This window comes from Apodemus sylvaticus, chromosome 6 (assembly GCF_947179515.1).
Source record: "Apodemus sylvaticus chromosome 6, mApoSyl1.1, whole genome shotgun sequence".
In the NCBI taxonomy this organism is placed as follows: Eukaryota; Metazoa; Chordata; class Mammalia; order Rodentia; family Muridae; genus Apodemus; species Apodemus sylvaticus.
In genome coordinates, this window is record NC_067477.1 from 131,202,213 (window position 1) to 131,273,356 (window position 71,144).

At 49.0% G+C, this 71,144-nt stretch overlaps 1 protein-coding gene and 1 long non-coding RNA gene across 3 annotated transcripts; one reads left to right on the plus strand and one right to left on the minus strand.

Annotated features, from left to right (window-relative positions):
* Positions 1 to 4,028: 4,028 nt before the first annotated feature.
* LOC127686757 (uncharacterized) lies at positions 4,029 to 32,627 on the minus strand. The gene is made up of 6 exons (XR_007978239.1): positions 32,514 to 32,627; positions 9,161 to 9,243; positions 8,027 to 8,130; positions 6,809 to 6,961; positions 6,092 to 6,281; positions 4,029 to 4,348 (listed from the first exon to the last, which is right to left on the minus strand). It is a non-coding gene; the product is annotated as an uncharacterized LOC127686757 (long non-coding RNA).
* Positions 32,628 to 33,670: 1,043 nt separating this feature from the next.
* Positions 33,671 to 44,741, plus strand: Pkdcc (protein kinase domain containing, cytoplasmic). Of its 2 annotated transcripts, XR_007978445.1 has the most exons (8): positions 33,671 to 34,482; positions 38,466 to 38,588; positions 39,449 to 39,720; positions 40,299 to 40,378; positions 40,597 to 40,701; positions 42,244 to 42,417; positions 42,723 to 42,956; positions 44,408 to 44,741. XR_007978445.1 is itself a non-coding variant. In XM_052186473.1 (7 exons), the coding sequence occupies exons 1-7, from the start codon at positions 33,844 to 33,846 to the stop codon at positions 42,806 to 42,808; spliced, it is 1,479 nt and encodes a 492-aa protein (XP_052042433.1). In that variant the 5' UTR covers positions 33,671 to 33,843; the 3' UTR covers positions 42,809 to 43,560. The 2 variants fall into 2 exon arrangements, 1 of the variants encoding a protein (XP_052042433.1); XM_052186473.1 differs by lacking the exon at positions 44,408 to 44,741 and having other exon boundaries at positions 42,723 to 43,560.
* The last annotated feature ends 26,403 nt before the right edge of the window (positions 44,742 to 71,144 follow it).

Here is a 71,144-nt window from a genome sequence, read left to right on the forward strand (position 1 = left end):
ACAACCAGGGTGTCCTGTGTGAGGCTTCATGGCTGGCAGGGTGGGGGTGTCCTCAATGTGCCAAGGGTCTAGTTAGGAAACAGGTCCTGCTGCAGATTCTCTTGCCCTCACCCCTCTTGCAGCTAAGTGAAGTCACGTCTCTAAAAGCAAGGTGACCCACCTAAGGCTTCCCTAGCGTACAGGGCAGAGCTGGATGCAGTTCTCAGCTCTGCTGGTTCAGGCCACACCTTTGCTCCAGAATGTTCAGAGGAGGCTTTTGCAAGGAGCAGCAAATTGCCCTGGAGGCTGGAGGACTAAGCCATTCACAGAGCAGACAGGGGAGAAAGCCAGACGTGCGCCACACGAGGGAATTCCAGGATTCAGAGTGCACAATTGATCAGGATCTCTGGGATCTCAGTGAACTTGTTGAAAGGGGGACCGCCCAGGGACTTTAGGAAGAGGGCAGAGAGAACAGCCAGGCTAATACAGATTAGCTCCTGGCCAATGTTCCCTTGCCCCTTTTATAAAGACTCAACAGCCCCTCTTCCCTACGGCTCTCTGTGTCCCCAGATTTATTTTGCTTTCTTTCGCTAAATCAAACTTTATCAGACAGTTTTACTGTCAGCCGTTAAACCAAAATGTGTTTGTGCAACAGTAAACACCTTGTTACTTCAGGGAAGGATTACATAAACAACATCGGATGAGGCCGACTTGCTGTTCCCGGGAGGAAGGCTGCTGCCCATGTGGAGATGGAGGAGGACATTTCAGGGGTGACGGGCACTCCAGAACCAGGAGGCAAGGGGATGGGGCTCACTCTGGCCTGGGTTTCTGCTTTAAAATGGGAAGATGGGTAGAGAGTCCTCCAATGAGAGCTATGAGGTCTTCTAGAGATGACAGCCCAGGTAAGGGCCCGGTCAGAGCCCTGGAGGAGAATCGGTAGGGAGAACGGCCCAGGAAGCAGACTTTCCAGGCACCGGTACCTCAGATACTAGCTCATTTTGACTCTCACACCCACACTTCAGAAACTTTAATGCTGCATACCACAAGTTCTGTTGGCAGCAATCATTTCCTTACTCCTATGCTATATCTACCGCTAACACTTATTTTATTTGGCATTTGCCCCATGACAGGTGCTCTAGTTATCTTGTTTCCTTAGCCCTCATATCCAGTTTAAAGGTCAGATACGTTTATTATTCCATTTTATAGGTGGAAAACCAAGATTCAGAGAAGTAACTTGGCTCTGGTCACACAGCCAGTCTGAGCCAGAATTGCTGCCCTGCTCTCTCTAAGGCTGAGCCCTGTGTTCTTCCTGGACTAGGAGGATCTGGTGAAAGGATAAAGACGTGAGAGGGAGAGCAGCAAGAATGGCGGTCCCCACACAGAAGGGCTTGACTGGAGCATAAATCAAGTAAGCAGACTTACTGAAGAAGAGAGACAGTAGGCATCAGCTTCACTAGAGACGAAAGAAGCTGGGGAGTTCCTGGGCTAGCACAGTCCCAGAGCTTCCTCAGACACCAGGACCTTCTCTCCAAAGCACTGGAAGCCGCTGATAAGTCAGGCTGAGTCTATACTAGAATTCTAGTCTGCAGAATTCTAGTCCCCGCTCTGCCTCAAAGCCCAAGTTTCCCACAGCCTTCTAGGCTTCCCCAGAGACACGTGTCCTCATCTCTACCTCAATTACTCCATCAACGCCACAAACTGCTGTCGAGCTGAGCCATCAGACCACAGCGCCTGAGGTAAGCCAGACCTCAGCTTGCCACAGTCACTCCAATTGCCTCCTGAATACATCAGGCCCTGGCTTCACTGACCCTCTAATCCCTTAAAGGAAAAAAACCCAAGAAATCAGGCAGGGCCTCAACGAGGATCCATGAGCACAAACCTCAGCCCTCCATCTAACAAAATTACGAGGCAAGATTCAAGAGACAGACATAAGATCTCATAGGCAAAAGGGATCTGTGGTGATCTGTGGTGACACTGCCCTCCCCCACCCCACAACCCAGGTTCAGATGTTTGTGGCCTTCTGGGGCTGTGACCTTTTGGGAGGTGTGACCTTCTGAAGCTATGACCTTCTGGGAGGTGTGACCTTCTTGGAGGTGTGGTCTTCTGGGAGATGTGGCCTTCTAGGAGGAAGCATGTCACTTGGGGTGGGCTTTAGGGCTTCAGGTTCAGAGCCATTCTCAGGATTCATTTTCTTCCTCCTACTTGTGTCCAGATGTGAGCTCTCAGCTCCATTTCCTGCTACCATGCCTGTGACTCGCTGTAATGGTGGACTTTTAACCCTTCTGGAACCAGAAGTCCAAAGACCCCTTTCCATCTACAACTTACCTTGATCATAGTGTTCTGTTCCAGCAATAGAAATGCAACTAATACGGAAGTTGGTACAGGTGGGCTATTGCAATGCCAGCCCCAACCATATTGGTTTTTGGAGGGATTTGGAAGACTTTAGAACTTTGGACTAGAAAATCCATTGCATGCTGTTGGTAGAGTTAATGAGCCTTCTTAGAAGGAATTTGAAAAATAGTGCTACTGAGAGTTTACAGACCAAAGAGGCTCAGATCAGGAGATTCTGGGAGAATAACATTTGGAACTGAACTAAAGATTTTTCATGTATGATATTTTGGCAAAGAATGTGGCTGCTTTCTGTTCTTGTCCCCAGAACTTATCTGAGACTAAATTTAAAAGTAACAGACAACTGGTAGGTGGTTGTGCATGCCTTTAATCTCAGCACTTGGGAAGGAGAGTTAAGTTCAAGGCCAGCCTGGTCTACAGAGTGAGTTACAGGACAGATAGAGCTACACAAGGAAACCCCGTTTCAGAAAGCCAATAAATAAATAGATAAGTGGATAGATGATAGATAGATAGATAGATAGATAGATAGATAGATAGATAGATACATACATACATACATACATACAGACAGACAGACAGACATACAGACAGACAGACAGACATAGTGGAGGGGATGGATGGATAGATAGATAGATAGATAGATAGATAGATAGATAGATAGATAGATAGATAGACAGGGAGGTAGATAGGTAGATAGATAGACAGGGAGATAGATAGATAGATAGATAGATAGATAGATAGATAGATAGATAGATAGATAGATAGATAGCTGTAACAGACTAGTTTGTTTAGTGGAGAAGATTTCAAACAGCCTGATATTAACTCTGTGGCATACTTATTAGTAATCACTCTTACACACATCTATAATGAAATGGGCAAACAGGATAGAAAGAAATACATAAACTACAATTTGAAGAGGAAAAGAACTCAGACCAGCTTGACGTTTTAGTCAAGGCATGTGCTTCAAGAGAGGCTGTAGTTGCTAAGGGGATCAGGACTGTTAAGGAAAGACACAATCTGCAGGAATAACAGGAAGGGGCCAAGACCAAGCCTCTACATCGTGAAAGGAAATGCTTATGAAGTAACAACAAACAAAAGCTGTGTGCCTCACGAAGCCAGGGTCCATTCCAGCCTGGCATCTGGACTCGAAGTGTCATCCAGGGGCAAAGGTGCACAAGTAACAAAGTCATAGCCTCTTCTCTAATTTCAGAGAGCTACTGAAGCCAGCTAACACCTGTCAGTGAAGTCCCTGCATGGAGGCTCCAAGAGGTCATTATTAAAGCCATGGAAGTGAAGTTTGGTCTCACCAGAGCTCCCAGGATGCTGGAGATGCCAGATCGATGAGATCTCTGTACACAGAGAGTAGAGTCAGCCCAAGAGAGAGACACACGTTTCAGGCAGTAAATCTGGAGGTAGAGCCATCTGCACCTTTTGACCTTGTACTGTAAAATGTAGAGTTTGTCCTGCTGGGTTTCAGTCTTGCTTTGGTCCAATATTTCCTACCCTATTCCTATGCCCCTAGTACTTCTCTTTTAAATGGTAATGCATATTGTGTGAATTGAGTGTTGAAAGCACATAATTTGCTTTCTATTTCACAAGGGGTTACAAATAAGAGATTTCCTGGAATCTGAGAAAAGACTTTAGACTTTTAGATACTGTTGAGACTATAAAAGACTATGGGACTTTTTAATTAGGACTGTGTAACTTTAATTTTTTCAAACCTTATTTTCAATGATGGTTCTTAAACACTTTAACCTCCCTTATAGCCCACCACCAACCAGAGGTAGTAGGAAAGAAAGGATATGGGGGAAGTGGACCTGTTTAGAAAGGTTCTTTAGAGCAACTCCCATCTGTGTTGTTGATAAATCAGTAGTTCAGTTCACAGTCAGCAGTGGCAGCTTGATCCACTCACAAACACTTCACAGATACAACAGCAGCCCAGTTGGGTAGAGTCGGGTTAGCAACACGAATCAGCAGCAGTGGCACGACTTAGCAGAGACAGCCAGGCTTCAGCCTCAGCCTGCAGGAGGAACCCAGAGGGACACCAGGAGATCAGCAAAGACTCATGACCCACAAGTGTTACACAACTAGCTATATCAGCAAGCCAAGCTCTGAATCCGTCACTTTGTGGAGTCCTATTTATACCCTCCAAATATCATGTGTCATCCATGTGCCATGTGCCTCAGCACGTGTCTTACCGCAGCATGTGCATCTAATCAGCCCGAGTCCACAGAGTCCTGACAAATGGAACTCAGCTATACAATGTAAAGAGGACCAATACGTGTGTGCTATTAGCAAAGAACCCTTCAGCACATGTCCTTTACATATGATTTAGCAGAACATCCTCTCTCCTATGTCTGCTTCAGTGAAACATTGCTTCATGAATCTGCCTTAGTCTTTCACCTGTATCCACTTCAGGAAAACACTCCTTCATGCGATTGTCCTGGCAAAATACTATCTAACACAACTGACTCTCCAAAGAACCCATAAGTTTCCACTTCAGGACTAAATGTATTTTGCATTATGTTATGCTCAGGTCTAAGAGAGTCAAATGCGACAGTTTGAATAAGAATCTCTCCCTCAGGAGTCAGTTGTGTGGAAACTTGGTAACCAGTTGCTAACAATGACTCAGAAAGATTAGGAGGTGTAGTCTCACTGGAGGAGTTGTATAAGATTAGATTCTTCAAAACCTACTTATAATAAGGGTTCTTAAATACTTTAACCTTTCTTCTAGCCCACCACCCACTAGAGGTGTTTGAAAAGAAAGGATATGGGGGAAGTAGACCTGCTCTATTAACCCTAGAAAGGTTAATAGAGCAAAGGAGGATGCAGACCTTTTTTAGAAATAGTTCTTTGCCCAGTCTGCATGGTCAAGACATCAGCAGTTCAGTTCATATAAATCAGCAGCAGTAGCTCAATCTATTTGCAAACATCATTCATGAATTAGCAACAGAAGGTCGATCTGGAAGAAACCATAAGATTCTGCCAATCACCCTGAGTTCACTGAAGTGGCAAGAAGCTGCAGAAACACCAGAAGTTCTTTGGTGGTGAAGTCATGACAAATGATAACCAGCAAAGAATGGCGAAGCGAACCAATACCAGACAGCATCGTCAGCAAAGACCAGCGGCAGCAAAGCGCAACCATGACCAGCAAAGATGTACCAATAGCACACAGCCTTGTCTACTGTCTGTTGGGTTATACTTATATCCTTTCCAAATGTGTCCTCCCAAGCATCGGCTCTAGAAAACACCACATGCCCTTTTTCCAGGCTGCTTCCAGAAAAACACTACATGTCTGTTCTAAGTAAAACATCCTCTCATGTGTCTGCTTCAGCAAAAACATACTCTCATAATATAGTTTCCAGAAAACATCACATGACACTACTGAGTATCCAAAGAAATCAGAAATTTCTACTTCAGAGTTGTCTCTGAGGGTAGGATTTTAGGTTTAAAGGCCACATGCCATTCCCCATCGCCATCTCTGCTTCCTGTTTACAGCCCAAGATATGAATTCCCAGCTTCTGTTTCTGTCACTTGTTCCCATGATGGACTCTTGGGAACCATAATCCCAAATGAACCTTCCTGCCTTGGTCCTAGTGTTTTGTAACAGCAACAGAAAAGTAACTAATACAGGCCCACAGCTGAGTAAACATTAAACCATAACATTAAAATCCTTATTTTTATTTTACAAGAAGCCTGTATTTGTCTCTTATTCTAACTCATGAAGATTGCATCCTCAGTCCTGCCCAACAAGATGCTGTACCTGCAACCTGAAGTTGCTTCTTGGGACCCCAGGACCAGAGACAGATCTAGGAAAGTTGGTGTAGACAGAGACCCTCTGTTCTCATGCATGCATGCACCGATTCTGAACACAGATGGCCCCCAAAGCAAGCCACAGCTGGTTCAGGGAAGGCCACAGCTAGATATGTGTCTGGTCATCGACATCGGGCAATCTGAAAACAGAGGAAGAAGATTGATGAAGACTGCAGTTTATCGATTCACGAGGGAGGGAGGAACAATCGCTTCTCAGGAGCTAAAGCCAGGAGAACTTCAAAATAATGAGAGATATTATCATTTTGAAATGACACCACTCAACCAACCCTGTCCCCAGGTCCCTGAACCACAGCAGAATAGCATCCTGGATGACCTGAGGCGGTATCTGAAAGAGATGGGCCGCTTGGGCTCATAATGAATGGCCAGAATTCAAGACCTGCCCTATCACTCAATATTTGTGTGTGATCTTGCTTTTTTTTTTTTTTAAGGTTTTGGTTTCCTCATTCTGAAAATTAAAATACTACTTACAGTGCAGAACAAAACTCAGAGATAATGTAAGTACAACCCCTTCAGTGCATATGCAGTCAGGGTGATCTCCAGGGAGCGTCACTTAAGTCTCAGCTTCATTTTGTCAGGTAGAGATTGAAGCTCAGAGAAAGGACCCTGCCCAAGGACAGGAGAGAAGCAGGACTGTGGCAATCCAAACCTCTGGGTGCCACTGCCCAGGCCTGGCAGGCAGAGTGGCGGTGTGCTGAGGTGGAGGGTTATTCACTTGACTGGAGGAATTTGTCAGGAATGACATCAAGGAGGTTCTTTCATGGGCTATCATTTAAAGTCCTTTTGAGGGGGATTCCAGCTTCTAAAAGGAAAAAGTGTAATTAGAGACCACCGTGTCTCCCTGGAGCCTGCCCCTCATTCCCACCACCCACCACCCAGGGTGAGACAGAATAGAGTGGAGGTTGCCATCATGTCTGAAGTGAAGGATGCTGGGATGCCTGCCAGCAACCCAGTCCCTCCCTCAAACCCGTGCTCTTACTTCTTTCCAATGCTTTGGGCAGTATAATTAACATACTGAAAGTGCCCAATTTGTTGAGTCTGTAGCTTGATAAATTTTCACAATCAAACGCACCCTGGACTGTGGTCTGTTCAAAGAAGAAAACAGTCCCAGAATTCCAAACGCCTCTCTGCTGCTTCTTTTTGAGCAACTGTACTACACAGCCCCACAGAGGGTTGGTTGGCTTCCAGCACCACTGATCGGTCTTACCTGTTTTGAAACTGTATGTAAATACAATAGAGTTGTATGTGCTTGTGTTTAGCTTTTTGTTTGTCTGATCCTCATTGTAACAGACAATTGATTCAGATAGAATCACCTAAGCTTTCCCGGGTAAACAGCAGCAGTTTACCCATATTGCTGAATAGTTTTCCTACCATGGGTTACTGATCTGGGTCTGTATATGGTTTTCAATAACTGCTGGATTTTTTTTTTTTTACTCTTCTGTGATTTTTTTAATAGCTAAAGAATAAGATCTCCAAAGGTCTCTTTGAACTTCAGATTGTGATTCATTGTAAATGGCTATTTTAAACAAAGGCAAAGATTTTTTTTTTCTTAAGTTAAAGTACCACATTCAATCAACGTGATATTTCTGCCTCAAGTAGAAGTCCTAGAGAGATAGGAACTTAAAAAGTCACTTCAGAGGGGTTGACAAGATGGCTCAGAGCACTGGGCTGTGGTGACACACGCTAAGGAGGGTTGATCATAGTGGCCCAAGACTGTAACCCCAGCACCCAAACGCAGAGGTAGAAGAATCTTGGCAGTTTGACGCCAGCTTGCTCTACATAGTGAATTTGGGCCTAACCAGAGTTACATTGGAGATACAGGAATATTTAAGATCTTCCATGGAAGTCAGGAAGTAGTGGAACTCACCTTTAATCCATCACTCAGGCAGAACCAGGTGGATCTCTATAAGTTCAAGGTCAGGCTGATTTACAGAGTAAGTTCCAGGACAGTCAGAACTACACAGAGAAACTCTGTCTCGAAAAACAAAAAGAGAAAAGAAACAACAGAAAGAAAACAAGATGGCTTACTAGTTAAGAGTGCTGGCTCCTCCTGCAGAGGAGGCAGCTTTGATTCCTGGGATCTACATAGAGGCTCACAACCATCTATTAAATCCAGTCCCAGGAAATGTGCTGCTGTCTTCTGACCTCAGCAGGCCCTGGGCATAATACATGTGGTACACGCGCATACACTTAGATACATACAAAGTACATAACATAAAATACATTTGTTTTTGTTTTTGTTTTTTTTTTGAGACAGGGTTTCTCTGTGTAGCCCTGGCTGTCCTGAAACTCAGAAATCCACCTGCCTCTGCCTCCCAAGTGCTGGATTAAATGCATGCGCCCCTCCCCCCGCCCCCCCCCCCCCCCCCCCCCCCCCGCCGCCGCCGCCACCACCACCACCACCAAAATACATTTTTTTAAAAGTCACTTCAGAGGTAGGAATACCTCTGAGTATTCAACAAGCAGTTGAAGAATGCTTGTCTGGCATGCATGAAGCCTTGGGTTCAATGCCCAATGCTACATACGTTGGATATGGTGGGATAACCTACCTCATCCTCAGCTACATACGTAACTCAAGCGAGTCTTGGACAGAAAAGGGGAAAAAAGTAAGAAAGAAAGCAAAGCAAAAAATATATATGTGGTGGTGGGGAAAGAGAGATAGTGTGTGTGTGTTCACAAAAGAACAAAGAAATAATATGATACTTGTGCCTGTTGGATGAAGAAAAGAAGTTACTTTTACAAGTATGTGGGGAGACTCTCCATCTCCCTTACACTGTTTGAGCTACTGCAACAAAATGCCCCAAACTTGGTAATTTGTAACCATAAACTTAAACTTTACGGTTCTAGAGGTTAAGAAGCTCAAGATGCAAACACTGGTGAGACAGGCCTTTAACCGCAGCACTCAGGAATACTGAGGCAGGTGGAATACTGTCTGCTTAGGACCTTTGGTGACAAGGAAGCTATGACTACTTACTGCGGATGTTTTCATTAAGACACTTACCCCTTCCTGAGTTCTGCTTCTATGAAGGAATCCGTTCCCAACCGCCACTGCTTCACACAGTCACTTCAGAGTTAGTGCAGCGTCTGTGTGGGAAGGTGAGGGCATGGAAATTCAGATCCCACAGCTTCCCCCTGTGTCATCCTCTAGACCAGTCACAATTCCAAGCCTAGGTCCTGCCTGCCCTGCTAGCAAACCATGAGGACAACATGGGATCCCAGAGCATGGCAGGGAGTGGAGAGGCTTCATAAAACCTTCCTTGTCCTAAAGAGGCGAGAAAGCACTTTCTCCTAACAAATGCTCAACATTTTCTTCCCTCCTAAAAAACTGGAGACATGAACGTAAGTGACTTAAATCGCTGAAAACATTTTCCAACCCTAGTTGACAGTCATGAGAGGGGGAGGAGAGGGTGGCTGGCATGCATAACCATGGTAAATTAGTAATTTCCCCTCCCCTGAATTTCTCAGTTACCATAATGAAAGCACTTACGTACAGAAAATGCCTGCGGACTCATCTGACCCCAGAGCATCACTAGGGCTTCATTTTCCTTCTCTCCTTTGTCTAAACTAACCCTTCACTGACACCTTTCAACTGCATTGAAATTGCTCATTGAGAACACTAAAAACAATGTTCGCGAATTTCACCGGGACCACATGTGGGAAAAACTCTCCTCGTGGAGTTCTTACAGGAAGGAAGAAGGTGGCAGGTATCGCCGACTATGTTATCTCTGCCCAGGCAACATCATGTTTCTGAGCTGTTTCCTCATTACTAAAATGAGGACAGTAAAAACCATCTTCTGGGATTTTATATCAATTAAATGAGTTAATATATGTGAGAAGCTCTTTAGCCAGTGACCCAGGTCATAGCCGGACATTCACCCTGTAGTAGGTCTGGACAGCAGCAGCAGAGAGAAGAGGGAGATTCGGTTAACACTCGGAACATAAGTAAGGTCAATCAAATAGCACCAACCACATATCATTGTCCCCAGTTATCTACCGTGTTGCTGAGCTCTCAGTCTCAGAAAGTTCTAGAAATCATTGTGGGCGGAAAGGATTAAAAGTTGGATAGAGGAGCTGGAGGGACGGCTCAGTGGTTAAGAGCACTTGCTGGTTCCCAGCACGAGCACGGTATCTCACAAATATCCATAATTCCAGTTCCAGGGAATCCAATGCCAAACATGCAAGTGATACACAAACAAACATGCAGGCAAAACACTCACATACACGTACCAGATCTAAGAAAAAAAATCAAACTGGATGGGTGTTGAAAATGACCTCACCAATGAGCTGGTCACTTAACTTTCTGCACATCTAAACGTGATCACAGCTAGACGTCAGCTATGAAGCATCCCAAAAGGTCCTTTTCCTCAGTCTGGTTGTGTTGTAAGCCAGTAAACCAGGGAATGAGCACTAAAGACGATCACATGTGTGACAAACTAAACAAGTCCTATGAAGAAAGTAATCATGGTGCAACAAGTGAGCATAATGGAAAGAACTTTTAGATAAAATTGCTGACTGCAGGCTGGAGAGATGGCAGTTAAGAGCACTGGCCGTTCTTCCAAAGGACCAGGGTTCAAATCCCAGCACCCACACGGCAGCTGACAACTGTCTATAATTCCAGTTTCAGGGAATCCGACATTCTCATACAGACATACACGGAGGCAGAACGCCAATGTAAATTTAAAAAAATAATTGCTGGCAGAGAGAGTCTCAGCAGATGACATTTAAGATGAAACAATAAGATTCTTCCAGGTTAGGAATGAAGGGACAGTGTCCCCAAAGGAATAGACAGGATTCAAAAAGGCGCTAAGACATAAAGGGGGCTCGCTTGGTGGCTGGAACATGCAGATCCAAGAGAGTAGAAGGAGGGGAGTGGGGAAGGGAGAGCTAATGAAGCGGGGCGGGGAGCAGAACAGGAAAGAGAGGACAGCTGTGACTCTACATAGATGTCTTCATTTTCGAGAGATCCCACATAGAATTCCCACATGCATTTTAAAAGTCTTCGAGTTAGGTTATCAAACAAAACCTCACCTGCCAACCATTGCTCAAACACAAACTTCCAGCGTAAATGTAAACTGATCTTCTCAAAACCTTTCATAAAAGGGCCTTGGCCGCTGTTGGGTTTTCTCTAACCACGAATAGCAACCTCCAAGCCGACGCGGAACCAGGGAGAGAGCACGTGAGCCCTTGAATGTTTTACTACAACTGCCTATGTGTCTCCCTAGTGCCGATTCTAAACATCTAGAACTAACAGTGTTAAGATGACAGACAACCTTGCCAACTGTGAGTCCGATCTGCTGACGCTTTCATTCAGTGCCACCTAGGGTACTGAGTGGGCAGAGAGATGCCTCTGTGGCTAGAGCACTTGCTGCTCTTCCAGACACCCTGAGTTCCGTTTCCTGCGTCCATGTGAGACAGCTCAATACTCTCCATAACTCCATCTCCTATGTGCAGATGGGTATACCTACACATAATTTAAATAATAAAAATAAATAAATGAAACCTAGGAAGCTGGAAAACAGTCTTTGCCATATGTTTGGTTTTTTTTATTGCATAGGGCAATATAGAAATATAGCTTCCACAACAGCCTCAAAATTACAGGCATTTGTAGGCAGTCAAGACGTAGAATTTGCAAAGCATGTACTTTTCTCCCATGTGAACCCTTTGCGGGGTGGGCAGAAGGCTTCTGGAGACTTCCCTCTACAAAAGGACTACATTGAAAGACCTAACCTTGCCCTATACTTTTGAACATTTTAGGTTCCACTTACATCTGGGAGTAGAATTTTTCCCCCCACAAGAAAAAACAAGTACAGAGTTGTATTCACAAACATATGTTTAAGCTGCCCTGAGCTTGCAAGCAACATTAAAGAAAATCTCAACACTGAGACCTTTCTTAAAAGAACCCGGGGGTGGGGGGGTGTCCATATTTTGGTTGAAATCCACGAGCCTTTTTGTCATTTCATTCCTAGAGAGATTCTCACGAGGCGTCCCTATGTTAATGCTGATCCGGCTGCTAAGAACAGCTAGATAAAGTCCAGCCTAGTGCCTCTCAACCCTCCTGATGCTGCGACCCTTCAATACAGCTCCTCATATTGAGGTGACCCCCCAACCACAACGTTATTTTCGTTGCTACTTCATAACTGCAATTTTTCTACTGTGATGAATCACAATGTAGATATCTGTGTTTTCCAATGATTCTAGGGGACCCCTGCGGAAGGATGATGATGTCACCCCTACAGGGTGAGAACCACCGGTCTGTTCCTTTCATAACAGATCAAACACGTTTGTTTGAGGCAAGGCCCCACACTCTCTGTATAACTAAGGATGAACTTGAACTTCTGATCCTTCAACCTTCATAGGCTGAGAACTGAAATCACAGGCCTGGGGCAGCACACAGCTTATAGGGGTGCTGGGGCCCGAACCCCAGGCTTTGTGTTTGCGAGTCAAGCGCTCTACCAACCCACATCCCCAGCTCGCTGACATCCTTACAACACTCTTGGCAAGGAACTTGGGCTGCACACTCACAGTAGCAGCTATGCAAACAGGAGTCCAAAGAATCAAAGTTATGTGGGATTGATCCCTCTCTCTCACTTAAGTCCCCAAAGAAAACAACCAACTACTATGCAATGCAAATACAAGGACGCCCTAGAGCGGGGAGCCTGAAAGCCAGTCTCTGTCTGACACTCAACTTTCTCAATTGTCCGGTGACCTCAGGCAAGTTAACTAACCACTCTATGCCTCAATTCCATCCTCTGTGCAAGCCATAAAAGTAACCTGTGCCATTGATGACTAAGGCTAATTAAATGAGATAATGTGTGAAGCACTTAGCAGAGTGTTCTTGGTTACTGTTAAGTCTTAAAAAGCATTCTCTATTATTGAATTTTGCTTGGTAAGCAAAGTTTAGGCAAATGGCCCTTGAGAAGATGGCCGCCTCCTCCCAGAGCAATGGAATTTCCCTGGCTATCCTATATCCCCTCCCCCAGGGCCAGGCTGGAGAAGCTTGCCCTTGCTATCTTGCTGTCCTGAACCTCTTTCCCCAAGTGAATCACCTCAGCCCATTTTTCTCTTTCTGTTGAAAGTGCAGTATCTTCCCACAATGCTTGTCGATGGCACGTCTCCCCCTGCATCCCCACCCAGTTTGGCACTGCTTCAACTGGAACTACTCTCCAAGCTTGGCTGAGGCTCCCAAGGTCAAAGGCAAGAGCAGAGATGGACTTGCCCTTCCTGTGAGTCACCGCCTATCAGTTCGTATTTGTGTCAGCAAGCCCTTTCAGTGGCAGTGACACATGCAATCTAGCCACATGGATTCTGTCTTTCGTTTTGTTCCCTCAGACCATATGTAATTTTGCTTCAGCCTCTGGGACTTTGTCTCTCACAATGGGAACTATATGTCTGCATTTGTAGCCCACAAGAGCTAGTCTCTGTTGTTTCCTTTGATGGAAGTCTCCTTGCTTAGCTGAAAACCAACCATTTCCAGTCTGACCATAATGGTTTAGAAGGCGGGTGTTGGAAATCTCCGGATCTGGGCTTCATATTTTCCTTTTCAGTTTCCAGAAGTCCCCTGGGTTCAACAGATCTAAGATCAAACTCTTAATCTTATCTCTCAAACCAGATCTTCCCCCGAGGTAATCTTATCTAAATGATGGCCTCTCCCTCACCTGTGCTTCTGACAACCCTGGGACCCAGGGGTTGGTCTTGATTCCTTCTCTCCTTGCCTGTCGTATGTTTTACATCTCTAAGATCTGTCTTCCCAAACATCGCCTGAGCCCATCTTCTGTTTCCATCTTCAGTGCCTTATTAGTCCAAACCACCTTGATTTCGGAGCCAGATCAGAACACTACCTAACCCACTGATGGGCCTCTCTACCACCTTCCTAGAATTTGCCAATCTCTTGCTGATCACCATTGAAGAAAGACACATGAGTTCTGCTGTCCAAATTTTCCAGGTATGACTTGTAACTTTGTCATACATTGAATCTCGGGGCATCTTTGTTGAATTCAAAATCTATTTGTAGAAGTTTCCATTCGCAGGATTTAAGGGGAGCTCCAGAGACTACTTATTAAGTATCCCAAAATGACCCTGGTGCAAGTAGTGTGTGAATTAGAATCTGAAAGTCATTGGTTGTCCCTCAGATGCACCATCTTTGGCCCATTTTAAAGATCTACAGGCACGTTTCCAACATGAATCATGTGCTTCCTGAGCCTTCACAATGTGCCAGGCCATTCAGGCAGAAGGGTCATATTCTGCATAATGCAGAAAAGTCCTGGTCTCCATGGAGCTGCTGACAGTCTCATAAGAGAGGAAGTAAGGAAGAATTAGAAGGAAGTGTTGATGCCAGTGAATGTCACAGAGAAATGCATGTTGAAAACTGGAAGCCAGCGCTACGGAAGGAGAGACAGCTTGCAATGCGGAGGTCCAGGAAGGCCTCACTGGAGAAATAGAAATTAAGTAAAGACTCAAAGTAGGGAGGAGAATGGGCCCTGGCAGGGGGAGGGGGAGATCAGGACTCTCCATGGTGAAGCCTAACAGCTGCAGACAAACTGCTCAAGAAAAATCCATCTTCTACAAATCCCATGTTCATGCTCTCAATCCTCAACCCAGAACAAGAAAAGATTTTCCCAGTGGAGTGTGGCATTTCACCATGGGGTCATTATTCAACGTCTTCCTTCTGCCTGGGATCCTGCTCTGGACCCCTCAGCCTGAGGCCCTCCCTCACTGCCTCAGCCCTGTAACAAACACCCATACCTAGGTGAGCTTCCACTCTAGGCATATGAGGTTTTCTAGCACTGAGTTTCCTTCACATTGTCTGTATTAGTCTTCTCTGTTAGTACAGCCTCAGGGCACGGCAAAGAGGTGGGCCAGAGTAGATTCTTAATAAGCATTAGCCTGAGACCCCAGAGCTCTTGCATTCCACCATTCTCTAGTAGTTCCTGTGAGATGGTCTGCAGGTCCAGAGAAGTGATCACAAGTCATGGTAGTAATAACAATAATCTCTCTAAGTGGCTTCTCTTCTGATTCCTCTGACTTCTTCCATTTTTTTACAACAGGGGTATGGAGAGGTCCAGACTTTTAGAGATTTTTGCATCACCTCAGAAAACTAGAGGCTTTTCAACAATGCAAAGGAAAATGCCTTAGAATTAATTGTCTTAGAGTTTGGATGAGGGTGGGAGGTGGCTGGATTTGGAACTGGATTGAACAAGAATCTAAAAACAAACCAGCAAACAAAAACAAAAACAAAACAAAACAAAAAAAGCCAAGAGATTTCTAAGAGAGACATGTCTGCTGGGTTGGCCCCAAATAGATTTGGGGCCATTTGGTCCTCTCATCTCTATGTTGTACAGCCTTTCAAGTCTGCCCTTGGTAGCCACAGGGTCCCTCAGCCCTAGGCACACTCCACTTAGAATCGGGAACTTCCTTACACTGGGTCTCAAGCACCAAAGGGACAGTATCTGGTTCCTGTGTGCACAAGATTCCTTCTCACCATGCACCTATCTATCTCTTCAGGTCACTGTCCTCCCCCTGCACTCTCCCTCCCCCCCCCCCCAGAGAGAACTGGAATTTTCTACCATCTGAAGATCAAAATTTCAACATGGGGAGGGCCAATTGGGATCTTTAGCTTTGCGTAGGGGGTGGGGAAGACATGAGAGGGTGAAATGGAGAGAACTAAAGGGCCCAGTTAGAGCCCAGTCTCTTGACTCTGGGAACTCTACAGAAACTTGACACCAAGGCCAGGTTCTGCTGGGGGGGGGGGGAGGGATGGGGGGAGTAAACCATCTTCCCGGAGAGCAGGAAGTGAGGGAAAGCCAGAGAGAGAGAGAGAGAGAGAGAGAGAGAGAGAGAGAGAGAGAGAGAGAGAGCGAGCTCTGGAGAAGCGCACTGTTTTCTTTGGCCTCCTTCAGCCCTGGAGGGAACTGGAGAGAGGAGGGGGAAAGGCTACAAAGAGGAGAGATCCGGCTTTTGTGTCCTACCCTCCCCCAGGAGAAAAGACTAGAGGAGAACTGGAGAAGGGGGAGGTGGGGGGGGGGGAGGAGGGCCGAGAGGGCCACTCAAGCCAAGCCAAGATTTCCCCCCTCCTGCTCCTTGTGAATGTCTGGAACTGGGAATACAAAGTCCTAGAATCAGAGGCCAGACAAGGGAGAGTGTGGGGTGGGGTGGGGTGGGGTGGGATGGGGTGGTGGGGTGGCGTGGGGTGGCGTGGCGTGGCGTTGCTGGTGATGGAGATTGGATGGGCTGGAGGTTGGAGGCAAGGCGGGCTAGGTGTGGGAGGACTGGAAATACCCTAAAATTCAAGCACACTGGGTGGTGAGTTTCTGGTAATCACTCAGATCATGACCCGATGTTCCCTCCCAGCCCTGTTCCACTCAAGGGAGGCTTAACCTAGTGTGCTGTTCTTAATAACACTGACTAGGTAGGAGAGACATCCTGGGAAAAGTGCCAGGCTTAGGCAAACAAGGAAGGGCACCCACTCAGGAGGCTGAACCATCAGCGGACCACAGTGTCTCCTGAGTCTATGCTAAGACATAGCTGGATATGGCTCCTGGTCCTGAAAACCAATTCTTCCACTGACTTCCATACAAAATGTCACCCCAGCCTCAGATCCAATCCTAACACAGCCACACCTTCCAGCCTAAAAAAAAACAAAAAACAAAAACAAAACCATGAAATGGTGTCAACCCAGACCCTCCAACAGTTGAATTCATCTCCCTGCTTTTATCTGCATTCAAATCCTAAGTCTTCCTGAGAGCTTCTACAAGAGAAACACTGCAGACTGTCAGAGATCTCAGCATGGGCGAGAAGGAACTGCTTATGGAAACCACCCACTCCTGAGTGCTTCCCTCGTGTGGAACATCACTGGAAACCTCATCACCCCCACACCAGCCCTGCCTGTTCCAAGGTGGTTTTCCTGACCTCTGAGTTTTAACCAGGCCTAGCCGGGCATTCTCATTCGTCTCATAGAACAAGCCTTCTAAATCCAGAAGGTGCCAGAGCCTTCCAGAACAGCAGGAGGGGATACCTCAACAGGACAGGGACAAAAACCTGAACAGTGGTTTCTCTCATACATGTTTCACAGAGGGGGCTTGTTCACCTACCCACAAGGTCCCAGTCAGGACTGGGGCAGGGATTTTTCTTTCTGCCCCAGGCCTGCAGTGAAGAAAGCTAACAGCAGCCGCCTCCCCATCCCAGAAGGCATCACTTGGAGGGACACTAGCTTGCAAAGGTGCTCGGAGATCCACGGGCCTGAAATAGACTGGAAGGAAGCTGCCCTTTCTAGAGCCCTCTGTTTCTCCTGGATCAGAACAGAACTTTACCAGCATGTCTATTCAACCCTAAGAAACCACATCAAGAACTGCTCAGCAGACCCCAAGCCTTGGCCTCAGTTCCTCACCTGACATATTGATATTACCAATAGGCTTCCTTTCTTAAGCAAGTTTAGGAATTCACCCCTGAGACAGCCTAGAGAGACTGCCCTCAGCTGCCTATGTTGGTCCCATCTTGTCCACTTCCATATCCAAGCCCCTCTAGTATCCAACTGGAGCACTCTTCTACCATGATCTGTGTGTGTCTTACAGACACACACTCTGAGTCAGTGGCAGTAGGCAGCGGAACCGCGCCTGGAACAGACAGGCTGAGTGCCACAGGCAGAGTGAGGCCTGGGAGACATGAGACCCCTGGCATAGTCTGCCCCTAGCTGTCTCTGACATGAGATTTTAGAGCCAATGACCCATGAGAGCAGACATAAGATCCTGGTGACATGAAGGTCCCCCACCCACACCAGGCCTCCCCTAGACACTGACAGTGCCTGAGATTAAGGGCCCACCATCTCCAGATCCCTCAGGACTCCAGAGCTGAAGATAAAAGTCAGAATAGAAATGAGCAGCCCTGAGCGGGGTAGAACAGATGTGGCCATCAGAGCCCCAGATGTGGCCCAGCCGCGCCTGCTGCCGAGACTGTTGTGCCTCTAGACAGGAATGTGGACCCAGATGTGGACCGGGACAGAGATGGAGGCTGGAAGTAGGGACAGATCTGCTTCTGGGCTCCAGGAGGGGCACAGCTCTGAGAGAGAAAGAAGTTTAGTGTTTGGCTTCTCAAAAAAAGTTCAGCCTCCTCCTTAGGGGAAAAGATTTGTACAAATAAACACATGGCCCTCCTGTGTCCCGCGCCTCAGCACCGCCTTCTAACACTTCAGTAAGTCCTGATGCTCAGCCCCTCACTGCCTCACCGATAGTGTTCTTCTTGCCCACACAGAGGAGGGCGTTGGCCGCTGCCTCTTTCTCTGGAACAGGGAGGGAAATATCATTTCAGCCTGTCAGGTCAGCATCTTTGCTGAGCTTCACCAATAACCAGCATTCTAGGCACCACTGAGATGTGGAAGGGGCCCTTGGCCCTGCTCAGGTCCTCGGGCTGCCTCTGCACATAAACACCCCAGTGAGGAAGCTTCCTGTCCTATCACTCACGAGGCCCGTTTACTTCCCACTCTGTTCTGAATTTTCATCTTGGGAGAAATTTGCAAATCACTAGCAGCAGGAACTTTCCAGAAGCTGCAGAATATGTTCGGTGTATTCTCAGCCTTCCAGCATTCAGGCATACCTTTCCCTGAGAGTGTCATCTGAAGAAGCAGAGGAAACCAGGGAGTCTGAATGTGACTGGCACTGCCTAGGGTGGAAGAAGGCTGGCAGGGCTGTCTGCCCAGCCCCCACTGCACTTAACCTGACCCCATCCTGTTTGTAAAAATATAGACAACAGCCCACGCTCTGCTGTTCCAGGAGGACTGGCTACCTCCACGGAATGTCTCTACTGCACAAAGTTCTTTAAATATAGCCTGAGCCTCACCCTTCACCAAATCAACCACTTCCTCCCTGGGAAAGGGGAGACAGAGACAGACAGTTGTCCCTTCTTTTACTGAGAGCCAGAGAGGCAGTTCTGAAGCAATCGTGCCCCATCCTGTCCGTCTCTCTTGCCTTCCACACAGATGCCTCTCCTGTGTACACCTGCTCTGTGATGTACCCAGCTCTGGGTGCAGTCTTCAGGGCCACCCTGTCCCTCCAATAGGATCTCTAAGGGACCCTTACTGAGTTGACCCTTTCCCTCTAGTCTCCTACAGAGAGCCATGCAAACATTCATAACAGCACCTGCTGCGTGTCCCACCTGCTTCTGCAAACCTAATTCCACCTTGACACCTTTGGGAAAGCCACCAGTAGAGTCAGTGAGAGAAATTAAAACTTCGCCTCAGGCTACAGGACTCCCACTGAGGGTGTCAGCGCTGAGCAGAAACCACTGCACACTGAGAAGACAGCTCGAGCTGACAGACACTTGGTGGCTAGCAGAGCATGTGGAGCCCTGGGCCACTCTGAGGTGACTTCCCTGGCTGGCAACCAGGCTCAGGGGTCAAACTACACTTGCATCTTTGCCCAATGCAGTTCCAGGGGTCTCGGCAGCCAAGAACATTCTCCTCCACGGATCGCTTTTAGAGTCCCATCGAGCATTACAGATTTATAAAGATTATTCATATCAGATGTGCTTAAATCGAAAAACAAACCAAGACAAGCAGGCAGTGGTCTTTAATCCCAGCAGAGGCAGGTAGATCTCTGTGAGTTCAAGGCCAGCCTGGTCTAGAGAGCTAGTAGTTGCAGGACAGCCATGGCTATACCAAAAAACCCTGTCTTGAAAAATAAACAAATTAAAAAATAATAATAATAAGCAAAAAAGGGAGATGGGTTTAAATCAAGAAAGGTGTCTGGGAAGAGAAGCAATCACAGGCAGTCTGACATAAATGTAGAACATTCTGTAGGCAACAGGAGAGAGAGGGACAGAGAAGGTAGAAGACCAAGGCTTGGAGAAGTGGGTTCGCCGTCATGTTCTGTGGAAGACAGAGGCAACCCAGAATAGACACAAACTCTGTGGGCTCCGCTGGCTATCCGCAACTCTTCCCATCTCAAAGTCCAGAATCTGCATCCCTGAGGGGCTGCTCGGCCCTCTTCCTGCGGTCTCTCCACATTCCGCACATTCTTTACGCTCAATTAAGGAGAAATAATCAGGGGAGCAAGCAGGGCCACAGCAGCACAGCCGGTGCCCCACACCGCCAGGATCGCACGTGTAGAAACAGTCTTCCTCAGACCAGGCAGGAAGACCTCAGACCACAGGGGTCTGCAGGAAGAAGAAAGCGAGCACCCAAGGCCTGGTGTCCCTCGCTCTCCACAAGACAGGAGAAGGCAGTGAAGATGGAGGATGAGGGAATCAGGAGAGAGGGAGCTGAAGAGGCGAGGTCGGAGAGAAGGAAAGGCAGAAGGCCTCAGCTGTCCTCTGCTAACCCTGTTACTGCTTCACCACAGTCACCGCCCACCATCACCTGTCCCTGGAGACCTCCTGGCACTCCCAGTGTTCCTCACCTCCACCAGGGGCAAGGAGAAAGATGTCTGTGGCTCTCAATCAGTTTCAAGTCTGCAAAGGGACGCTGCCATTTGTAGCTTTGGTGGGAAATGCATTTTATTTCTTCCTCCTTGGCCTGGTCAACCAAACAAATCCCTCTCAAGTTCAAGACTGTCTCCCGCTTCCTGGAGCCTTCCCACAGCCCACAGCCCACAGCCCAGGGTCTCTTTCTCTGATCTCCCTCATCTGCCCCATGAAGCTAGCACAACTCTCAGCATGCGACTTTGTTATCTTAGGGGTGCGTTTCTGCATCTTCTCCAGAAGGAACCGGAAGTGAATGGAGGTTCACTCTTCTCCACAGACTCTTCAGCGTTCGAGTACCTTGCTAGCACCACACCAGCGACTTCACTTAATCCTTTAAACATCCAGAGACCACTGCTGTTCTTATCTGCAGTTTACCCATAAGCAAGTTGAGACTCGGAAAGATTGTGTTACTGGATCCAAAATGACCCTGCTAGTAAATCAAGAGAGTGGAGTCTTAACAAACCATGTTCAACTATCAAAGTCTGTGCCGTGAACCTGACACTAAGATGTTGAAGGGTGGAGTCTGCCGATGTTTAACTAAGCTTCCCACTGCATGACAGAAAAGTAAAGGTGCTCACTATAAGGTGGATAGACAGATGGACAGATAGACAGACAGGTGGATAAACAAAAAGAAGATTGATTTGGGTTTCACAGGTTCAACCACAGAGCTAAGAAAACAAAGACCTGTTTTCCCATCTCCATTATAACCAATGGGTTAAGCTTGTGAGATGCTTCCTTAACCCACAGACCCGGTCAGTGCTTTCACTGGTTCTCAGATTGTCACTACACTTAAGATAATGTGTGGCCATTTGGAGCTTCAGGCTGTGTTGGGGACCACTGTCATGATTTAGATATGAATCTAAATGCTCACACATACACACACACACACACACACACACACACACACACAAAAGTTGCTGTGTTCAGGGTTGGTTGCCAGGTGATAAGCTTCAGGAAGTTAGATCATGAGGACTCTAATCTGATCAATGGATTAAGCCATTGATAGAGTCATAAATTGGTGGCAAATTATTGGGAAGTGGAGCTGATTTAGAGGAAGTAGGTTACTGGGGGTATAGCCTACAAGTCTCTCCCTGTCTTTCCCTCTGTCTGTCTGTCTCTGTCTCTCTGTCTCTGCCTCTCCCTCTCTCTCCCCTTTCTGCCCCCCTCCCTTCTTCTCTCTGTTCCTAACCACTCTAAGGTAGGCCCCCTCCCCTACCCCACATTCCCATTGCCATGATAACCCTTTTGCCTTGCCTCAGACTCAAAGCAAAAGAACCAACTGCCCAGTGCCTGAAACCTCTAGACTGTGGAGCCAAATAAACCTTCCTCGCTGCAAGCTAATCTGCTTGGCTATTTTGTCACAACAGAAAGTCATTAGCCCAAGCACTTGGGGATTGCAGTTTGTAGCCAGAATCATGAGCCAGTTTATTATCAGTATGGGCCCCGTGTTAATGATCAGCCTACAACCAGTAGAAGCTGGTGGAAGAGAACACGTTCCTGGCAAGCTGACTTTCAGCGAAACAGAATATGGACAGATTTCAACTCCAGTCCCTCAGCCCTAGGCATCCCTGTGGGGGGATGATGGGTGAAAACAACCAGGGGCAAGGTTTGGACCGGGGTGCCTGGGAACAGGGGCAAGGCTTGGAATCCACTAAGTGCACACCAAGTGTGATTTGTGAATCCCACACACATGAGAGAGCAGGATATGGCACATGTGTGTGCTGTGTGTGTTGGGGCAACAGAGGCAGGGTGTGGGAGAGACAAACACACACCTGTAATAACATTGGCTTCAGACGCTAAAAGAAAAGAAATCCCCCAACTGTTTTATCAGAGCCCAAGTTACCAAATTACGCTGTTGTTTTAAATTTGAGCTCCTCTGCCTGCAAATGGGGGGATCTCAGGTTCACGAGTTTAATGCTTGGCTGGGCCTGGAGCTCCACTTCCCAACCCACTGGGCTCCCAGACTCCTGGCCAGAGGAACAAAAGTCTTCTCTCTCAGGGCTTTGAAGTGGAAACACTAACTGCTCCCTTTAATTAGAAAGAACCCCCCTATTGTTCCTTCTTTATTACTGATGGATGAAGACGTGGGGGTGGGGGGCACTCAGAAGAGCACAGTTTGGTAGGGGGAGGGCAAAGGGGGGAGGTATGAAGAGATCTTGAATACAGAATCTCCCAGGCCTGATCCATGCCAGAACTCCTTGTCCTCCTTAACAAAGATTCTGCTGGACCCTCAGTCTTTTGATTCATCATGACAGGGAAGGAAGGCGTGAGGGCAGATACGAAATCAGTCCTGTTGATAAAGCAATAAGAATATGGAGAGATCACCCCATAAGACAACCTCCTAAAGCAGTTCTGGAGAGGCAGGAACTGGGGACAAGCTGGGTCCTACGGTCTGTAGTGTTGGCAGACAAACTAAAAGGAGGTGTCCCTAGGCCCTGCAGAAAAGTGAGCGTTGCAGGGACTTGGAGGTCAGTATGGGCTGAAGACATTTAAAGATGGGGGACCTGGAGGAAAAGCAGAAGAAAGATCAGAGGACCAGGAGCACAGGACACTTCAAGCAGAGAAGAGGTCTTGATGATCAGGTAGGGGGGAAAGCAACTTAATTAAGAGGCTGCCTCCCCTATCCCTGGGTGGGAGCTGGCAGCCCTGTGCAGAAAAGCACAGAGCGAAGGGAGGGTGAGACCAGAAAAAAAACATCGAGGCGCTGCACACAGAAGCCGGGATAATGATGGTTTAGATAGAGGTGTCGGTGGGAAGGCCAGGAAGAGAAGGTGAGTCTGGGATAGACTTCAAAGGAGGAGAGAAGCCATGTTGACAGCATAGATATGAGGGGATATGGGAATGACAAGAGTCAGGCACCTCCAAGATCTCCAGTCTGAGAGACAGGAGGGCGGATGAGGGAAAGCAAGCTGAGGCTGCCTGTTTGGGGGAGGGTGGGGATGGGGTAAAGAAATTACAGAAAACCCTCCTAAATCCCCATTCTCCTTTCCTGCCGCCAAAAGCTGTTCTGAACTGAGTGGGGTGGAAGGTCCATTCCTGAGGAATGGAAGCAGCCTCTCCCCCTTTCATGCACTTCAAAGTGACTCACACCTGTGCTTCGTTTGATCCTCAAAAGAACCACAGCAGGTGTCAGTATTCCCATTTTGTAGATGAAAAAACTGAGACTCAGAAAGGCCAAATCATTTGCCCCAAGTCACACGGGAACACTTAGGGCACAGCTGGGAGCAGAGACCTTCAGACCTCCAGCTCAGAAGCCCTCCCACACAGACTGTCGGCAGCTCAGGGGAGAGAGGGAAGAGGGGCGGGGCCACACATCCCCTCAGTCACTCGGGAGCTAGAAGTCTGGGGCTCAAGAAAAAGATCCTCTAGGATTTGAACCACGCTGTCAGCCTCCTCTCACACTCCTACAGGGCGTAAGCAGGAGCTCAGGGTTGGAGACGCCAAGTCCAATCAGACTTCACAAACCACAGATGGTTTGAATCAGCGTGCTACCTTGATAGGAATAATGGGGAATCCTGAAGACAATCTCACGCCAGCTCTATCCATCTGGGAAGAGAACTACATCTTCCAGAAGAACTTCCCTGTCTGGGGTCTCGTCCCTCTCCCCTCCAAGCCCAGCAGGCCCTTCGGAAGGAAATCCCCTATCCCAGAGAACACCTATGCCTTCCCCCACCAGAAGAACCGCCCACGGGTTGCCAGGAACCTCTGACTTGGGTTCTGGTTTGATGAACTCTTCTGACTGTGACCTTTACTGGGGACAAACATGGTTCCTAGGGAAACGGAATAACCATGGGCTAGGGTGGGATCTAAGGGTCAGCCACGAGGGGCAAAGGGAGCTGCTAACAAACAAATGAAGACCAGACAAACAGGTGTTCACCTATTTCCTGGAATGATGAGTGTCACGTGGGTTTTTGTTATTGTTGTTTGGATTGGTGTTTTGTTTTGTTTTTGAGACAGTCGCACACAGTAGCCCAGGCTGGCCTAGAACTCACTACATATCACAGGTAGTCACAAACTCACCCAAATCCCCTCCCCCCACTTCAGCCTCTAGGGTGCTGGGATTGCAGACACCATAAGCCACCTCTCCCTGCTTGCCCCAATGTTCACTATTTCACACACTGAACATGGCACGTGTCATTGTGACATTTCCTTCAGGAGACACTTAACCTAGGCTGCAAAAACCCCATGAAGACAGAAATTAATCAATGCGTAAGGTGACATAGTCCCAAGGACAAAACCAGACCTTTCGCTCAAAGGTCCTCTCAGAGACAAGCAGCAGAAGAGCGTAGCTCTTCCAAAGGGACGGTGAGCAGTCATGACTCCAACCTTCCAAGCAGCCAGCGGTTGGCCACGGATCTATTTAATGAAAGTCTGGCCCTTAACCCACCCTCCACCAGCCCCCACCCCACAAAGCTTGTTTTAGAGCTTAAAATACAATGAAGTTAATTTTTAAAAACCTTTCATTGAGTTCCATGAGGCCCCTATTAATTTTATTGTTTCAATAAAGCATTTATTTAATTGTCTCCAGAAGGGCTCTGTTAAATGCACAGATGTTACCTGAGTCAGAAGGGAGGGAGCTTGGAGCCTTCCCCCCTGCCCCCCCTTTCCCATTAGCACGTTAGCAGGATTCTGTTATTGGATTAACTGATTGTCACCTTAAAGTCACAGAGTGGAGCCCTGAGGGAATGGGGCACCACTCAGCTGAACTCAGAACAGGTCACAGTTGCAGGGATCCAGGCTCAGTCAATAAGGAGGCTGGTTAGAGGTTGTTTTCCTAATGGCAAGGAGATATTTATTTATCTATTTATTTATTTTTAGGATAAGAGCACATTACTAAATGTATGGTGTCCGAGCCATAGCAGGAGAAGCATTCACTAGCAAAGATCTAGACCACCACTGCTCGGAGCTTGAAAGACTCAGTAGAGAGGAAGGTAAAAACCCTCCTTCCTGCTGCTTGTACTCCTTCGAGGGGAGACGGGAGGCAGAAAAGCAGACCTGTGACAGAGATAGTAAGATCGCTTCAGAAACGGGTGTCTTGAGGCCGTGAAGGAGGGTACTAGATGGCCAGGAACCAGGGGAGGCCTGCCTGATGTGAGACCCTGGGCTGGGGTCCAGAGGAGCCCAGGAAGCTCCAGGGTCTCAGCAGAGTTCTGTGGGCAAAGGGCCTGAGTGCAGAGGTCCCAAGACCCCGTTTTGAGAGGACTCTTACCAAACTACAAAGCAACAAGACGGCCCCAACACAGGGGCAGCCCCAGGGTCTTCTTTTTCATCAAGAATATTTGGGGGCTGCAAGGAATGTTCTTGTGGAGCAAGTATGAGAAACTGAGTCTAAGTTCCCAGGACCCAGCTGTAGTCTGAGTAAGAAGCCCTTCTGTGATGCCAGAGCTCCGACCAGGAGGTGGGAGGCTGGGCCAGGAGAACCAGGGAGCTCACTGGCCAGGTAGCTTGCAGTAAACACAGACCATCTCAAACAAGACAGACAAAGACTGACATTCTCTGACACTTACACGTGCACTGTAGCAATATACCACACACACACACACACACACACCATTACCATCGACACCACCTCACATATAAAAAGATTTTTTTAAAAAGCATATGTCAAGCCCGGCTGGGTGTGTGGTGGCACACACCTGTGCTCCCATCACTTGAGAGGCAGGGGCAAGGGGACGGTAAACTCAAGACCAGTCTTGGCTACACAGCAAGTTCCAGGCAAGTCTGGGCTACTAAGCAAGACCTGTCTCAAAAGAAAACAAAACAAGAAATGCCACAGGACGGAGACTCCATTATTCCAAGTAGATGTTCACGATGCAGGGCTGGGGGCGGGGAGGAGGTAGAGAGCAGGTGAACATAGCAAGGAACGTTAAATCCCATTGTTCTTAAATTCTACGAGGAGTTAACGAAGAAAGAGGAAACAAAGTTTACTTCCAGCCTTGGATTACTCCTGGCAGAGTATGGGTAGGAATAAGATAGAAGAACTCCAACGATTGGGGAAGCCATCAGATGGGCTGTCGGGAAGTACTGGAGCATGAGAATCCAAGAGGTAGATCATGCCTGCCTGTAAGCACCGGCTAACTAAATTACCCTCCAAACGACGGGGAATCATCAAAGCTTTTCCAGCTGGAAAACGACGCGTTAGAAGCAGTGTTCTTGGCACATGAATCTGATGCCCACGCACGCTTTGAGGTGAGAGGAGACCCAGCCCTGGGGGCACAGCGAAAGAAGCATCCAGACTTTGGAGATGGGGTGAAGAAAAAAACGAGAATTCCAACCAATGGGTTTGGTTTTGGTTTTGGTTTTGATTTTGAACAGCCCCAGTCTAGGCTTTACGCTTGGAAGCATCAAGGGTCCTGAGGCATCTAACCTTAAAGTCTGGCTCCGAAGAACAGGGAAAGCTGATGGGGGAGGTGCCGAGGGGCGCACAGGCCACCCTCTTAGGTCACAGTGGTCACCTCTGCAGATGGAGCTGGAGGAGCAGGCAAGGTGTCTCTCACATCTCACTACAGATAATCTTCTTTAATGGGGGGGGGGATTTTGTGCAATTTTTACTTCCTTTGTGTGTGTGTGTGTGTGTGTGTGCATTTCTGAATTTTTCAAATAATTATTTTAATTCCACACAGCCTCCCAGATTTTAGTTAACCCTTCGTAAGCTATCACTTCTGACTATGTTCTCTTTCATCCTCAGAGAAGCGGTGGGGAAAAAAAAAGCAGACGTGATTGCAGAACCCTCTGGGGTTTCTGAAGCACAGTTGAGGGAGCCTGATTTTCTACCTCTTCCACATGCTTTGTCTCCTTCATTTTGTCCCCATAGCTACTCGCTGTGGAAAGACTCACAGTTAAAGGTTTTAACAGCACCACACATTTCTCTTTTAACCAAGATGGCAGCACTAGACAGGGAAAGACAATCCTTGTGATTTTTGTTGCAGAAATCAAGTCAACCCAGCCAGATGGTAAGCTAAAACACAGGCCAAAAGAGGGAATTTCTGACAGAGCCTCTGCAGTGAGAGGCCTGGGCACCCCAGCTCCCCTCAGCTCCGCCTCCTGACAGCTATCTTCAGGCACCTAACCTTGGTTCTCTTATGTCAATTTTCTCATCATGAAAATTGTAGGTAATGATAGCATTTATCTCCTACAGTTGTTAAGTAGATTATATGATAATGAAAAAGCATTTACTAAGTGTGCTCTATCATTAGTATTAATAAGAACAATAAAATAATAAATCTTTATGACCAAGCCTTGTTACCCAGAGGCAAAGTGACTTTAATGAACTTCTTCTGTCTTTGCTTCCATTGGTGCCTTGTCTCTGCCGGTCTCTTTGACTAGATTAGGAAAAAAAAAAAAAAAAAAAACCTAATGAAAAGCTGAGGAAAGGCCCAGAATGGTGACCAGAGTCCCTGTGTTCCATGGTGGTGTGTACAGGACTGCTTACAAAGCCCAGGTCATTCAACAGATCCCCATGAGCTCCAGTGCCTGCGTCTACAAAATGGAGTCACTCTGACCTCAAAGTACTTCAGAGAGCCTTCCCTGGTTCCGAGCATGCTCTCCCAACACGCTCTTCTGACCTCTGCCCTTTGCCCTAATCCCCACATTCTTCTTTACCTAGGGCCCAATAGTTTGGGATGGATTTCCCAAGTTATTCTGTAAACTCCTGAGAAGAGTGGTAGAGCCAAGACTCTCTTGACTGAGGAGAAGTGCCTTCCTCCTGTGAGCCCCCAAGATAAAGAGGATGGCAGATGAGAGATAATTACCCATCCTCTGTGAGTTTAGAGCCAGATGACACTCTCGGTTTTCCCTCTTGATCCCCCACTCCATTTTTCAAGCTGCAACGAAGAGAATGGATTCATAGAGCAGGGCAGGGGTGGGGGTGGCAGACACCTTTAGTGCTAGCACTCAGGAGGCAGAGGCAGAAAGGTCTCTGCAAGTTCAAGGCCAGCCTGGTCTACAGAGCTAACTGTAGGACAGCCAAGGCTACACGAAGAAACCTTGCCTTGAAAAACCAAAGAGAGAGAGGGAGAGAAGGAGGGGGAGGGAAAGAGAGGGGGAGGGGAATTCCTTCCTGATGGTGGACAAGGAGAAACATTCCTCCATCTACTTCTGGGAGCTTTGGCCATAGAAGCTGTGCCATGTCATCTCCTAGGCGGTGCCTGCACACGTGCCTCCAGCCCTAGCTCTTGAACGCCAAGTGGAAGGCTCTATTTGACCAGCCTCAGCCAGGCTCCATCCAGCACCACTGGTGGACGGCCAGCTCTCCGGCTCTCGGCTCGCCTCTCCATCTACCCCGTGGAGGCAGAAGTCCTGGGGCTTGATCCGTACTGTTTCCCTCCCCAGGTCCCTGCTTCTGTGTTCAGTTCAGGGTGCCAGCCCCAAAGTAAAGCCCTCACACCTTCTCTCAGGTGACATGTACCAGACAGAGTCCAGTCACAGCAGGCACAATCTTAGAAAGCCAAGAATGGAGGGAAGGGGAGATCACCGTGACCAGGCATCCTGAGCTGTGGCTGCAGCGGACAAGAACAGTCAAGAGCTGGAGCGGAAACCACTCCATTACAGGGTCTGGTGCTGGGGAACAACACAAGCAGGCCAAGCTGTGGGAGCACCAGGAGCCCTCAGAACATTTTGGGTCCTGGCTTGAAAGAGAGACTTGTGTTCCCTGACATAGTTAAGGAGCTGAAGTGGCTCAAGTTTCCAGGCAGAGCCCCACACAGGAGGCAAAGCTTATATCCAGAAAGCTGGAGTCTCCCAAGCACAACTTTCTCCATCTTTGTCTGACTAGCTCTCTTGAGATCCCAGGTCTCTATCTGCGCATGTTTCTGCCTCTTAATCACTGCTGGTCAGTCCTCATTTCCCATCCCCATGTCCCCCCATGTGGGGGTCCTGTGTGTAAGAAGACTGTCATCTGCATTTGTTGTTTTGTTTTGTTTGTAGCTTAGAAAGGTCCCCTTCACTTCCTACCTGAGGGAGGTGGACACTGAGTGGAGAAAGCGGGCTGTGGCCACCTCACCCTCCATCCTTTTGAACTCACCCCCCCTCCCGAGGATCTGGCTCCAAGGGGGACAGAGCTAAGGATGACTGAGGCATCAGAGAAGGTTGGGTCCAGGCCTTCTGATAACCATCGCAGTGTGGAGAATGGTCTTTCTGATGAACTGCTGCTCTACTGATTCTGGGGAAAGACAATACTCCAAATTCAAAGGGATCCTGGAAGGCTGAGGGATTTCTCCAGTGGAAAACCAGGGGCAAAGGAGTCAAAGTTGCTTCTGCCTTGAAGAAGAATTGCAGCCAAGCACATTGTCTAACATGGCAAACATGTCTACTTGCTATAATTAATGCTGTATTACACATGCAGAGGACTTACCCTAATACAGAGAAGGGTTGACTACCTTGTATACAAAATGTCAACTGGGACATTACTCCAAATCCAGAATTCCTTGCACAACCTTTCCTACACATGAGCAATGGGATTCTGTACATTTTCTTAAAAGAAATAAAGCCACGGGATTCCAAGAATACACCCTCCGGGGTCCTGCATGCCCTGGCTATGGAAGTATTGTCTCCAGATCACTACTTTCTGTAAAAATCTTGCACATACCGCTGAGGAAAAAGAAGGGACTGTAGGACTGGGAGAAGGTGCTTCAGAAAGGTAGAGAATGGCCAGGAGACAGCACCAGCCTCAGGCTGGGGAATGTGGCTTTCTTCTCAGGGATGGAAAGCTGGGGTGCCAGGCTGTGTGGAAGGCAAGTGGAAGCCCATGGAAGCCTGAATTACCCCAGCTGTTTCAGGAGGAAAGCATTTCTCCTACAGAGGTGTTAGGGACCTGGGTTAAAAGGAACAGAATTCTTCAATACTGGCAAGAAGGATCTGATGTCCTGAAGAAATAAACTACCTATGAAACATTTCCCAGAAAAAGTGACCTTTTGGAGGAGCCCAACTGCCTCCTTCCCAAGCACTGGAGTCCTGACTGTTGTATGGAATGGGGAAGAAAGGGAAAGAGAGAAAACATAGTAAAGTCTAAAGCAGGAAGCCTTGCTGAGCTAATGCTGCTGTGAAGGCACCTGTGTGCGGTGAGGAGTCCAGTAAGAAGTGGGGACAAGAAGATGCTGTCTGATGCTGTGTTGAGAAAACAGCACCGGTGCTGAGCTGGACACTGGCCTGTGAGGCCCAGGCTGCGGTGTGGGTCCCGAGCTGGACACTGGCCTGTGAGGCCCAGGCTGTGGCAGTGTTCCTATTTTCCAGTTCTTTCAAACACCTCCTCTTCCTGGGTGGCACACACACACACACACACACACACACACACAGGCAAACAATCAAAAATTGATTAAAGTCTGTCAATTCAGAAACTGTAATTGGTCCAAAGGTTCGATCTCTTTTTTTTGGGGGGGGGAGGGAGTGAAACAGGGTCTGTCTGTATAGCTCTGGCTGTCCTGGAACTCACTCTGTAGACCAGGCTGGCCTTGAACTCAGAAATCTGCCTGCTTCTGCCTCCCAGAGTGCTGGAATTACAGGCATGCACCACCACTGCCCAATTCAATCTCTCTCTCTCTCTTGAGCAAAAATCCTATTTCTGCATTTGGCCATGCATGTCTGTGTGTCTCACTGGGGCGGAGGGAAACAGTAGCTGTGAGCCAGTACTACTGGAGGGCCTTTGTCTCTCCAGGTGAGGCTCCTGTCTTCAGGGTTCTGAGGATACACCATATGTACATCTGTGCCCTATTTCTCTGCCCTGTTGTGCACTGAACTTTCAAACCATAACAGAAACACCAAAGCTTGGCAGAGATATCATAGGAATAATTATCTAATTTCAGAACATGTTATTATAATACCTCTATGATGTGTAATGAAGTTAACAATGTTCACATTATATTCACCAGCTCTGAGCTGTACACCCACAATGCCAAATCCTCCCCATGGATACGTCTCCAAGATAAGAACATGCAGAGGAGTCGAAGAAAGCTTTTCAAGAAATATCACACACACACACACACACACACACACGCACACACTCACACATGCACACACACATGCACACACACATGCATGCTCGCGCACACATGCACGCGCACACACACATGAACACGCACACACGCATGTACACACACATGCACACATACACACACACACACATGCACAAACTCAAAATGTTTGGTTGTGCAGCCATCTAAGGTGAAACTGTCAGAAGTCAGACCTATCCTGGCCATGGTAGCTGGTCCTCACACTTCTTGAGTAGACATTGTAGAACTGGCAAGGAAACGGCAGTCACGTTGGGGGTCACCCAGGCAGACAGTCTTTCTTTGACTCCTCTGTGGGCCAGGGCATTTCTGATCCACCCAGCTTCCCCTCTTCCCTGGGGTGCTGGGTCTAGATTAGGCTTAGTGTAGGGGGACTGTTTGCTGCTGTTCCCTGTTGACTTTAGCCAGTAGCTATGTTTACAAACCCAGGTTGGTTTTCCCAGCACAGTTAATTAGACCAAAGACATCTGGTGTGAGGGCTGGGGAGGGCATCTGCTCAGACCACCCCCCACCTCCCCACAGCTATGGGCCAGAGCTGGGCGGAGCAGTTTAAACAGGACCAGACCGATAGAGCAGACTACATCCAACCCAACAAATCTCTCAGGGAGAATCATGGCTTCCTTCAACCTGCCTTTCCCATGACTAATAAGTCAGCATGGTCTCCAAGAAGTCAGAGTCTACCTCAAGGCCTACCTCAGTGCAATCACAGGCTGAACATAAGAATTTTACCCACTCCTCTTCCACTTTCAAAAGAACCAGTCACAAGTTTTATTCCCTTTTTAATCACAGAGACCCTCCCTGCGTTCGATAGGAATAGGAGACCTCGTAAGGGAAAACCTCTCCTCCCTAGAAAACCTCTTAGAAAGAAAGTTCTGGATTCTTCCCCCAGCCCCTAAACTTTACCCCATCTGCGGTCTCCTCAGCGGAATCCGTGACACTGCAGGAAGTGAGATTCTTTTTCCTGCCCAGAGGAAAGCAGGAGGGAGCCCGAGGAAGTAAGACGACCTCAGTGGACAGTTTCAGGGCCCTAGGGAAGTGGAGAGCCGCGAGGGGGAGGGGCAGCGGCTTATCTCGCAGGAGGGGGGAGCTCACTCCAAACAGCTAATGCACTGGCGTGTGAAAGCCCGTCAATTAGCACTAATGATGCAATCAGGGAGGGAGGAGGAGGGACCAGAAGTTCTGATGGAGTCAGGACCAACTCACACACAGGGTACACACTCACTCCCTTCCTAGGACACAGCAGCCCCTTCGGGATCTGCAGATGCACACATTCCACAGACAGACGTACGTGGACACTAATGCACTCGGCTGTATACGGTTCCGACCGCTTACTGGCGGGTCAAAGATCGAGGTTCTCAGGGATGGGGGTGGAGCTGGGTTGTCGAAACGTGGGGATTCGGGGACCAGGAAAATCTGAAAGTCCTGGTAGAAGGCAGTTGAAAAGAACTCTTCCAAAACCTCATGATTAACTGAGACCACAGTCCCCACCCCTCGCGCTCTCGCAGGTGCCGGGCAGCCTCCCCAGACCGACGCCCTTCACCACACCCTGAACCCGGGCTGTCCCAGAGCAGCCTCACCCGCAGGAGGAGGAACCCCTGCGCACCGCACCGCAGCCCCCCAGGAGGCAGCGTGCACCCTCGAGATCTCTGCACCCGGGCCTTGGCGGCTTGCCCCTCGGAGCCCGTTACCCGCCGGCCTCGCCCCTCCACCTCCTCCTCCCCGCACGCGGCCGGCCAGCTCCGTTTTCGGCCTCCGGGTCCCGTTATCCAGCCTGGCTTCGGGCTTCGAAGCCCTGCGCGCCGCCGCCCCCTCCCCCGCTCCCCGGCCTGAGCACTGGGGCCGCGCGCCGGGCAGGGCCGGAGCCGCCTCCGCGCCGCTTCCCAGGCCCGGCTGGCCGCGGGAGGAGGTCCCGCTGTCAGTCAGCGGGGAAGGCCGGCCCGGGCGGCCAGAGGGGGCGGCGCCGAGGACTGGCTCGGCCGGGCGCGGGGAGGCGCTGGCGGAGGGGCGGGCGCGGGGGTGGCTCCGGGCCTTATAAGCGGCGGGGGCAGGGCGGGAGGGAGGCAAGTGTCAGGCCGATGTGCCGCCCGCCGGGGGCCGGGGTCGGGGCTGCCCGGGCCATGCGCGCGGGCTGGGCAGGGGGCCGGCGCGGCGCGAAGCGGAGTCGCCTCGGAGCCTGAGCTGCCCGGGGCCGGGGCCGGGGAGCCGCGCGCGGCCGGCCGGGGGGAGGGGAGCGATGCGGCGCCGGCGGGCGGCCGTGGCCGCTGGTTTCTGCGCCTCCTTCCTGCTGGGCTCCGTACTCAACGTGCTCTTCGCACCGGGCTCGGAGCCTCCGCGGCCAGGCCAGTCCCCGGGGTCCTCGGCAGCCCCGGGCCCGGGCCGTCGCGGGGGCCGTGGGGAGCTGGCCCGGCAGATCCGGGAGCGCTACGAGGAGGTGCAGCGCTATTCCCGCGGGGGTCCGGGGCCAGGAGCCGGCCGGCCCGAGCGGCGGCGCCTGATGGACCTGGCTCCGGGCGGCCCGGGCCTGCAGCGTCCCCGGCCCCCACGGGTCCGGCCCCCGCCCGACGGCGCTCCGGGTTGGCCCCCTGCTCCCGGCCCGGGTTCCCCCGGCCCGGGCCCGCGCCTAGGCTGCGCCGCGCTCCGCAACGTGTCTGGCGCGCAGTACGTAGGCTCAGGCTACACTAAGGCTGTGTACCGGGTCCGCCTGCCCGGCGGCGCCGCGGTGGCGCTTAAAGCAGTGGACTTCAGCGGCCACGATCTGGGCAGCTGCGTGCGCGAGTTCGGGGCGCGAAGGGGCTGCTATCGCCTGGCGGCCCACAAACTGCTCAAGGAGATGGTGCTGCTGGAGCGGCTGCGGCACCCCAACGTGCTGCAGGTACGACAGTGGGTTCCGGGATGAGGGGGCTGGCTGACCACTCTGAAAGACTCCTTGGTCTCACAGAGTAAGTCTCAGGACGTCAAAGACTGCCCAGTGCAGCTAGGTGTAGAACCCGGATTAGGGGACCACTCAGCACCACCCTGCGGTCTCTCACCCTTTGGGTAGAACACTGAACCAGCTTACATACATCCCTTAAAGACAGAGGCAAGGACAAGAAGGATCCCAAACTGGTGATAAGGCAGTGATTAGGAGTTGTGACCACAGAGGACCCTACTGCTGGCTAAAACTGGTGGTTGAACACCAGTGTATTATCTCCAAGTCATAGTGACCTCGAGTCCAACTCCAACATCCAGCGTCAGTCAGCTCCCAGATGCAGAAATAGGATCCCCCATATTGGTAGAGCCTGAACCACACTTCTTTCAAAGTCCAGTGACATGTCTGGCTTTGGAGGTAGTGTTAAGCCTCAGTGGGTGTGGGAGGGGCTGGAAAGAGACCATGTATCTGACTTGATCCCCAGGGAGACCCTCATTTCTCACTCCATTTACAGGCCATTGGAAGGGATAAAAGAGGCCAGAAAATGCACAGCCTTTCCCAGAAATGACCACAGGCTTCCCTGGGACTTCAAGTGGGTCCAGCTGAACCACAGGGGAAGCCTCAGGGTCTTAGGCCAGAAGACTCAAGGTCTGCTAGTATGAATAGCACACTCCTCTGGGGGTGCTTAGCCAAGAGACTGGACGGTTCAAAAAGCCAGATGCACACTTTCCTAGTGAGAAACTCTACCCTTGTTCATTGGGGACAGAGGCAGGAAGGATGCACCCCACACCTCGTCCATCTAAGGTTAGATTTAGAGCAGACCTTCATGCCAACACCATCCAAACATAACCCACTTCCCCTCTCTGAGGTCTCTACCTTGGATAAGACAGATTACTTACTCTCTATGCATATGTGTGAGGTGACTGAAAGGGGACCCCTGACTGCTCTTGGCCGGGTGGCATAAGGGTGTGCAAACCCTCTAGCTGTCCATACCCACCTTAGCCCCTCAGATTCACTTTTCTTTATCCAAAGAGCTGACCAGAGGCGCAGCAGTCCATTCTTTCTTTCCTCTGCACTGAGAAGGGGGCCCAGGCCTGGAGGGATCTGTGGGCCACGTAGAATAAAGAGGCCAGAATACTACTTGTACTCCTAGTGGCTCCAAGTCCCCCTGGAACTAGTGTCCCCCAGTCCTGGCTATACTCTTGCGACAAGTTCTGTCAAAGTCCTAGGCCCCGCATTGGTCCCAAACGCCCGTAGTGTTTGTGTGTGTGTGTGTGTTTATGTTTATGTCTGGCCTCATGGCCAACACTGACTGACCGGAGCTTTGGGAGTGAGCGACTGGTTACGTGGACGTTCTAACTGGGAGGATCTTGTTTTCTTTCCTTCTTCTGGGTCCTTGGGAACCTTCTGGAATCCCTGAGGTGCCAGCCAGATTGTGGGGATGGAGAGGCCGTGGCTAAGTGACTTTGCGGGGCAGTGTTAATTGTTCAAGGCCATCTCTCAGGACAGGTTTGACGTTCAGTGGGCCTTCCTACCCAGAGGGATTCCTTCCTCGATGGCCTCCCCAAGCATTTCCACAAGTACCCAACTACACCCACAACCAGACCCACAGAGTGATCTTTGTCTGTAATGTTGTCCCCCAGTAAGGAGGGCACCAGAGAAAGACAAGGGAACATGTCTCACCCATGCCATCTCCAGCATGGCATCTCTCAGAATTGTTTGTGAGACTTCCAGTCTGGGGCTGGAGCTAACACCCCTGAGGACAGAAGTGTTCAGGGTCCTAGGGAAAGTGGAAGTCCCTAGTATATCTTAGGGACAGCTTTGAGGATGAGATCATCTCATCTATTCTCTGACTACCAGGCCATGTCCCTCTGGCCTTTTCAGTCAGGCTGTCTGTGGCCAGCACAGCCTGCAGTGGGTCTTCCTCCTTGAAAGGCCTCAGAGCTATGTGTGCCAGCAACTAGACATCGTGTTGTTTTAATACCTCCTAATCGTTTAAAATTTCAAAACCGTTTGACTGTTTGCTGAGCTAGGGAGGAGCCAGAGGACTTTCTAAAGTATCCCAGGCTCCTGAGACCCTTTGCCCGTCTCTGGACAGCCTGAAGTTACACTGTGGGCTCTACTGGTGAATACAAGACAGCTGTGGAGGCCCGCTGTGCCTTTCCCAGCACAGACGCTGGTCACCTGGAGATCTTTCTGTCTTTTGGACCCACTTCATCCTCCACATACATTCTTCTTCTTCCCAGGAGAGATGCCTCTGCCGCTCAGGGTCAAAGGGCACAGGAGTCTTCCCTCTCCCCACCCCATCATCCTGGGACCTCACCAGGCCAGCGTGGGCTGCAGATTCTGACCACGCTAGACTGAATTTCTCTTCCCAAAAAGAACAAAAGATCCAACAACAGTCCTTAGCTTCATGCTTCCTGGGGGTGGGGTGGGGGATGGTTAATGGTGTCTTTTTATTTTTTTTCGAGGGGTGTTGATTAATACCTCGTTAATAGTGCATTTAACGACCTCCGGGTGTTTAATAACCTTCAGAAGTTTCCCACAAAGGCTCACCCTGGAGCAAGAAAATGAGAACCAGGCCTCAAGGTTGCTCCTTTTACCTTCCCTAAAGTCCATCCTGAGTCTGGGGCCTCCCTGGCTTGACTGGGGGTATGGAGGGAGAGAGAAAAAGAGGGTCCCCAGGGCAGCCCCTGCTCCCTCAAGGCACAGCTGGGGTAATCTGGTACACTAAGACTGACTCTAGCTTCTCTGGTGGGACAGGATTGGGACTCCAGGGAGGAGCGTAGGGGTTTGGGGCAAGCAGGGCAGCTGGGGAGGGTGCTGGCAGGAGGAGCTGCTGTGTCCAGCACATTTAGACCATGGGCTCCCTGTCCCCCATCTCAACCCTCAGCCACAGAGATCTTCACTTTCCCTTGTAGGGCTTGGACAACTCAGCCTTTGTGCTCCTGCCCCATAGGGTGCTGGCTGGTTGGCGGTCATTGTAAGCCTGAGCTATGCAGTGTGTTGGGAGAAAGGTTGAGAGGCAAGCCACTCTAGGAGAACGCTGAGGTGGGCGTTAACGGCTTTCCCTGCTGGCCGCTGGGTCCAGGGACCCTCCCAGGGTGAGGAGAACGTGCACAGCAACAAATCGTGCTCCCACACAGCCCTTCCCTGAGAGCCGCCTGTCACTGGGTCTCCTACACACGAATGCAAAGAATAGCAGACGGGCCTCTCGGCCTTAGAGAGCTGAGATGGTAGAGACGTCCACACAGATTGCGGGAGGGGAGGGAATCAGATGATCGTTTGCTGAGCCGTGGTTAGCAGAAAAGCCAGATTGTGAAATCCTGGGGACATCCAGCTGCATCCCGGCCCTGTGTTTATTAGCTGTATGACCTATTTAACCTCGCTTGAATCAACTTCCCCACGCCAAATCAGGCATAGTGGCCGCAGCCGTACGCCACCAGGGCGAGTGTAAGAGTTGGAAAGACTAGCTAGATAACTCGGTAGGTAAAAGCGCGTGCTGCCAAGCCTGATGGCCTGCGTCCCCTCCCCAGAAAACACAGCGAAAGGAGAAAACTGACTCCCGAGAGTCGCCCTCTGACCTCAGCGCATACACTCAGTCATACCATACACACCACAGTAATAATACATTAAACTGAAGTTTAAAATTAAGAACTGGACTAAGCACATAATACCTTTAGCACAGTGCCTGGTAGGTACGTGGTGTCTGAGACTGCCCATTTCCCTGACTAACAAGAGGTGATGTCACCAAGCCAGTGGGAGCTGAGGCTTCAGGAATGGAGGCCAGACTTCCCAGGCAACCCTGTTCTTCTCTGTCTCGAGACTGGCTAAAGCAAAGACAGAGGGATGTCGACAAGGGCAGAGGGCAGGGGTCTGATAGTCCAGTCTTTCTCTGTCCCTGCCTCTCCCCTGTGACCTAATGACCTGCCCTGGTTATCCCCCAGCTCTATGGCTATTGCTACCAGGACAGCGAGGACATCCCGGACACACTGACCACCATCACAGAGCTGGGCGCCCCCGTGGACATGATCCAGCTGTTGCAGACTTCCTGGGAGGACCGATTCCGAGTAAGCAGGGAGGAGGGTTCAGGCCTGGGCTTTCTGTGGGGATGGTTCTCCCTTAGAAGGCAACTTCTCAGAGCAGCCTAAACTCCTCAGCCAGGGAGGGAGGGAGGGAGGAGGAGGGAGGGAGGGAAGGAGGGAGTGGGGAGGAGGGAGGAGCACACTCTGGCTCTGCCATGGGCCAAAGGGTTAAAAAAGGAACAGGACAGAGGACCCTGGCCTTTGGTGTCCCTGCTCTCCATAGCATACGTGCACATTAATGTGAATGAGTGTGCACACATGTGTTCATGAGGGCAAGTGTGTGCACAGGTGTGTGGACACACATACAAGTATATGCCCGCACATGCCCGTGCATGCACACCCACACACACACACACACACCTTTTACACAGCTAGTATAGGAAAACCAGTTTCCTGGGATCACAGATAAATAACCTTACACACATATGGAGGCTTCCTCTCATCCTGAGGGTCAAACCCCTTTGGGGATCAAAAGACCCTTTCCATAGGGATTGCATATCAGATATCCTACATATCTGATTTACATTATGATTCATAACAGTAGCAAAATTATAGTTATGAAGTAGCAACGAAAGTAATTTCCTGATTGGGGTCACCACAGCATGAAGTGTATTAAAGGGTCGCAGCATAGGGAGGTTGGGAGCCACTGCCCTAGTTCCAGGCACTGAGCTGAGGCCGCATTCAAGGTGTGGCTTAAGGAAAGCCATTCTCCATGCCCGCATCCCGTTGCTATCTCACTCCTAGTGGTTAGTCCAGATCCGTGAGAAAAGAGAAAGACCAACCCCCAAGCTAAAGCCAGAGCTGTGAGTCCAGCAGGCCTGACCCAACTGACGTGTCTCCCTCAGATCTGCCTCAGCCTTGGCCGCCTCCTCCACCACCTCGCCCACTCCCCTCTGGGCTCTGTCACTCTGCTTGACTTCCGCCCTCGGCAGTTCGTGCTAGTGGATGGGGAGCTGAAGGTGACAGACCTGGATGATGCCCGCGTGGAGGAGACGCCATGCACTAGTGGTGCCGACTGCACGCTGGAGTTTCCAGCCAGGAACTTCAGCCTGCCCTGCTCTGCCCAGGGCTGGTGTGAGGGCATGAATGAGAAACGGAACCTCTACAATGCCTACAGGTAATGACCATAGGTGTTGGGACTCCAGCCAAGGGGACTGGCGGAGTAAGAGCCCTCGGGGGCCAAAAGGCCAAAGGGGAAGATGACCTTGACCGGTGGAACTGCAGAGAAAGGCAGGGAGCGGCAGGGGCCCAGTCAGGATCGAATGTGGCTGTGAGCTAAGAATAGAGCCCTGAGGGGAGCCTCCCTGGGCTGGAGGGGCAGCTGGAGGCTTCTTAAAATAGTGTCACGTTCAGAGCCTGGGACTGCCAGGCCTGGCGTGGGCCTTCTCCACCCTAGCTAGCACTTGACCTTTACAACTTCCCAACTATGGGGCTGTTCCAGTGCCGGGGTCAGACAGAGGACAGTGTGGCCAGGAAGATGAGAGCGGGGAGAGAAACGGACCTCTGGTCCCAGTTTGGTCTGAAATTAGTTGTAGTCACGATCGAGCCCAACCCCATGCCCCACAGCATGCCTGGTCCCTGCATGAGGACTCTCCCAGGCCACATTGGCATCTGTCACTAATGGAAGTGAGAGGGAAGAGATGTCGTTCCAAAGGCTGGGCCCCTGAGTCCCTCCCTGCGTCCTCTCTGCCACAGGTTCTTCTTCACATACCTCCTGCCACACAGTGCCCCGCCTTCCCTCCGGCCTCTCCTGGATACCATTGTCAATGCCACAGGTAAGCCTCAGGACCCCTTCGCCCCTGCCCTATCAGAAATGGAGGCAAGAATGACCCTGGGATATGCAAGGTCTAGGACCCATTATATTCTAAAATAGTATGCTGTGGTAAGGACCCTCCTTAGCCACCAAGCCCTGGCTTCAGGAAGCAAAGTAACTGGCTTCCTGTGGGAGGACCCAGAGCCAGGCCTGTGGTGATAACTATGCTGCACTTTGCAGGAGAGCTCGCCTGGGGCGTGGATGAAACCCTGGCCCAGCTGGAGACGGTGCTGCACCTATTCCGGAGTGGGCAGTACCTGCAGAACTCTACAAGCAGCAGGGCTGGTGAGTGGCCAGGGGAACCTGGGGACAGGGCAGGTGGGAGTGGGTTTGACAGTGAGTGACCCCCACCCACCGGGCTTTCGCTTACCCTGTCTTCCGAGACGCTCTCCGAAGGCCGCTCTCCGAGCTCCCGAGCTCACTGGGATCATGCTTCACTCTGAAGTCCTGCTTCTGACTGACCTAAAACTGCTAGCATTCGCCTTGGGTGAGCACTGAGCCCTCTCTAAGAATGGCTTTAGACCCCTCCAGGAGCTGGCCGGATGACTTACCCCCAGGGCCTCGTTCACCTCCACTGGGAACTGGGTTCAAAATCATTCACCTAGCAAAATTTCTTATAGGGATTAAATAGCCTACAAGGTGTGTAAAAGCAATTAGCACCGTTCCTTTTGCACAGCTGGGTCACAACACACATTTGCTTCTCTTCTCTTCCCTTCCTCTGCACTCCTGGGGCATGGGGGGCAGTGGAGGAACAGGTAGCCTGCTCTGAAACCAGCAGAGAAGCGGCTCCCCCCACCAGGGAAGGGGGGGAACTGTAGCTACGGTTACAGGCAGAGGTCCCTCTGCAGAAGCCTAAGGGTTTAGCAGTGGTTGAGGGGCAAAGGGTGGGCAGCCTCCGTTTTCTAGGAGGCTGGACCAGCCTGAGGGGTGGGGGAGCCCTCGTTAGCCCTGTAAATAAAGTTTAACGAGGTGAACAATGGCCGCCTCTGTCCCCCAGGACTCCCTTTATGGGGCCATAAATCACAGGCACCCCTGCCTGGACTTTGGTCTAGTCCCTGGCAGGAGGAGGAGGCAGGAGGGTGGGGTGGCCAGAGGCCCAGGGTTTCTGCATTATCAGTCAGCAGCTGGGGCTCCTAGGGCAGTGGGTTAGACCGGGGAGCCAGAGGCCCACTTCTCAGCCTCCTGAGGAGCCTCTGAGGCTCTGAACCACAGGGAGGTCTCAACCCTTCTCAAACCCCTGAACCCTAAACTGTGGCATTTTGTGTTAATCTACATTCTTCTTAACCTCAAACTCCTTTCCTGGGGTCCCAGGTCTGTCTTGGAAGCTTAGCTGGCTTCTCCCCAAAGTCAGGACCAAGTATGTCTGAGGGGCTCTGAACCCTTGCGACACATGGGCAGGACTGGAATCTAGTCAGGAATCCTCAGGCCCCACCCAGCCCTTCCCAAATCAGTATCTGCATTGCAATAATACTGCATGGAAATTCACATGTACCACGATGTTTGAGAAGCCCTATTCTAAATGTCTGAAAGGCCGTAAGCTCTGAGGCCGGCACAGACAGCTGGTATCTCCGAGTCCGTGCCTGGCCCACACAGGCCGCCATTTGTCCTATACTGCTGATACGTGTCCTATGTGGCCTTAAATCTAAGAGATGCACGTGTCCTCAAATCCAAGTCTGTGAGCTTGAGCAGCTCTGGCTGCCTTCAGTTCTCGGCTGGCTGTGCCGGGCGCCGGCTTCCATCTAGCGAATGAGTCTTGCGATCCTGTTCACAGAGCCCTCAGCCCTTGCCTGGGCACACAGTTCTCACTTTCTTCCCTTCAACTCTTAGAGTACCAACGCATCCCGGACAGTAGCATCGCACAGGAGGACTATCGCTGCTGGCCATCCCACCACCACGGCGGATGCCTCCTGTCTGTGTTCAACCTGGCTGAGGCTGTAGATGTCTGTGAGAGCCATGCTCAATGTCGTGCCTTTGTGGTCACCAACCAGACCACCTGGACAGGTGAGCCACATGGAGGTGGATCTCAAAAGATGTGAAGGGCCCCCCCCTCAGAAAAGCCTGAGAACAGGCAGAGATGATGATGTGTGTGTGTGTGTGCATACACACATATATATATACACATATATATACACGTATGTGTATATATGTGTGTATATGTATATATATACGTATGTGTGTATATATGTGTGTATATATATAGATATATACACACATATATATGTATATAATGTGTATATATATATGTGTGTGTGTGTGTATGCACACACACATCCTTCAAGTAACCTTACTCTTATCCCTGACCCTAGGTCGGAAGCTGGTCTTTTTTAAGACTGGATGGAGCCAAGTGGTCCCTGATGCCAGCAAGACCACGTATGTGAAGGCCCCTGGTTGACTGGCTGTGGGGCTCAGCTGACCAGCTGGGCTTGCCTGCTGTAGGCGTGGCTTGCATACCACCTGGGAACCCCTGCAGACAAGGCTAACCTGAGTCCCAGAGCAACTGATGTGACCAGGACAAACGTGCAATATGCAAAATGTTAAATGTGAGTTTGCCAGCTTCGGGCCCAGACTGCTGCTCCCAGCCTGGGCATCCTCTCTGGAGCTGTGGGCTGTGAGCAGTGAGTGCTCAGGCTGCTCTTAACCGGGACAGTCCCGTGGGCAGCCTGTTACTGCATTGGTGGCTTGAGAATGTAGTCAGGACGCTGCTGCTGCTGCTGTGTAAGTCACCGTGGGCAGGAGCTGCGTGGGGACAGTCAGTCGCAGAGTGTTCTCTCAGCTCAGAGCCAAATGAAGAGCGGGGAGGGGACGCTCCGAGATGTGAGTGAGCCAGCACTGGGAAGGCTCTCTGGCCTCTCCGTAGAGGTCGCTCCTAGGCCAGCCCGGCTCCTGGGCAGCAGCGCACACGTCCCTATGAGCCAAGACTAGCGTGGAGGAGCAGATTGCATTTGAGCCAGGACTGGGGTGGGGTAGGGTCGGGGCCTTTCTGCCTCATTTGCTTTCAGTGAAAGCCACCAAGCAGCCGAAACCAGGCTCTCCCCCTCCTGGAGTTTGCATATCCAGAAGCTTTTGTACTTCTTGTTCATTAAATTGTTTATTTTTGTAAAAAAAAAATTAATCAATTAATAAAATGATGTTTTGCGACAGATACTCCCCTCAACCATGAGTTCTTGAGAAGATTGTTACTCAGCCCCAGTTATGCCTGCAGTGCATTTGGCTGGTGGCTCTGATGGAGGATGGGGGGGGGGGACGAAATCTCAGTGACAAACACTGAAGACTCGATGGCGGGTTTCTAGGCTCTTTGCCCATGATGCCTGTCCTGAGCAGATAGGAGGGTGGATGGACCCCTTTCCCTCAAGGAGGTCCTCGCTTTAATACATTTTGACTTTCTGTGCACAAAGCCTTGGCCCAGGAGTGTCATCCCATGGTGGGATATTGGCCATCTCAATTACCTGATGGAGAAATAATTAAGAAAGAAGGAGTTAGCCAAGCAACCTACAGGCTTTGCGCCTACACCGGTGTGACCGCCACCGTCCAGCACAGGTTCAGAGGTCCTTTCTTAAGTGAAGAGAAAGAAGGCTCTTTGGAAGAACGAGCTTCAGTTTTGTGCATTTAGTAAGAACAATCTAGCAGGGGAATATGAACCAAAGCAAAAATGATAAGGCGGGTCAGGGGAGAACAGGGAAGAGGATTGGGTCGGAGACCTCATCCTTATTCTGACTGCAGCAAGCCAAGGCAGAGAATCTTTTCAGAAAGCTTCACCCAGGTAGCTGAAGGGACAGTAGGTTCCCCTCAGCCTAGTACACTTTGCCTTACAACCCCTTTCTGAGGACAGAAACGGCCACACTTTAGTCCTGCAAACCTAAGAGAAAAACATTTGCTACCTGGAGTGACCAGGCAAAGACATGCCCAGAAAGGGGTGTCACTATCCAGAAGGGACACACACCCACCTACCTATCTCTCAGTTCCCAGCTGCATATTTTTCTCCTTCCTACAGACACCAGAACCAAACCACAACGCCTGCACTGTTCCACCCCACTGTAGCAACCATGATTTCCGGGAGCAGTGGGCAGAGAAAATATGTTCACCTACTGAAGCCTTGGGTGATGTCAGAGAAGGGAAGCCTGGTGGATGGGGAGTGCCAGTCTGTTTCAAAGCCAAGGAAGACGGAAACAACATGAAGAGACAATGCAGCTGGAGGTTCTTGAGGCTCCAGAACCAGGCCAGGATGGCCGGCAGTCCTAGGAAGTGCTCCCTCTGCTCACTGTCTTATCTGGCTAAAATAACTTCCCTGAATTTATATGTCAGCAAATTATAGGGTAATACTATCTGAAGAATTGGGGGTGAATGAATTCTGTCCACAGCCGGTGCTGTGGTCATACTGATCACACTGCCACTGTTGCATCAGTTAGCTGAGCGCTCGGTGCTTGCCTGTGGTCTGTCCACAGAGATCACCCAGGGCTGCTTCAGAGAGCAAGGCATGTCAGACTGTCTGAGCACCCCTGCCTGAGGTACCCCCAACCCCCGAGCAAGCACTGCCTGTGACTAGGAAGAATGAGACAGCTCCTGGGCCACTGCCCGGGGAGTGGAGTGTGCGGCAGACAGAAAAAGCCGGGGAGAGGATTAGCTTGAAAGCAGAAAATGGGATTAGGAGACTTTGGGCTAATGTGCCCACCCACCCCCTGTCCATGACAACAGCTTCTGGCATTTTCATCCTTTGGCCAGAACATGTAAGACACGTTTGCCCCCTGCTCCCCGATCAAGAGGCAGGGAATTGCTTGACTAACTAGGATTGTTCTCGGCTGCCCTTCCGTGCGCTTTCTCCCTTAATCCTCAGGGCAATGAGATGGGTGTTTGTCCTGAGGGGCCAGGATCTAGCCTGTGGTGTTTTCGGTATCCAGAAGCCTGGGATCTCCTCTCCTCTCAGCATATGCCGATCTCTGAAGGCTGGCGTCACCCACGGGCCCAGTGACTCACTCACACAAGCCTCTCCACAGAGAAGGGATCCCAGACTACACTAGATATCTTAGTTAGGGTTTTAACGCTGCGATGAAACATCATGAACAAAAGCAAGTTGGGAAGGAAAGGGTTTGTTTGATCACAACCCATCACTGGAGGAAATCAGGACAGGAGCTCAAGCAGGGCCTGAACCTGGAGGCAGGAGCTGATGCAGAAGCCATGGAGGGGTGCTGCTTACTGGCTTGTTCAGCCTGCTTTCTTATAGAACTCAGCACCACCAACCCCTGGGATGGCACCACCCACAATGGACTGGGTCCCATCAATCACTGAGAAAAGCTGGTTCTTAGGGAGGCATTTCCTCAACTGAGGCTCCCTTCCCTGTGATGGCCCTAACTTGTGTCAAGGTGACACACAAAACCAACCAGTACAATTGACCCCGTGTCAATTTGACACACAAACACATCACTAATGATCTAACTTTAAAAGTCCCACGGTCTTTACAAATTCAAACACATTAAATTTTCAGTCCCTTTAAAATATCTACTCTCTTTTAAAATCCTAAGTCTTTTACAATGCAAAGTTTCTTCACTGTGAGCTCCAGTAAAATTCTTTCTTACTTCAGAGGGAATAAAACAGAGCAATGTCATAATTAAAGCAAAGCAAAAGCAAACTCCATCCATGCAATCTCTGGAATCCACTTACAATCTTCCAGGCTCTTCCAAAGGGCTTGGGTCACTTCTCCAGCTCTGCCCTCTGTGGGCTCTAGGCTCTGGTTGACTCCACTTCACTGCTGCTGCTGTTCTTGGTGGTCATACCATGGTTCTGGCATCTCCAAAATGCTGGCAACTTCTGCTGCAACTGGCCTGCACTTTCACCAATAGCCTCTCATAGGCTCTCTTCATGGTGCCAAGCCTCAGTTTCTCTACATGACCTCTTCAGTCCTGGGTCTTCAACTGCCACTGTGGCTGTACCTTCTCCAATGGCTCCCCTGGCCTCTCACAGTGCTGAGCCTCAGCTGTTCTCCATGGCCCCTTCATGCCTTCAAAATTAGTTACCACCTGAGTGACTCTTACACTGTGCCAAGTCCAGCTGCCAACATGAGGTACAACCGTGGTTGTCTTTGGAACCCAGCTTCTCTGTGTTCTCAGAAAACACTTCCCAGAAGATTTTACCTCAGTAATGCTGGTCTCTTCTTAACCATTGCTAATTTCTTAGCTCCAGATAACCAGTATCAATCGTCCCAATAACATAAAAGTTTCACTCTAGGAGTTCTGGTATCTTGTTAATCACAATATATTCTTTAGCCGCAGCTAACCTTAAGAACCACAGAATCTTAAATCAAAATAGCAATGGCCCTGATAAAGCCTTTAATCTTCTCGCTGAAATGTCACAAGCCAGGCCTCTGCCTTCTGCACTGCTCTCAACACCCTTATCTTCCAAGATCCTACAGAACATCAACTCTCAATGGCTTTTCTAGCCCAAAGTCTCAAACCCCTTCCAAAATCCTCCCCAAACATAGTTGGGCCTATCCCAGCAATACCTCAATGTGCTGGCACCAACTTCTGTCTTAGGGTTTCCATTGCTGTGACGAGACACCATGACCAAGGTAAGTTTTTGTTTGTTTGTTTTTTTGAGACCGGGTTTCTCTGAATAGCCCTGGCTGTCCTGGAACTCACTCTGTACACCAAGCTGGCCTTGAACTAGGAAATCCACCTGCCTCTGCCTCCCAAGTGCTGGGATTACAGGCGTGTGCCACCACTGTGAGCCTGGCTCAAGGTAACTGTTATAAAAGAAAACATTTAATTGGGGCTGGCTCACAGTTTCAGAGATTCCGTCCATTATCACCATGGTGGGAAGCATGACAGCGCGCAGGCGGGGTGGAGAGTTCTACATCGGGATCCAAAGGCTGCAAGGAGGAGACAGTCTCACTGAGCTTAGCTTGAACACATATAGTCTCAAATCCTGCCTCCACAGTGACACACTTCCTCCAACAAGGCGGCACCTCTTAACAATACCACTCCCTGTGGTCCAAGCATTCAAACACATGAGTTTATGGGGGCCAAACCTATTCAAACAACCACACCATCCCTTTGAAGGGCTGCTCCGTAGATGGAGAAGCAGGACCATCTAGCTCACTGTCATCATCACTCACAGTGAGGATGTCCCCAGAGGGCCAGTCCCTAAAGGACCCTTTTGAGGTCTTCTGCACAGGAACCCCCACTTCTCTACACTTGTCTGTGGGTATTGTACCTCTCACTTGGAAAAACTGTCAAATCAGTTTAACTATACGAAGCTGACAGATAAAGATTCTTCCTAAAACTCCATCTTGAGCTTTCCACATCCTCCTGACCACTCTCCTCTGGCCCTGTGTCACTTCCATTAGGTCCTTCTCAAAGTGTGGGGGCAAGACATCCCGACTCCAGCACCCGGGGCCTCAACAGGAAGCAGCACTGTGAGTGTAAGCCACGGTGACAAGAGTAGGGCATAGGGGAGTCCCTAGAGTAATGCTGTAACCTGGAACTGTAGGAGCTAAGTTGTCACCGTCTCTTACCACAGGAAGGGATTGGGAACTGTTACCAGAACCTGGAAACCCCCACCCCTCCAAAGGAGTCATGTGGAAAGGGACCACAAAAAAAAAAGAGTGACCAGAGCAAACAGTTGCACGGTGACTTCACACAGAGGAGGACCTTGCCATCGTCTCCTCCCTCTCCTCAATCTCCTGTCAAGAGGACCAGCCTACATTAGAATCAGAGGGCTGAGGAGGTTGGTGTGGACGCACTGTTGCCTGCGCTCTCAGACAGGCAGCAGCATGCAGGGGAGCAATGTAGATCAGGAGCCCACCACCCCTCAAACTGAAGGACTGGCCGGCCTTGAGGAGGCTGAAGAGAAGATGTCTAACTCCAGTGCCATCTCTAGATAGCCAACTACTTACTGAGCCCATCTGATGAAATTACAGCTTTGGCCCAAACTTTCAGGGGAGTCCTCTATACCATATATCCATATTGCAGCTCCTCATTCCTGAAAGAACTCTTACTCTCTGTTGAGACTTCGTCCTTAGAAGAAAAAATCTTTTTTTGTTTGTTTGTTTTTGTTTTGTTTTTTTTGGTTTTTTGGATTTGTTTTTTTTTTTCGAGACAGGGTTTCTCTGTGTAGCCCTGGCTGTCCTGGAACTCACTCTGTAGACCAGGCTGGCCTCGAACTCAGAGATCTGCCTGCCTCTGCCTCCCAGAGTGCTGGGATTACAGGCGTGCGCCACCACCGCCCACCCGGCTAGAAGAAAAATCTTAGAGAATACAATGTAACCAGATATGCAGCCAATCAATGCTATTAAAATTCTATGGGAATTGTCTAGGGAGATGGCTCAGTGGATAAGCCCTCGTGATGCCTACACATAGGACCTGAGTTTGAATCCTCAGCACCACATAAAATCCAGGCAGAGTGACAAGTGTCTATAACCCCAACATCACATGGACACACCCAAATATTTCATGTCTTCAAAACCAGTAGTGAAGATAATAATGGAGAAGGCTGAAAATACGCGTACTGTAGAAACCATTGTATTTCTTGAACTGTCCTTGAGAGTTTTCAGTTTGTCATCTCAGGCTGGTGTGGTGGCTCAGGAGATGAAGTCACCTGTTGCCAAGGCTGACACCTGAGTTCAGTCCTTGAGACCCACATGGTAGAAGGAGGGAACCAAATCCCACAGGTGCTCGCAGGTCTCCACGCATGTGCCATTGTTATTTATTATTCTAAATAATAAATAACTAAATAAAAAGTAACACGGGGTAAATAGAAATCTCAATTTAAAAATGAATAACTTGCTATTATTATCTAAAGTGATATTTTCATTCTTCACATAGTTCATGCAAAAGCAAAGATAAAGCCTCTGTAATGCTCGCCTGCCTTTGCCCCTGGCAAGCATCTTCGGACTCTCAGGAGCCTCCTACATCTTTGGCATCTTAGAGCCCCTTATTGAGATTCGAAAGAGTCATTAGCAGATGCCAATCACCATGTTGAATATACCCCCTCCTCTTTCATGAGCTTACTGGAGATGCCACCAACACAGATATATCCAACAAAGCCACTGAGAAGACACAGCCGTGGCGGGAGGTTGACCAAACAAAGGGATCCAACAGTCACATCTCTAGCCACTGAGGCCTGCTCACCTGGACCACCAGACACGTCAGTTCCCCAGCAACTGCCTAGCTGTTAACATTTTTCCACACCCAAGGAAACGCTTGCTTATCCCTGCTCTTTAGTGCTTATCTCAGAGCCATTTCCCTATTTGTCACCAGACATTCTCCCCGTCCCCATGGCGACAGCTCTGTGGACTGGCTTTTGGTGTAGAGCTTTCTAAGGATTCTGGAAAGTGTAAATAGATTGTGCTCACCACTTCCCCTTATCCACACTCTTATGTGACCCTTCAGAGGGCTCTGGTAGATTATGGAGGCATGGTTTCCCCTTAGCACGGCCAGGCTGCCTTGCCACGGGCACTGGGGCTTTCTCAAGTGCTCTCTAATCCCGCCCTTAGAGATTCTGGCCTACCCCCTGGCTTTCACACTGGTGGGTGGTTTCCCAGACAGGCCTCTGGTGTCTCTGGTTCTTCACAAAGGAGTCAACCGAAAGAAAAGCATCTCGCATTGTCCTGCCTCATCGAGAGCAGTCTCTTCGTTTATGGGTCACAGGGAGTTGTTGGGTACAAGAAAGGCAAATAAATAAAATCCACCACACGGCTGGCTTTCCGTGACTTAGAGATTTAAATTGCTGCCTGCATCTGAACTTGTGCAGGAGGCAGCACAAGGTTATCTGTATCCAATTTCATTTAATGAATGGCTTTGTTTACACCATTCTCTGGGTTGTATATAGGATATAAATTGACCTCAATGATCCGGTCTTGTGGCGTCATTTTTTTCTGCTGTCAATAAAAAATTTAAAGGCAGCTATTTTTCTAAGACATGACTATTGTACTCAGGGTTCAGAAGTGTTGTCATTGGAAAGGACAGTTTGCCTCTCCTACCTCTGTCCCCTGTATCTTCCTCTACCAACCTTCGATGCTGTGAGGCATCTTCTGACTCTATTGTCAACCACACAGCATCGTGCGATTATTAAAACGGGTTTCTTCTTTAAAGGTAGACATCTCGTGAGCATACTCGGTACTGTCTGACTTGACGTTCAGGATATTGCTAATCTTAGAATGAACTTCTTATGCTGAAATAAAAAAGGTATATTATCCACAATCCTATCAAATATGTTGAAATGACCTTTTTCCCCCAATATCCTTTCCAGCAATTTGCTGAGATGAAGAGATTTCCACAGGGTATATTTGGGTTAGAAACTTCCGGGTCGAGAAACATTGAGTCTGGAGTCTTTATGGAGCTGAACTGTGCTACTTAAGAAAATACAGGCTGATGGCAGTGTATGCTTTTAATCCCAGCACTCAGGAGGCAGAGGCAGGCAGATCTCTGTCAGTTCAAGGCCAGCCTGGTCTACAGAGCAAGTTCTGGGACAGTACATAGAGAAGTCCTGTCTCAAAAAAACAAAGAAAGAGGCGTGTGGGGGGGGGGGAGATGGGGAGGGAAAGAGGAGAAAACCTACTGAGAGAAGAATGCAAACTTTAGGTGTGGTCATTTGGTAGCGTTTGTGTGGCCTGCATGAGGCTGAACTCAAATCTCCAGCACAAGATAAACTGTGTAGTGGCCCACACCTGCAAGCCCAGCACTTAGGAGGCAGAGGCAGGGAGACCGGGGAGCAGAAGGTCATTGTCAACTATATAGGAGTTTGAGGCCAGTCTGGGCCATGTGAGACCCTGACCATAAAAGAAAAAGCACAAGAAGATTCATGCAACCTGGATGTTTCTTGCAATATTATTTAGAATAAAAAAAATGAGAGTTATACAGCAATATGAGAAAAATACATAAATTATAATGATAAATGAAAGAAATAGGAGCAAGCTTAGGCTTTTCCAGTGGTGGAGAAATGAAGGTAAAAAGGCATGGAAGGAAATACAGAGGAACTGTGCTTCTTTATAATAATATTTTTCTTCATTTTCAACTTTTTTCATGTCTGCTATATTATTTTACTTTTTATGATTTATGCTAATGTACTGGCTAGTTTTGTGTGTCAACTTGACACAGGCTGGAATTATCACAGAGAAAGGAGCTTTAGTTGGGGAAGTGCCTCCATGAGATCCAGCTGTGGGGTATTTTCTCAATTAGTGATCAGGTGGGGAGGGCCCCTTGTGGGTGGTACCACCTTTGGGCTGGTGCTCTTGGGTTCTATAAGAGAGCAGACTGAGCAAGCCAGGGGAAGTAAGCCAGTAAGGAACATCCCTCCATGGCCTCTGCATCAGCTCCTGCTTCCTGACCTGCTTGAGTTCCATTCCTGACTTCCTTTTGTGATGAACAGCAATGTGGAAGTGTAAGCTGAATAAACCCTTTCCTCCCCAACTTGCTTCTTGGTCATGATGTTTGTGCAGGAATAGAAACCCTGACTAAGACAGCTAACATATGAGTTTCACTGTGGCATTTCGAACTAACATGTCATCTTTGCAATATTGTTTTTACTAAAAACACCTAATTGTTTGTAGTAGTGGGTATTGAATATAGGGCCTCGTGTCTGCTGATCACACACTCCACTACTGAGCATATGACAACCTGTGGGCAGGATGGGGGGACTGTATTTAGATAAGAGTTTCACTATACTGAAGGAATAGTTGGATCTTTGTACCAAAAGTGGGACCAAAATCTCTCATTCTAGTATATGACCTTTCTGTATTGAAATTTTAGAAAGCCAGCCCCACTAATTATCTAGTACAGAAGAATCACTTAATGGCTTAATAGAAGAGTTGAAATCACATGTAACTGCAGGACCCAGCAGGCACTGACGCAACAGGTCAGGCCCACCTAAACAATGCAGAGCTGAGCTCCACAGGCATGTTAGAGGAGCCAGTGTGTGTGTGTGTGTGTGTGTGTGTGTGTGTGTGTGTGTGTATGTATTGTATTGTGAATGTGTGTGTATGTATTGTGTGTGAGTGTGTAAATGTGTTGTGTGTGTTGTGTGTATATGTGAATATGTATTGTATATATATATATGAGTGTGTATGTGATATGTGTCTATGTGTGTTGTGTGTATGTATTGTGTATATATGTGAGTGTGAGTTGTATATGTGTATTTATGTGTTATGCGTGTTGTATGAGTGTGTATGTATGTATATGGTTGTATTGCGAGAGTATGTGGGTTTATGTATTGTTTGTCTATATGTATTGGGTGTGTGTGAGTATGTTTGTATTGTGTGTATATGTAAGTGTGAGTGTGTATGTGTTGTGTGTGTGTGAGTATGTTTGTATTGTGTGTATATGTAAGTGTGAGTGTGTATGTGTTGTGTGTGTATGTGAGTGTGTATATATTGTGTATATGTGAGTGTGTATGTGTTTGTGTGTTTGAGTGTGCGTGTTGTGTCTGTTGTATGTATGCTATGTATTGTCTTTCTTTTCTTTTTAGTTATATGTATGTGGGTCATGGGGTATGTACACAGAAGTGTGGGTGACTGAGGAGGCCAGACATCTCTGTCAGGTCCCCTTAGACCTATAGCTACAAACAGAGCCCAAGTATGGGTGGTGGGATCCAAATTCAGGTCCTTTGAAAAATAGTACACACTCTTAACCACTGAGCAGTATTTCCAGCCCCTTTCCGTGACTTCTGATCTGTGTGCTTGGAGTCATTAATTGCAGTTTAAAGCTAAAATAAGATAAAGACATTTGTAGGTCAAGCTAGGCATGTCTACAAGTTGTAGTTAGCCAGCTGTCAGTCAGTTGGTGAACTCCAGCATAAAAACCACCTCAGGAGTTCTAGCCAGCTGCCCGCTCTCCAGGTACCAGGAAAGCAGCCTCCTCTCCCAGGAAACAGTCCATGTTTCTTGGCTCGCCCGTCTGCTGCTAGCCCTGAGATGCTGCCACCTGCTTGCTGAGGATGACGAAGCGTGAAAGTCCTCAGGCTCAAAAAGGCTCATGAATCTGTCCTTGGCTGGAAACAGTTGTCCTGCCAGAATGGGAAAGCTGGCAACATTTTTGGTATTAATTTGTTCCTCCGTCTGTCGCTTATATTAAGTGTGGCTTTGAGGAATGGAGCTGACGCTGTTCAAATTTGCCCAGTTTTGTCTGTAAGCCTCTTCGCAGTCGTCAGACCGTGCCAGCCAGTCCAGGGCCCTGTTTCCAGCTTGTCAACCAGACTTCAGCAATCAATGTATTTATCACTGTCCACTCCAGCACCACTGCCCTTCCTGGCACCAACGACCAGCTTCAGAGGACGGGTGTCCAAGCGTGGCTCTTGGGTAGGAGTGAAGCCCAATGGTGGAATACTTGCCTAGCATACCAAGGGCCCTGGGATCCTGACTACTTCTAAACTGAGTCTGCTTTTGATCTCAGATCTAGGCAATTTCTCCATCTCCGGAAGGCGACTTCCTTTCGATGACCACACCGATTTCCCAGTGTTCTTGGATCGTTGGTATTTGACCCTAGACTTGCAAGTATAGTTGACACCCCAGAACTGAGCACCATTCTTCGTCCCTGATCTATTATTATCTGACCCCACTAAGTCAGTGTTGTCCCCACTGTTCTGAACCATGCTAAATTACATCAGCAGGCTATTTTAGGAACTTGGGCATTAATCAATTAGCTATTCACCAATCAATGAATGAGAATGAGTTGAGACTTGGAGTAGCTGCTTCAGCTCTGTGTAGTGAACCAGCCCTTTCTGCCCCACTCAGGACCCACTGTGGCCACAAATGCCTCCTATTAGTCCTTAGTTTATTTTGGGCATTGCAGATGCTGCCAGATGTTTACTTTTAATGTGAGGAGAATTACACTACCCTTGTGGTTAGGGGAGAGAAGGAAGAGCTCAGGACTGTGAGGTTGAAAAGCCCCTCCACAACTCAGCCCCTGGGGCTCCCGCCCCCTCCCCTGCAGTTGTGGCCCAACCCCCACCCATATTGCCAAGTCAGCAGATCCACGCTCTTCCAAGCATGGAGGGTCTCGTAGCCTCCAGAACCCAACCGCAGCACACATGGCCCACCATGTGGCCCACACGTGTGTAATTGAGGTCATGCCTAGGCTCTACCAGCCCACATGGCTCTGGGATGGAGAACTCTTTCTCACCTTGACCATTACAACACCTCCCTCATTGACAAGGTGAGAAGGGAAAAAAATCCTCTGGATAATGTGGATTATCTATAAAAAAGGCAAGTTCTCATACTTAGGACCACAGCAGATCCTAAGACTGACCTCAGAGCCCAACAGAACCTTGCCAATTTGCAGCCACGCCCACCCCACCTCCTCCCACCCCTCCCCCCACCCCACCCCAACCTCCACTCCCCCACTCCCCATCTCATGGTCTGTCATGCTTGCAGAACTTTCTGCCAAGGGGGAGCTAAAGCTAATGGCAGAGATCAGGATAAACACAGATCTTACATCTGGGTTGAAAGACTTCCAAAGTATAGCAGGCAACTTTCTACAATCTAAACAAACCTTTAGAAGAAAATTGCCACATCTTGCGTCTCCTTGAACCTGTCTCTGGTCCTCAATAGCAGGGGACACACAGGGTGGTGGTGGCGCACTCCTGTAATCCCAGCACTCTGGAAGGCAGAGGCAGGGGGATTTCTGAGTTCGAGGCCAGCCTGGTCTACAGAGTGAGTTCCAGGACAGCCAGGGTTACACAGAGAAACCCTGTCTCAAAAAAAAAAAAAAAAAAACCAGAACGTCTTCTCCCTTTCTGTTTTCTTTCTTGGTTCTAGAAGTAGGACTCAAAACAGGAAAGGTCATAACCAGAACCCGGTCTCCATCACCTCTGAGGGAGAAGAGTAGCAAGAGGCTCTCCAGCAGCCCAGCCCAGGCTTACTGACAGAGGAGTCAGCCCACATACTGGATTCTTCTAGGAATGCCTAGAAAATATATATATTCCCAATCCCCATACCTAAGCCGCCCCTCCCAGACTCAGCAGTGATTGAGAACCAGTAGGAGAAAGGAGAAGGCCCCTCGACATACATACCTGTTTCGTACATACCTGTTTCCCCCAAAATAAGTGTGGCGCAGGAATCCCCACGAGCAGATTCAATAAGGAAGGAATGAACCCACCTCCAGCCCCCTGCACCCACCATGCTGTGTCACGTTCTTCCAATCACTACACCATAGCATGGTACCCTTCTCCCAGAAACGGAAGCAACCCAGGTCAGGGGTCATTCCTCCTTTTCTCTCCTCGTCTCCTCTGAGAGCAATGTCAAGGGGGTCTGGATGACCAGCTCCTCCATGACTTCTGGACCCTCCCCCTCCTCTCTCCCTTCAAAAAAATGCTCTAATGATTTAGCTACATGTACACACAAGTCCTGTTCTCCCATTTTTTAACAATGTGTTAAAACCATAAGAAACTTCCTCAGACCTGAGAGGATACAGGGTTCAGAAGCGGGTGCATACCAGAAGATGTGTGGTTTCAGGCTTCTTCCTAAAGATGCCAAGCCCACCTTGTTATTGCCTTTGTCTCTAAAACAAGATGGAATGGTCCAAAAGTCTTCACTGTGGCCTTCCCATCTGGTCAGCTGATCTGCGACCAGGAATAGGTCATTGGACGCATTAGAGAACGCTGCTGGAGTATTTGGTCCAGTGGTCATAAGCTTCTGAGGCTCGCATCCCAGCCCTGTAACCTGAGCTTCCGGAGACCTTACTTAGGTCCATTCAGATGAGTTCACACTCAGTGGTTGCATCTGTGGAAAGGGAATGTCATAGTATATGCCCTGTGGTGAGGGCAGGGGTCGTAAAGTACAGAGCAAGCTTACAAATCACTGCGCCTGCCACTGCTGTAAGTCCTCTGTAAACACTGTCATTATCATTCTAGCCTTCCAGACCTGGTCCTCCCCTAATGGTCCTGAGGGGTGAATCCAGGCTCTCCCAGCTCTGTATTTAACCAGATGTGGCCCGGCAACTGCAGCCAATGAGGCAGGCTGGGAGGGCTGGGAACCCAACAAGACCACCCATCAGGCTGGGGATGGTGCTGGCAGAATGGGCTCAGCTGCAGCTGCTGGGCAGCCATCCAGGGTGACAGGCACGAGGCAGTGTGCGGGGTGTAGAGACAGACAACAGGTGGCAGCTCAGGGACAGTGTGAGGCGAGGAGGGGTGTAGCAGAGCATTTGGTAGCAGCACGTCCCAGACGGCAGGTGGATCACAGCCATGGGCAAACCATGGGAGAGGAGCCTTCTGCAACCTAGGCAGTCAGGCGACAGCAGGAACATCTGTCTCCAGATTACAGGCCACAACGGATGAGAGGCTCGATCTAGGAGACTGGGTACCAGGCAGGGAGGAGAGCCTAGTGAACAGGGGCTGCAGCCTGGAAAGACTGAACAACGTCAGGATGCAGATGTGGGGCACATCGGGTAGCAGAGGCGTCCCTAGAACACAAACATCCAGGCAGAAGGAGGGAGCAGGATGCCGGTGCCTGGAGCTTGGCAGTGAGGACCTAGGCCTACCCCAGTCACCAGGGCAAGTCTGACACTGAAGGGTCCCAGGAACCAAGGCCTAAATCTCTAACTCTCTCTCTCTCTCTCTCTCTCTCTCTCTCTCTCTCTCTCTCTCTCTCTCTCCCATTTCTTTTTCTTTTTTTTCTTTCTTTCTTTCTTTCTTTTTTTCTTTTTTCTTTTTTTTTTTTTTTGGCTTTTTCGAGACTGGGTTTCTCTGTGTAGCCCTGGCTGTCCTGGAACTCACTCTGTAGACCAGGCTGGCCTCGAACTCAGAAATCCACCTGCCTCTGCCTCCCAGAGTGCTGGGATTACAGGCATGTGCCACCATCGCCCGGCCTCTCTCCCATTTCTTGACCCTTTGCATACTTTCTCACCCCTGGAAACTACTTACTGATGAAAAAGAACCAAAATAAGTTATCTTAACTTTTCTTAAAAGTGAGAAGTACAGTGAGCCGTGGCCTCAGCAGTCCTTCAGACAGTGACCTAAAGAGTGTCGTGTGTCATGTGTTCTTTGCCAGTGTTGAGGCAGGGTTCTGCTGCTGTGAACACAGCTGTGGGGTGCGGGGGGGGGGGGGGAGGAGGACTAGGCTCTCCGTTAGGGAGAGGGGCTAAGCCTCCCACAGCCTCCCATGTGGGATTGTTCTATGGCCTATTCTTAGACTCAACAATCAATCACGCGACAAACAGCATTCTCCTGTAGAAGACTCTCTTAAGCACCAAATGTTTATTAGAATCAACCTTAAGTTTATCCAAGCTAGACCTACACCATCGGAGTGGAAATTAATTCACATTTTTCTGTATATGTAGATTAGCCCCACATTTGTACATTGATATGAGCCTCTGAGACACGCACACATACTGTCTCCCAAAGTATACATCTTCTCTTAAGCATTTGCCTTTGCAGTTAGCAAGCACAGTAGTAAAGTGACAGGAAACAGTCACTAATCTACCTTCGCCCCAGCCTCTGGGTACATGTGCCACACTGCTTCAACTCCCTCAGCTCTGGATGGAACCCCAGTTTCCTCCCTGGAGGATGGTCTGGCTCGCTAGGGACTTTAGTGGGAAGCAGCCAGGATACCTCCTCGGCAAGTCTTAGCCTCCAGTCAGAGGCTGGAGAGATGGCTTTGTGGGTGAGGAGCATCCACAGGGCTCTTGGTTCCTAACAGCTCCTCAGGCAGCCTGTAACTCCAGCGCTAGGGGTTCTAGCACCCTCTCCTACCCTTCCTGAGCATCTGCTCACCCTCATGCAGACACTTACACTTAACTAAAAAGAATAAACTAAGCCAGGTGTGGTGGCGCACACACGTCATCCCAACTCTCAGGAGGCAGAGCTCTGTGAGTTCAAGGCCAGGCTGGCCCACACACATAGTGAGTTCTAGGACAGGCAGGGCTACATAGTGAGACTCTGTCTCAAAACTAACAGACAAACAGAACAATAATAAACGAAATATGTTTAAGGGTTTTTTTTCCCCCTTCACAGCCCCTCTTCACTTTAGAAACTTTTACTCTAGGGGCTGAGGAGATGGCTCAGCAGTTAGGAGCACACACTGCTCTTGCAGGCTTAAGCTCGTAAGCACCTATATCAAGAGGCTCACGGGTGCCTATAGCTCCAGCTCCTGGTGAAGCCAATTCTGGCTTCTGCAGGTGTCTGCACTCATGTTCACCTAACCCCCCCACACACACACACACATAATTTAGAAAGTAATTATTTTTGTTTTTGGTTTGTTTTGGGATTTTTTGAGACAGGGTTTCTCTGTATAGCCTGGCTGTCCTGGAACTCACTCTGTAGACTAGGCTGGCCTCGAACTCAGAAATACGCCTGCCTCTGCCTCCCAGAGTGCTGGGATACAGGCATGTGCCACCACTGCCTGGCTAGAAAGTAATTTTTTTAAATAAAGAAAAACTTTTGCTGTGTGTATGTAAGTAAAATAGGTATATAAATCAAACAGTAACTGAATTCACTCATGAAAAAAATCATAAAAAAATCAGGTTTAAAGCAATTCTTTGGCATATATATAATTTTATCATTTATTATAGATAAAAGCAAATTTGCATACTAATAAAGTGGGTATGAGTTTGTTTTTGTTGTTGTTGTTGTTTTGGTTTTTTGGTTTTTCAAGACAGGGTTTCTTTGTGTTGCCCTGGCTGTCCTGGAACTCACTCTGTAGACCAGGCTGGCCTTAACTCAGAAATCCGCCTGCCTCTGCCCCCTCCCAAGTGCTGGGATTAAAGGCGTGCGCCACCACTGCCCAGCAGTGGGTATGTTTTTATTTTTCCATAAAGAATTGAATCTTAGCTGAATAATTAGTTGATCCTGCAGGTCACAGAGCATATTCAACACTTTTCAGAATTGATTGATATTTTGATTTTATACATATACATACACACACACACACACACACACATATATATATATGCACTTTGCATACACATATAGCACAAAATGACAAAAATGTGTTTAGGGTCATTTCATAAATTATTGGGAATTCTGTCTAATCCCAAGCCAAAGCTCAGTGAATAATTACTGTGAAACTTGAGTCAGTAACTCAAATAGCAGCTTTTAAAATCAAACATACAACCCAAAGATAGGCTAATTTGATGCTTACATTCTGAAGAAAGATAGTAGGAAAAATGTAAGAAGTGTTCATTTTCCTTAATTAAATCATTATATTTGCTACAAGAATGGAAAACGGTATGTACAGTAAAGACGCTGTAATTCATAGCACTCGGTAGCCTTGGGCCAGAGCCAGAGGAGGGTTCAGACAGTGATCATTGGTTTTGCATAGCGTGTGACTGAACAACATGCATGTGGAGTGCGCAGAGCTAAGGCTGTCATGGCATACTGTGACACAGCACGAGCCAGCACTGGCAGAAACACCTGGAAATCATCACACATTTGATTTTGAAATTTTTGTTTAAATTAAAATGTTTTGTTCCATTTCTGTGTTAGCTTATTTGTGTGTACATAATGGATGTGGACGTGAGAGGGCGACTTGCAGGACTCAGCGTTCTCCTTCTGCTCCTGTGTCCAGGGATCGAACTCAGACCCTCAGGCTTGGCAGCAAGGGCCTTAACTCACCGAGTCATCGTTCTTGTTGTTACTGCTATCATCATCACAATCATCGCCATCACCAGCATCATCACATTTTAATCCACTTTTGTTGTTCTGTGTTCAGAAATATATTACTGAGTCCTAGGTTTTTGTGACCTTCACATCCAATCACGTGATCCCATATGGGTCAGCTTAATGCTAGGAGTATGCTTGCTGATGTAACGACAATGGAGCCCTCTGGCATCATGGGTTGTTTGTTTGTTTGTTTGTTTTAGTTCCAGCATCCAGGAGGCAGAGGCAGATGGATCTCTGTGAGATCAAGGGAAGCCTATAGAGCAAGCAGTCCCGGCACCAAATGTTACGTTTTATAAAAATAAAGAGAGAAGAACTACCTGTATAGTTAGGTGTGGGGGAAGGGGTGCCTTGTGCTGAGTCATCCCTTCCCCCTGAGGGGTCAGCCACATATAGTATAATGTATATAGTATAGTATCGAATAGAGTTTATTCAGGGTAGAAGACTCTGATGAGCCTTAGTTACTGGGGATCCCAGAGTGACCCAGAGTGAGCCACGCAGAGCCAGGATTGATACAAAAGCAAGAGGAATTCATTGTTCCAGCATGCTGGGGTTGTCCTGCACCTGCAGGAGAGGTGGCGACCCTGGGGGCAGCCCATTCATCCAGTTTTATCAGCAACTAGGCACAATGTGATTGGCAGAACAGTGTGACTTTTAAACTGATTGGTCCTTAGGGAATGAAGTATCAAGGGCTTCTCTTATCTGTGGGTGGTCAACGGTGAGTCCCCTCTGTGGTCTCTCTGAAGAATGAAATCACCCTCTTCCTTCTGGAGGGGAGGGGTGCCTATGTGCTTCATGATCTTTCTCTTCCAGGAGGGATGGGTTGCCTGGTGGAATTTCCCAAAGGTCCTGAGCTGACCTCTTCAAGCACATGGGGAGGGAAGTTGAAAGGGTAGTAGAGGCAGAGAAAGGCAGAGCAAGTAGAGGAGTAGAGGAGTAGAGACCAGCCTTGAGCGTGTGGAGGGGGGGAAGGGAATGGGGAGGACAGAGAGGGGGCAAGAGGGAGCAAGAAAGCAAGAGAGAGAGGAGGGGACAAGCAGCCCCTTTTAGAGTGAGTCAGGCACCCCTGGCTGTTGCCAGGTAACTGTGGGGCGGAGCCTAGACAAAATGCTAACATCCAGGCCAGTCAGGACTCTATAGAGAGACCCTATTTCAAAAAGAACCTAATAAATAAATAAGAGGAGACCTCCTCTCAGAGCTGAGCCTGTGGTGTCCCTCTGGAGTTAGTATTGTAGCTCTGGGATGGAAAACTCAGTTCTCCTTGATCCCCAGTTGGTAGCAGTTTCAGGATGATTAGGAAGTTTGGTCTTGTTTGAGGAAGTCTCTCACTGCGGGGAGCAGGGTTTGGGGTTTCAAAAGACTAGGGCCATTTCAAGTTAGCCTTCTCTGTCTCCTGCTTTCAGTTGGAAATGTGAGCTCTCAGCTGTTAGGGCCACCGTGGTGGATTCTAACCCTAGAACCACAAGCCTAATTAAAGGCTTTCTTTTCTAAGTGGCCTTGGGCGTGGTGTTTTATCACAGCAATAGAAAAGTATTTAATGCCAAATCCCTGAAGGTCAATGAATCAGTCAGGCAATGGACGGGTGCTAGAGAAGGTTGACAGCCACTAAGCCTTGGATGGGCCTTTGCCCAAGTGTCTGTCTCCTGCTGAAATCTAGAACGAGGTCCCAAGGGAAGCATCCTCCTCGGTTCTTTTAGAGGACTCACCCAGATGGGCACCGGTCAGACACTTCTGAACTGAAAAGGAGTCTCCCGCACGGACAGTCAGATGCAACTCTACAGGCTCATTATTGATCTGGCTAGCATTATGTCAGCTTAGCCGGGCGGTGGTGGCGCACGCCTGTAATCCCAGCACTCTGGGAGGCAGAGGCAGGCGGATTTCTGAGTTCGAGGCCAGCCTGTTCTACAGAGTGAGTTCCAGGACAGCCAGGGTTACACAGAGAAACCCTGTCTCAAAAAACAAAACAAACAAAAAAAAAAAAACAAAAAACAACAACAACAACAAAAATTCCAGAAAGCATTATGTCAGCTTGACATAAGCTATAGTCATTTGGGAAGAGGGGCTCTGAAGTGAGAAAATGCCTCCATAAGATTGGCTTACAGGCAAGTCTGTGGAGCATTTTCTTGATTGGTGGTTGATAGAAGAAGGCACAGACCACTGTGGGTGGTACCAACCCTAGACAGGTGGTCCTGTGTTCTATAAGAAAGCAGTCTGAGTAAGTCACGGGGAGCAACCCAGTAAGCAATGTTCCACCAGGGTTTCTGACTCAACTACTGCCTCCAGATTACTGTTTGAATTCTTGCCCTAACTTTCCTCAGTGATGAAGTGTGACCTGAGAGTTGTAAACTGAAATAAGCCCTTTCCTCCGCAAGTTGCTTTTGGTCACGATGTTCATCACAGCAACAGAAAAGTAACAAGGACAATCACACAAGATGCTGCCCCTGAGGGAAGCGAAGCATTGCCCATAAGCAAGAGGTGTACTTCCCAGGAGCCTCCTGTCCTTATCAGAGGCTGGATTCAGTCGGTTGTAGAGGCTCTTGGAGCTGTTTCCTACCTTGATAGAAGACATTTCCTGTGTCTTGGGGAATTACCAGGTGTCTATAGACTAGAAGGGAGGCACGAGACACCAAAACTCTCAATATATTCTTTTAGAAAACCAGAAAGCTGTCTCCTCCTCCTCTTCCCCCTCCTAGTCCACTTCTTCTTCTTCCCCAAACCCAGACCCATTTGACCCAACTTCCCCTGGTTTTTTTAAAGTGCCTCCCCCAGGAACTTGACCCTGAGCTGACACTCTCCCAGACATAACACCACCCTCTCTACATCCACCCCATGAGCCAGCCCTGATGTAGGAAGCGCCTCCCTTCAAGGCCCACACCACAGGGTCCTGGGAATGAAGATGAGGGGGAGTGCGTAGCCATTTCTAGCGTGTTTGGAGAGCTGGACTATGAGCCTGAAAGAGCATACGCCATTTGAACATTCTTTGTAATCTACCTGGACTGCCCCAACCTAACTGCTCCGGTGCTGCCATTCGCTGGCTCTGACTTCTGGGTAAACTCCACGAGCAGGGCTCAGATGGGCTCGGCACAGAGTCCAGCACATGCCACTGTTACTCACACCACAGCACACAAAGCCAGGAAGGCTCTCCACAATGAATGCAGCACAGGGTGTGACTGCTGTTGCTTTCTTTCTTTCTTTCTTTCTTTCTTTCTTTCTTTCTTTCTTTTACTTTATTTTTTTTATATTGAATATCGTCTTCATGTGACTGCTGTTTCAATACGAATGTTGACAACTGTTGAGAAAGGCTGGATTCTAGCTCAGGATAGAGCACTTAGCAAGGGTGTGTAAAGGCCCTGGTGCCTGCAGTTCCATCCCCAATACTACAGAAGGAAGGAAGGAAGGAAGGAAGGAAGGAAGGAAGGAAGGAAGGAAGGAAGGAAGGAAGGAAGGAGAGATGGAGAGAAGGAGGGAAGGAAGGAGAGAAGGAGGGAAGGAGACAGGGAAGGAGGGAGACAGGGAAGGAGGAAGGGAGAAAGAGAGAAGGAGGGAGGGAGAGAGAGGGAGGGAAGGAGGGAGGGAGGGAACTGCTGTTCAAACTTGCCATATAGCCAAGGATGGCCTTCCCCCTTGGTCCTGCTGCCTCTCCTCTGTGCTCTAACCACAGGCCTGTGCCCCCCTGGGGCTTGTACAGTGGTGGGGACCCAATCTGGAGCTTCGAGCTAGCTAAGCACTCTACCAACTAAGCTGCGTTCTCCACCCCAGAAATTTGTTAACGATTTAAAGACAGTAGCAGTGGAGCATTAAATTAAGAAGCACAAGACCTTCCCTAAGTATAAAGCCCCATGCAACTCAATAGACCACCTGCCCATGGAACCTGCAACAAACCCAAGTAATGAAGACATTAATTTGTCTCCAAAACTGCCACCATCAATTCCCCCACCCCACCCCACACCCACACACCCCTATCCCCCACCCCCGTGCCCACAAGACATTCCCACATTAAAAGGCAAGGCTTCTTTCCTTTCCCTTCACGTGCTGGAATCGATGCCCTTGTACTTCCAAGGTGAGTCCACACGAAGCCTTACATGTTGCGCCTGGATGTAGAGGAATGCTTGCTCGTAGAACAGTTCTTCCAAGAACCCAGCCAGCCCACTGTGAAAAGTCTTGGGCCAAAAACAAAACAAAACCTTGGAAAAGTGAACAGCTGGGCTGGAGAGATGATGGCCCAGTGGTTAAGAGCACTGACTGCTCTTCCAGAGGTCCTGAGTTCAATTCCCAGCATCCACATGGTGGCTCACAACCATCTGGAATAGGATCTGATGTCCTCTTCTGGTGTGTCTGAGGACAGAGACATTGTACTCATATACATTAGAGAAAGAGAGGGGTAGGGAGGGAGGGAAGGAGGGAGGAAGGGAGAGAGAGAGAAAGAAAGAGAGAAGGAAAGAAAGAAAGAAAGAAAGAAAGAAAGAAAGAAAGAAAGAAAGAAAGAAAGAAAGAAAGAAAGAAAGAAAGAAAGAAAGAAAGAAAGAAGGTTTACAGCCCCGGAGAAGCCCCAGATGGACAGCCAGCATCACCTTCCAGTGTTGTGAGTGAGCCACGTGATCAGCTAGCCCCTTGGAGCCCTCATATCCCTGCACCCTTCTGACATGGGGGCTGCAGCCAGATAAAGGACACCAGTAAAAATAAAATAAAATTAAATTAAATTAAAAAAAAACCCACCTGACTGAGATAGTCATCCCACAGAAGCATAAGGAAAAAGGAGTTTGTCTTGAGTTTCAAGCTTTTGTGAGTTTCCTGTGCAACAATAGTTTCCTGGGACATGCTCTAAGAAATGACATTCACTTAGCCTGTAATGTGAATGCCCAGAAATACACGCTATGAGGCTGCTGGCTGGGCACACAGTAGGAGCTCGAGGAAGCTGAAAGCTGGCCTGACAGTTCTGGTACCAGACATGTGGACCCTGACCCAGTCTCTCTCTCTCTCTCTCTCTCTCTCTCTCTCTCTCTCTCTCTCTCTCTCTCTCTCTCTCTCTGACAGATGCTCTTTGTGATTAAATATTTGCCATCTGGTTTCAACCTGACGTCTCCCTAGCTAATGAGGATGCGGATACTCCTGTCTCCAGAGATTCATGACCACTTCCGCCCACCCCGTTCCTTCCCTTCCTATCTCAGGAAATGAAAAGCAATTTCCCCCCAGGGCCTGTTTACCCACAGCAACCTAACAGGGGTCCAAACCCAGTCTCACAGCCAGTTCCAATATCTGTCTTCACTGCCGTCATAAGACAGATGCTGAACCTGCCCGTGGAGCCCGTCCTCTGGGCTTGTGCTTCGTGTGTTTCTGCAGGATCTTTAAACATCTGATTAAATTTCATGCTTCAGATGAGAAGTTCTGAAGATGAAAGATTACCAGACTTTCATCGGCCCTTGTCTCTGCTCTGGCAGCTCCTCACAGCCCCTGCGTCTCTTCTCACCCTCTACCTCCCAAAAGTCCTCGTAGTCCATCCTGTGAATTCCATTCCCAGTTGCTGGCCGCACCTACCTCTCCTGTCTACAGCACACCCCCATGGGAAACCCCCGAGAAGAAGAATCCATGTGGGTACGCGGCAGGGGGATGGCAAGAGTTGAGAGCATCTGGGACTCCGGATATGTTTCAGTGATCAAAAATGGGCCTGAGGGCTTGGGATGTGGCTTAGCTGATAAAATACTTGCCTAACAATATGCATAAAGCACTGAGTTCAATTCCAGATACCACATAAAACCAGGCATAGTAGCACACGCCTATAATCCTAGCACTTGGGGGACAGGAAGTGGAAGTAGGAAGATCAGAAAGTTCAAGGTCATCTGAGTTACAGAGCAAAGTCAAGGCCAGACTGGGCAATGAGAGATCTCTAAGAAGAGGAGGAAGGGAGAAGGGGAAAAATGGAGGAGAAAGAGGAGGGTGAAGAAGGAAGAAGCTAAAGGGAGGGTTCAGTGTACTTTTTGAACAACCATGAGGACTAGACTTTGGCTCCAAGCACCCGAACAACGAATTGGACATCCCTCACACACTCCACACACGTAACTCCAGTTCTAAGAAGGGCAGAGACAGAAGGATCACTGGGGCTTGTTGGCTTCCAGCTTAGTGAGAAAACAGGAGCCTTGGGTAGCAGGGAGAGACCCTGCCTCAAAGCAATAGGCAGAGAAGACAGAGGACACGCCCAAGGGCCGCTATAACAGATAACAAACAAATTTCAGACTGACATCCCAGACTAGCATTCCCTCCCAAGATGCTACTAATATGGCCCCACCCAGAAAACTCACCCCTCCCCCAAATTTGCCTCTCTCTGAAGTGGTTGGCGACTAGAGACACAATTCGCTAGGCAGTTTCTAAGCTGCATGTCCCACCAGTTGTGCCCTGTGTTTCTTGAGAAAACAACCGATCCGGAGAGAGCCAAGCCATGATTGGTCTGCGCAGGTTAGCTCTTATTTTTAATCTCTTGAATACACAAGATCCTGGTTGTTAAAGAAATCCCCAAGCCGTCCACACTCAGGGCATCTCTTCCAAGTCTCACGTGCAGTCACCATTGGGCAGTGGGCTCACGGCCAATGACTATAATGCCGCAGGAAGCATTTTTGAGATAATGACTGACTTTTTCCTGGGGGAGGGGGGTGCGCCTGTCTCTCGGATCCCCACCCCTCCCCCTATTCAGGCCGGCAGACTGCTGGGTGTTCTTAGCCTCAAGGGAGAGGTGTGATAGGGAGGCAAGCTTTGATGTCTGGACACAATTAAAATATTCATGAGAAGCATTTTGCGGGGGTGGGGGTGAATAGGGCTTTTCTCCACCCATCCTCTATACCACAATAAGTCCCCCCGAAAAGATACAGGGAGGAGAAAGCAGGGAAGATGGGAGCAGAGAGCTGGTGGGTCCAGGCACAGTCCTGAATGTGAGAGGCTCACCCCTCGCGTGGAGAGCATGCGGACCACGACGAGCCTCTGAGAAGGTCATACCTGGTACCCAGACTCCATCTCTCAGCAGCAGCCCCGCCAGCTGTCTTTCCTGGTGGGTTCATTAGCACCTCCTTCATTCACAACCAAACTGGCCTCTCCTCATCCAACCCTGCCCCGCCCCACCCACAAATGTCGCAAGATACCAAAATCCTTATTAAAGAGAAAATAGACAAGACCCTCAACCCCACGGCACTGTCACCAACTCCCACGCACCTCCTGCAAAGAATCTCCAAGCCCCACAAAGACCCCCAGCTGACTGAGGGGTGGATTCATCTCAGTCATACCACGGACCTACTTTAGCAGGAAAGCGGCCATGCATATGCCTCCCACTCATTCTTACAACCCAGCCTCGCGCTTGGCTCACCTCTTCACCAAGCCTGTCCTAGGTTAGAGAGGCAGGTACGTCCTCTCTCCTTGGTAGTCCTTGTCCCGGCAGTCTTCCCCCAATCCCCCAGACAGGGTTTCTCTGTATAGCCCTGGCTGTCCTGGAACTCACTGTGTAGACCAGGCTGGCCTCGAACTCAGAAATCCACCTGCCTCTGCCCCTTTAATCCCAAATGCTGGGATTACAGGCGTGCGCCACCACCGCCCGGCCCCAGTTGCCTTTTCTTCTACTGGTCCACACGTCAAGTTGCGTTCTGATGAGTTTGTGTCTGTGGTTAGAGAGGAGCATGGCAGGCTCACGTACCTCACGGCAAGCAGAGCAAGCACTAAACTCGTGTTTGCATCCCACCTGTTTACGTGTATTGCTCAACAATACCAAACCATACAATTTAAATTTTTAAAAGTTATTTATTTCACGTATATGAGTGCACTGTCACTGTCTTCAGACACACCAGAAGAGGGCGTCAGATCCCATTACAGGTGGTTGTGAGCCACCATGTGGTTGCTGGGAATTGAACTCAGGACCTCGGGGAGAGAAGTCAGTGCTCTTAACCGCTGAGCCATCTCTCCAGCACCACAAATTAAATTTTTAAAAAAGCAAAACAAAGCAAAGCTGCTCTCTCTCATCCTTCGCCCAGGCACAAGTCTTCTTCCTTAGAGCCGGACACTGCCCATGTAGCAGCTCATAGGAATGTGTGTGTGTGTCTCACACTCTGCCCTGTCCGTCTTCCCGGCCACGTCTAATATCTTAGGAATTGTTCCATACCGCTCACCCACCACAACTTTATGATCCACAGTCCATATACGAGCCCCAGTTGGAGGATACTTGGCTTATATCTAGACACTTGCTATCACAAACATACTATAATAAATCTCCACACTTCCCATCACCTGGAAAATGCCTAAAATGGAATCACTATCTCAAAGCAAACATGTGTGTAAACACTGACAGATTGCCATCCAATATAGCCCAATTCATACTTCCACCAGTGATATGTGAATGTGGTGTCACCCGAGTGAAACCATTACCCACCAAGTGCTGTGGTATTTTTTTTATATGACTTCTAAAATAGGATGTTTGGGTATAATTTTAATTTGAATTTCTTTTAGAATATATGAAGTTAAGCAAGATGTGCTTGGAAGAACACTTTGGTCCCCAAATGCAGGCATTTTCCAAATTCCAGCCCAGCTGCTTATAAACTAGCTAGCTACTCAGGTCAACCCAAGCGGGAGTCGTCTAGAAAGAGGAAACCGCAACTGAGAAAATGGCTCCGTTCAATTGGCCTGAGGTGCACTTTCTTAGTTGATGATTGACGTGGCAAGTTCTAGAGCACTCGGGCAGTGCCATCTGATGGCCTTGGGTTGGATAAGAAACCAGGCAGAGCAAGCCACAAGCGGAAAGTCAGTAAGCAGTGCTTCTCCGTGACCTCTGCTTCAGTTCCTGCCTCCAGATTCCTATCCTGCCCCAGTTCCTGCCCTGGCTTCTCTTAGAGATGGACTGTGACAGAACTGTAAACCAAAATAAACCCTTTACCCTCCCCCACCCCAGGTTGATTTGATCTTGCTGCTTGATCACAGCAATAAAAAGCTAATTAAGACATTAGTTGATACCAGGTGTGGTGGCTCATGCCTCTAATTCCAGCACTCAGGAGGCAGAAGCAGATGGATCTCTGAGTTCAAGGCCAGCCTAGTCTACAGCACAAATTCCAGGACAGCCAGGGCTCCAGAGAGAAACCCTATGTCAAAAAAGGCTGGGAAAAGGCAGTTGGAGTGACTGAGCCATTTCCTTAATTTCTCAACGTCTTCTGTTTTTCATCAGTGAAATGAATCACAATGAGGACAACCTTCTTCACACAGTTATTGTGAAAATTAACTGTGTGAACAGAGGTTAAGACACGGCCGTGCTGATGATCTTTATTGTCCTTCAGGAAGTTGATGGCCGCTGCATTTTCTTCCTGTAAACCTTCCTTGTGTTATTGCCTTTACATCTCATTGAATGTTTGTGGGATCAAACATTAAATTACCATTACTGTGTACCTGCGTGTGTGCCGTAGCACACGCGTGAAGGTTGGAGACCAACTTTCAGGAGTCATCTGGTGGCTCCCAGGGATCAAATACAGGTCATCAGGCTTGCTGAGAAGGTTCTTATCCACGGGACTCTCACCCTGGCCCTTCTGTGAACTTTCCATTCATGCCCTTTGTATTATATATATATATGTGTATGTGTGTATGAGTGTGTGTGTGTGTGTGTGTATATATATATATATATTGTGTGTGTGTGTGTGCATTCATACATGCCCTTGAATATATACATTTATATGTGACTTCAACACATATATGCATTGGTCTTTCTGCAAGGTAAGCTCTCTATACATTTAGGAAGCAGCCGTGTAGCATTGGTGTAACAAGCACTTTGCCAGCATGCCCTTGCGTTTTGACTTTGTCTAGGGAATTTGGAGCATGTAGCACTCTTGAGTCTTTATTTATTTGAATATATCAGCTTTCTCTTCTGTGGCTTTTGGACTTGAGTTCTGCATCAGAAGCTCATATGCCCAGAGGTGAGACCTGCTGCTCCCTGCCCTGTGAACGACTCAAGGCGCCCCTTCCACTGCTGCAGTGCGCTCTTTCCATATTTACTGTCTCCCCGCTTCCATGGAAAGGGACTCCTATAAGGATGCTTCCCTGGTCAACAGGCTCAGGAGCTGCTCATCACCCACTGAACAGAGCAAGCGTCCCACTGCAGGGATCCAACTTCCCTCATTGGCCTGGATCTCTGTGCTCTAGCCTCTATCCAACTCCACTTCTCAACAGCCCCTAGATAGCCCTCCTACCTCCCCATTTCTCCACACCCTCTCATCCTCTGGCCAAACCTTCTACCCATCACTACCTATCAAAAGGATCCTAATTTTTTAAAATTTACCCACCAAACACCCTTTTCTGTGATGTCCCCTTCTTCTTCTTCTTCTTCTTCTTCTTCTTCTTCTTCTTCTTCTTCTTCTTCTTCTTCTTCTCTTGGGTCGTGCATCTGAGTTTCCTTGTCAATGCTGTGTCTCCCTCAACTTCACCAAGAACTTTATGGGGAAGAATGAATGTGAGCTGTGTGTGCATCTGCCTCGGCTCCACCCCTTCCGCTGAGGGGAACCACACATACACATACACACACACACACACACACACACACACCACACACACCACACACACACCACACACAAACAACACACACAACACACACACACAACACACACACAAAACACACAAACAACACACACAACACACACACACATACAACACACACACAACACACACAAACAACACATACAAACAACACACACAACACACACACACACAACACACACATATACAACACACATACAACACACACACATACAGCACACACACAACACACACAAACAACACACACAACACACACATACAACACACACAACACACACACATAACACACACACACAACACACACATACACACACACACACACACACACACACACACACGTAGTCAGGCTGGGGGACGCTAAAGCTCACTTGGTAAGCAGATCTGGAACTCCTAGCTGGCCCCTTGCTGTGCCCAATAGTAAATATGGGTTCCCCTTGTGTAGCTGCAAGTCTAAGCCTATGTCGCTCAAAAGGAGACGGAAGTAGATGCTCTCCACCCCTCAGCTCTCCACCCCTCAACTCTCCATCCTACGTGTTTGACGTCGTACCATAACGTCCTCCTCATTAAATGGCAGCAACATCTCCTGAGGTCAGTCAGACTCACCTCTC

Excerpts from the sequence above, each read along its gene's own strand:
- Pkdcc (XM_052186473.1), top strand. The coding sequence starts at position 33,844 with ATGCGGCGCCGGCGGGCGGCCGTGGCCGCTGGTTTCTGCGCCTCCTTC. Across the intron at positions 38,589-39,448 it reads CCTGGGAGGACCGATTCCGA|ATCTGCCTCAGCCTTGGCCG; the intron begins GTAAGCAGGGAG and ends TGTCTCCCTCAG. Across the intron at positions 42,418-42,722 it reads CAACCAGACCACCTGGACAG|GTCGGAAGCTGGTCTTTTTT; the intron begins GTGAGCCACATG and ends CCCTGACCCTAG.